The following is a 72,089-nucleotide window of genomic DNA, read 5'->3' as shown; positions in this document are numbered from 1 at the left end:
CCTCCGGCGAGGACGCTGCCAAGCCTGGGTGCCCGCCTCCAAGCGAAGTCGGCGAAGTATCTTGCATCCTGAGGCCTGGAAAGAGAGAAGCGGGCCCGGGAGGAGAGGCAGATCTTAGAATCGGCGAGAAGGCGGAGGCCGAGTGCCCATTTGGTCGAGCAAACTCCGTCCTAGTAGGTACACCTGGCCCTAGGTAACGGTGGCAAATTCATGATCTGCCAAGAAGTCCAGCAATTTCCAGCCATCCGTCTCGGGGGAGTGGGACACCGTGTCGGATGCGGACTGGCCCCAGGGATTCGCGATCATCTATGGCGCCGGATCCCAGGGTCTAATTTAAAAACCGTCTATCTCCCCCCCTTCCTCCTTCTTTCTGCCTTTCTTCTTGCAATGAGTCGTTCTTTGACGCTTCTACCTTCCGATGGCAGTGTCCTGCAGAAGCACTCCCCTTGCCCCTGGGGGTCCCGCTGAAATCGACGATCCAGCGGTAAAAAAGGAGGTCCTTCACCTAACGAAGAAGTTGAAGAAGTCGGAAGGCGAGCTCCGCAAATCGAGAGAAGGCCATTCTGAAGCCGCCGCTGAGGCCGCCCACTTTCGGAGTCTCCATGTGAAGGCAATTATGGATTACAGCGGAGGAAAGCGAACTTCGCAAAGGAACTCGAGGAATGCAAGAAAAGCACCAGCGACCGAATTTGGGCTCAAGAAGCCAGGATCAGCGCCCTGAAGGTGGAACTGTCAGCTGCGAGAGGAAGATCGGCCAGCTGGAAGGAAATTCATCCCGGCTCTTGGCCCGGGTCGATGATGAACAGAGATGGTCGCAGAAGGTCTCCGACCTTCAGAAGCAGCTTCAAGACGTCGAGATGAGCCACGACGTGCAGCGGGCTAGCTGGCGCAAGCAGGTGGAAGAGTATAAAGGGAGATTCCGGACGGCGGCCGACGAAGTCGTTCGTCTTCAGAGGCAGCTGGCTAACAGGGCGCAGCTTACTTCCGCCCAAGATTCTGAAGAGCTTCAAGCCCTGAGAGGCACTGTTGAGGGGATCTCTGTCTCCCTCGGGGAGAAGACAGCCGAGCTGCAACAAGTGAAGATCCAACTGGCACTTGAGCGGCGGGCCGTCGCGGACGCGGAGGCGGAGTCCAAAGTTTTGAGGAAGAGGCGTCGAGAGGTGGAGGCGAGAGCCAGCGACTCCGTCGGACGGTCCAGGATGCGCTGCAGAAGAGGGAAGAGCTAGAAGGAGAAATAGAGAATTTGAGGCAGTCCTGGTTGAGGGATGGAGTAGATAACTCTAGTCGGAGGGAGCAGGGCCTCCTTAGAGCTCTTTTGTCTTTATGTCTTATCATGTAGTTACTTCTTTTTTGTCATTTTGTCCTTCTTTCCTTGGCCTCCTGGCCTTGTAGTGTATATATCGAAATGGAAAAAAAGCGTTTTGTGTTACCTCATCCATGCGTTGCACTGATATTGTTATCTGCTGAACCTTTCTTGTCGTTTGACTTGTTTGATGTAGACGTCGTCGGGGGGGGGGGGGCTTTTTCCCTCCATCCGATCTTGTTAGGCGGCCAGGTTTCGCCACCATTAACCCCTGCTGCAGAAGTCGTGGATGGAGCCCGGCTCCCGCAGGAGTCCGGGCGAAGTCTTCCTTGTAGGTGGAACCCGGCTCCCGTAGGAGTCCGGGTGAAGTCTTCCTTGTAGGCGGAACCCGGCTCCCGTAGGAGTCCGGGTGAAGTCTTCCTTGTAGGCGGAACCCGGCTCCCGTAGGAGTCCGGGTGAAGTCTTCCTTGTAGGCGGAACCCGGCTCCCGTAGGAGTCCGGGCCTTCCATTTTGCTCGAGTCGATGTGAGGTTCTCCTCTCGTTACCAGCCTGGTTGCGGGGGCGCGTTAGGGCGCTGCAAGGCCTCTCCCCCCATCCGTCTAAAAGAACCGGGCCTTCGACTTTGCTCATGTCAGGACGAGGTTCTCCTCCTGTTCCTGACATGGCTGTGGGGGCACATTTGGGCGCTGTAAGGCCTCTCCCCCCATCCGGTCTAAAAGAACCGGGCCTTTGACTTTGCTCATGTCAGGACGAGGTTCTCCTCCTGTTCTGACATGGCTGTGGGGGCACATTTGGGCGCTGTAAGGCCTCTCCCCCCATCCGGTCTAAAAGAATCGGGCCTTTGACTTTGCTCATGTCAGGACGAGGTTCTCCTCCTGTTCCTGACATGGCTGTGGGGGCGCATTAGGGCGTTGTAAGGCTCTCCCCCCATCCGGTCTAAAAGAACCGGGCCTTTGACTTTGCTCATGTCAGGATGAGGTTCTCCTCCTGTTCCTGACATGGCTGTGTTTTTGGAGGGATCATATCCAGTCATAATACATCCACGCCAGGTGGGAAGGGCACGTTAGGTAGAAAGAAAAGTAGATTCAAGGTGAAATCGTAAGTGATACATTTACAGTTTTTTCGCTCCTCCTTGAGGCCCTCCGGTGATGGAGTCGATGGTCCCGATGGGAGGCCGGTCCCCGGGTTTCCCCTCCCTTTTCTGCAGTTCAGGCTGTGGGAGGGCTCTTGGCCGGTCTCCTCTACCCTCAGGCCTGCGGCGGATGAATCTGTCGAGTCGACCTCGCCGAATGAGCTCCTCGATCTCGTCCTGGAGCTGGATGCATTCTTCGGTGTCGTGGCCGTGGTCGCGGTGGTAGAGGCAGAACTTGTTGGGGTTGCGCTTCCCGGGATGTGTGCGCATCCTCTCCGGCCTAGGGAGCTGCTCCCTGACCTCCATTAATACCTGGGCCTTCGAGGCGTTGAGGGGGGCGTAGTTGCAAAATCTCCCTGGTGGGGAGCCCCGTCGAACCCCGCGGTCCGGGCTTCTCTGCCTGCGTGCCCGGGGTGGAGTATGGGCGCGCTTATGTCCAGGAGGGGATCGGAATGCGGCCGGGCTTCCTTTGGCCTTTTCTCAACTGCGGGCTTACTCGAGTCTCCCGCTTGACACTCCCTTGCTGTCTCTTCGTCCTTCATTTTGAAGGCTTCTTCCGCTCGAGCGTATCCTTCAGCCCGAGCCAATAAATCGGCAAAATCTCTGGGGTACTTCTTCTCCAAAGAGAACAAAAGATCATTCTTCTGAAGGCCACCTTTCAGGGCGGCCATGGCAACTGACTGGTCCAAGTTCCAGACCTCCAACGCCGTGATGTTAAAGCGGTTGACGTAGGCCCGTATGGACTCCCCTTCCCTCTGCTTGATGTTGATGAGGGACTCCGAACCCTTCCGGGGACGTCGGCTGCTAGCAAAATGGGCCACAAATTGGTGGCTCATTTGATCAAAGGAAAAGATGGTACCCGGCTTCAAAGCCGAGTACCAGTTCCTCGCTGCTCCCTTCAAAGTAGATGGGAAAGCCCGGCATAAGATGGCGTCAGGAGCGCCGTGAAGCAGCATCATCGTCCGGAAGGCCTCCAGATGATCAACCGGGTCCGAAGTCCCGTCGTAGCTTTCGAACTGGGGAAGCTTGAAGTTTGGCAGGATCGGTTCCTGCATGATCATTTGGGAGAAGGGAGGGTCAGTGCAAATATCCTCACCATAAGCGGGGGGCGCGTGGCGGAGTTCTTCAATCCGTCGGTTCATCTCCTGGAGCCTCCGGTCCAGAAAATCCTCTCGACTTCGAGTCTCGAGGGTCCTTTGGCAGAACGGGGGCAGGGATCTTCCAGGGGTGGAGTCGTGATCCGATTGAGGGCTCTCTACCCTCGGATTTTTTTCTCGAGAAGGACGGGGCGGCTGGCCCAGGTGGCCCACCCCGCCGTCGGGTTCTGGCATTCCGGAGATGCCCATTCCGGATGCGCCGACGCCTGCGGTTGCTGCTGCTGCATTGCTTGTACAGCTTCGACGAGGCCTCTGACCTGTTGTGCCAGCAAGTCGAATTGCTCTGCGCCAACCGCCGCCGCTGGAGGAGGAGGAGGAGGCTGAGAAACAGGAGGGGAGGCCGGAGCCTGAGATCTGACCGCGGAGGCCGTGGACCGTCGTGTGGACGCCTTGCGTGGAGGCATCGAGTGTGGATCCCGCGGGGGAAAATAAGGAGTGGGTGTCGGAGAGACGATCGGAGGTGGCTCCGTTGAACACTCCTTCAAGAACAAGGGTACTGCGAAGGTTCAGGCCCTCCTTCTAGCGCCAATCCTGTTGGTACAAAAATCTGCTTGCGCCGGAGAAGCTGGAGTCGGGGAAATCGCGGTCGCCGCCGGGACCTGCAAAGAAAGTCTAAACCGGAGGTGGGGTTGCTCCAGCAAGACCCTCCGACGCTCAAGTCAGTTCTCTGCCTCAACAAGAATGGAGTGCTCGAATGGAGAATTTAGCAGAGTTTTGAGATAAGAAAATGAGCTTATAGAATAACGTATCTGGGTCCCCCTTTTATAGGCGGAGGAAGCAACGGGTTGATGGCGACGTTTGTAACCGTCTGGCAGTGGACTGCCCAGGGTCAGGCGGAGTTTGCTGCGAAGCGTAGTGGAACGGACCCGTGGCTATCGCTGGGGCGTGCCACGTGGAATCTGCCGCATGAAGTGGGGTGGCGTTTGTCGTCGTGACTTGCCAGTGGATGGGAGAATCGCGCAGTATCCGTTGCAGGAGGTGGAGCAGGATCGTGGCCGTTTATCATGGCTGGTCAGGTAGTAATGGAGCCGCACGGGATCCGCCACAGGGAGGGGAGCAGTGCTGCGATCATTACTGTGGCCTGTCAGGGAGTGGTGGGGCTGCGCGGAATCCGCCGCAGAAAATGTAGCAGAATCGTGGCCGCGATTGTGGCCTGGGAATGCTGATCTGTCGGCTGAAGTTCGGCAGTGGTCAGAGTTCGGCCATCGTAGAGGTCCGGACGAAGTCTGCCTTGCAGCCGTTGGAGTCGAGGATGAAGCTCGGCTCCCGTAGGAGTCCGGGCGAAGTTTTCCTGCAGTCAAGGTTAAAGGCGAAGTCCGACTCTCGTAGGAGTCCGGGCGGGGCTTACCAGCAGTTGACGTTGAGGACGGAGCCCGGCTCCCGTGGGAGTCCGGACGGAGTCTGCTCGCTGCTGAAGTTATCGGCGGAGTCCGGCTCCCGTAGGAGTCCATTCGGCTCCCGTAGGAGTCCGGTCGCAGTCTGCCTTGCAGCCGTTGGAGTCGAAGACGAAGCTCGGCTCCCGCAGGAGTCAGGGTGGAGTTTTCCTGCAGTCAAGGTTAAAGGCGAAGTCCGGCTCCCGTAGGAGTCCGGGCGGGGCTTACCAGCAGTTGACGTTGAAGACGGAGCCCGGCTCCCGTAGGAGTTCGGGCAGAGCTGTCCTGTAGTCGATGTCGACGGTGGAGCCCGGCTCCCGTAGGAGCCCGGGCGGAGTTGTCCTGTAGTCGATGCCGGCGGTGGAGCCCGGGCGGAGTTGTCCTGTAGTCGATGTCGGCGGTGGAGCCCGGCTCCCGTAGGAGTCCGGGCGGAGTCTTCTTGCGGCTGAAGTTGTTGGAGTTCTCGGTGAAGGAGCCCGGCTCCCGTAGGAGGCCCGGGCGAAGCTGTCCTGTAGTCGATGTCGGCGGCGGAGCCCGGCTCCCGTAGGAGCCCGGGCGGAGTCTTCTTGCGGCTGAAGTTGTTGTTCTCGGTGAAGGAGCCCGGCTCCCGTAGAGCCCGGGCGAAGCTGTCCTGTAGTCGATGTCGGCGGCGGAGCCCGACTCCCGTAGGAGCCCGGCGGAGTCTTCTTGCGGCTGAAGTTGTTGGAGTTCTCGGTGAAGAGCCGGCTCCCGTAGGAGCCCGGGCGAAGCTGTTCTTTAGTCGATGCCACTGAGGACTTCGGCCGTGGGTATTTATACCCAAACAAGTCAAGAAATTGAACGTACTTGTAAACAAAACATTAAAGCCGTCAGAGAAGAGAAAAAATCTGAGGCAAAAGTAGATCCAGAAATGGCTGAAGATCCAAGGAGAGAAGTAATCCTATAGGAATAATGAGGTTGCTAGAGAGGCAAACCCAGGCATGCGGATTATGCCATGCCTACCGTGATGGAGCTTCATCTAGCATCACAAGACCACCTGTGCAAGCAAACAACTTTGAGATCAAGCCTGCTTTGATCCAAATGATCCAGACAGCAGTTCAGTTTGGAGGATTGCCAATGATGACCCTAATGGCACATTGCAAACTTCTTGGAGATATGTGATACCCTTAAGCATAATGGAGTGTCAGATGATGCAATTCGGCTAAGATTGTTCCCGTTTTCACTTAGAGACAAGGCTAAAGCATGGTTATAGTCTCTTCCTGCTGGCTCGATCACACTTGGAATGACTTAGCACAAAAATTTTTGGCAAAATTCTTTCCACCTGCTAAGACTGCCAAGTTGAGGACTGACATCCAAACCTTCGTGCAATTGACATGGAGACCTTATATGAAGCCTGGAAAAGGTTCAAGGATCTGCTTAGGAGGTGTCCACACCATGGGCTGCCTAAATGGTTGGTTGTGCAAACCTTCTACAATGGGCTGAACAACCATACCAGAATTAATATTGATGCTGCTGCTGGAGGTTCATTGATGGGGAAGTCGCTTGATAGGCCTATGATCTTTTGGAGGAAATGGCCAACAACAATTACCAATGGCCCAATGAGAGAAACATGGCGAGGAAACCTGCTGGGGTTCATGAGATAGACGCTATTACTGCACTCAATGCAAAGTAGACATCTTTTCAAAAAATTAGATCATTTGTCTATTAATGCTGTCAATACTTGTGTGCAGACCTGTGAGATGTGTACTGGGCAACATGCTACTCGAGATTGTCCAATTGACAGCTCATTCATGCCTCCAGTACAAGAACAAGTGCAATATGTGGCAAACCAAGGAAGGCAACAGAACAATCCATACTCAAATACCTACACGCCTGCCTGGAAGAACCATCCAATTTTTTCTGGGGAAATCAACAGCAACAACAAAATTATCAGAATAGAGGACCACCTGGTTTTCCACAGCAAGAAAAGAAGTCTAATCTGGAAGAATTGGTTGCAACTCTCACTAAGGCCACTACTGATTTCATGGGTGAGACTAAGGCAAACTTTCAAAACCAGCAAGCTGCCATTAAAAACTTGAAAATACAAATGGGACAGTTGGCCAACATGGTAGCTAACAGAACTCAAGGGTCATTGCCTAGCAATACTGAAACGAACCCGAAGGAGCATGTGAAGACAATTACCTTGAGGAGTGGAAAACAACTAGGAGAACAACAAGGGAAAGAGCCTGTTAAAGAACAAGTAAAGGAACAAACTCAAGAAGAGACTATGGTCAAAGAGAAGCTAAAAGAGAAAAAGGAAGAGCCAGTAAAGCCCTACAATCCACCAGTTCCTTTTCCTCAAAGGCTCAAGCAAAGTAAGGATGACAAGAACTTTCTGAAGTTTTTGGAGGTCTTCAAGAAACTACACATAAATATTCCATTTGCAGAGGCATTAGCTCAGATGCCTAGTTATGCCAAATTCTTGAAGGACATCCTTTCCAAAAAGAGAAGGCTAGAGGACCATGAGATAGTCATGCTCACCGAAGAGTGCAGTGCAATCATTCAGAACAAGTTGCCATCAAAATTAAAGGATCCAGGGAGTTTTACAATTCCATGCAATATTGGCAATATCGAATTCACTAAAGCATTGTGCGATTTAGGTGCTAGCATTAACTTAATGCCTTTATCTATTTTCAGGAAGCTTGGACTAGGGGATGTGAAACCAACCAGTGTCTCATTACAACTAGCTGATCGATCGGTGACATATCCTAAAGGCATAGTGGAGGATGTATTAGTCAAGGTGGACAAATTTATCTTCCCAGTGGATTTCATTGTCTTGGATATGAAGGAAGATAGAGAGGTTCCTTTGATATTGGGGCGTCCATTCCTTGCAACTGGCAAGGCACTTATAGATGTCCATGAGGGTAAGCTTACTTTAAGAGTGGGACAAGAAGAGGTAATTTTTAACGTGCTTAATTCTTCTAAATATCCTCTTGAGAATGATGAATGTTTTAGATTAGATGTGATTAATAAATTTGTTAGTGAAATAATTGATAATTCTGAATATGACTTGATTGATGGTGTTAAAAATAAACAGCATGTTGATGTATTAAATGATGTTGAGAAAATACAGGATTCAGTAGAGGCTAAGCCAAACCCCAAGCTTGAGCTTAAGCAGCTCTCTTCTCACTTAAGATATGCATTCTTAGGAGACTCATCTATTTTTTCTGTCATTATATCTGCTCATTTGTCTACTAAACAAGAGAAAAAATTGTTGCATGTGTTGAAAAAGCATAAGAGAGCATTAGGCTGGTCTATTGATGATATTAAGGGAATTAATCCCAGTATATGCATGCATAAAATTTTAATGGAAGAAAACTACAAACCTTCAATTGAGCATCAACGTAGGTTAAATCCTAATATGAAGGAAGTAGTTAGAGCTGAAGTAATGAAGTTACTTGATGCAGGAATTATCTACCCTATTTCTGATAGTAGTTGGGTGAGTCCTGTTCAAGTAGTTCCTAAGAAAGGGGGATGACTGTTATTACAAATAATAAAAATGAGCTGATACCCACTAGAACAGTCACTGGTTGGCGTGTATGTATTGATTATAGGAAGTTAAACAAAGCCACACGAAAGGACCATTTTCTTTTGCCTTTTATTGACCAGATGCTTGAGAGATTGTCCGGATATCCCTTCTACTATTTTTTAGATGGTTATTCAGGATATTTTCAAATTCCTATTGTACCTGAGGATCAAGAAAAAACTACATTTACTTGTCCATATGGAATATTTGCATATAGGAGAATGCCATTTGGGTTATGTAATGCACCTGCAACTTTTCAAAGATGTATGATGTCTATATTCTCTGATATGGTTGAAAAATTCATTGAAATCTTTATGGATGATTTTTCAGTTTTTGGTCCTTCTTTTGATATGTGTTTGACTAACCTCTCCCAAGTTCTACAGCGTTGTGAAGAAACTAATCTTGTGTTGAACTGGGAGAAATATCATTTTATGGTGCAGGAAGGAGTAGTTTTAGGCCATAAGATTTTATCTAGAGGGATAGAAGTAGACAAAGCAAAGGTGGAGGTCATTGAAAAATTACCACCACCAACATCTGTTAAAGGAGTGAGGAGTTTCTTAGGGCATGCTGGCTTCTATAGAAGATTTATAAAAGACTTCTCTAAAATTACCAAACCTCTTTGTAATTTATTGATCAAGGATGCGCCTTTTAAAATTACTGATGAGTGTTTGGTTGCTTTTAACAGATTAAAGAGAGAATTAATCTCAGCTCCTATCATCACTGCACCTGACTGAAATCTACCATTTGAACTCATGTGTGATGCAAGCGACTATGCTATAGGAGCAGTCTTGGGACAAAGAAAGGAGAATAGACTTCATGTGGTGTACTATGCGAGTCGAACACTGAATAATGCACAGTTGAACTATGCCACCACAGAGAAAGAGTTGCTCGCCATTGTTTTTGCTTTTGATAAATTTAGGCCATATCTTATAGGAGCAAAAATAATAGTTTATACTGATCACTCAGTAATTAAATATTTACTTGAAAAGAAGGATGCGAAACCGAGACTAATTCGTTGGGTGCTCTTATTGCAGGAATTTGACTTGGAGATTAGGGATAAGAAAGGAGCAGAAAATCTTGTAGCAGATCACTTGTCTCGGTTAGAGTTAAGTAAAGAAATTGAGAACACTGAGGTACCCATTAATGAGTCATTCCCTGATGAGCAATTATTTGCATTACTCACATCTAGTACACCCTGGTATGCTGATATTGTTAATTTTAAGGCATGTGATATTATTCCTCCAGAATTTAATTACCAAAAAAAAAAAATTTTACATGATGCAAAATATTATTTTTGGGAGGATCCATATTTATATAAGTATTGTCCAGATCAGCTTATTAGGAAATATGTGCCTGATGATGAAATTAAAAATATTTTAAAACACTGCCATTCATTAGAGTGTGGAGGCTATTTTGGACCCAACAAAACAGCTGCTAAAGTATTACAGTGTGGTTTTTATTGGCCTAACCTGTTTAAAGATGCTATTGCTTTTGTTTCTTCTTGTGACCGATGTCAAAGAACTGAAAATATTTCTTTTAGACAGAAAATGCCACTAACCAATATCCTTGAAGTAGAACTGTTCGATGTGTGGGGATTAGATTTTATGGGGCCTTTTCCACCTTCTCATTCAAATCAATACATCCTGGTGGCGGTGGATTATGTATCCAAATGGATTGAGGCAGTAGCACTTCCCTCTAATGATGCCAAGAGTGTGCTCAAGTTTTTAAAGAAATACATATTCACACACTTTGGTATTCCAAGAGCTATCATCACGGATGGAGGTAAGCATTTTTGTAATCGTTATTTGGATTCTCTATTGATAAAATACGGTGTTACTCATCGTGTAGGAATACCATATCATCCTCAAACAAGTGGACAAGTAGAGATCTCCAACCGTGAAATTAAAAGAATATTGGAGACTACTGTCAACTCATCAAGAAAGGACTGGTCCCTAAAATTAGATGATGCGTTATGGGCATATAGAACAGCATTCAAAATGCCAATTGGGATGTCCCCGTATCGTCTAGTTTATGGAAAAGCATGCCATTTACCTGTGGAGCTAGAGCATCGAGCTTACTGGGCAACTAGGTTGCTAAATTTCAATATGGAAGCTGCTGGGGAAAAAATGTTATTACAGCTTAATGAACTTGATGAGTTCCGCCTCCATGCATATGAAAATGCAAGAATTTACAAGGAGAGAACGAAAAGATGGCATGACAAACATATTGTGAGGCATGAATTTCAAGCAGGACAAAAGGTGTTGCTGTATAACTCTCGCCTAAAGCTATTTCCAGGCAAGCTCCGGTCTAGGTGGTCAGGTCCATTTGAGATTATACAAGTTTTTTCACATGGAACTGTTGAGCTGAAGAGTGGTGATAGGACCTTCAAAGTCAATGGGCAAAGGTTGAAGGAATACATAGATGGAGGATTTAAGCAACCAAAAACCTCCATAGCACTGACATAATGCATTAGGATATTCAAGCTAACGACTATAAACTAGTGCTTCTTGGGAGGCAACCCAAGCAAAATTTTTTTATTTTTTTGAGTCAATTTTAATCCTCACTATATTTTCAAGGTTTGAATGGACGTTGTTCACTTTTTGTAGGCACATTGAAGAAGATAAGAGAGATGAAATGACTGAGGACGAGTTGCAAACTCACACAAGCGCATAGGCACGCTACAAAGGGGAGTACCCCTAACCTTTAAGAATGCCTTGCTATGATATGTATTGTGATGATGATCTTGTCATTGAGCACAATGTCCAATTCAGATTTGGGGGTGCATTTGCATGAGCATTTCGTGTTAATAATATAGGATTGCCATTATGTTTGCATCTTTATCTTTATTTTTTAATAAAATTAAAAAAAAAAATTTGGAATGTTGATTCATTGATCACTTGTAAGGATATAGAGGGGGACAATTTTACTTTTGTGTTATTGTTTGGCTATCTTAGCTTTAAATTTGAAAGTCAAATTCAAAGATTGATTGTTTTAAACTTGTAAATACTTAAATAAAATCTCGTATAGGAGATAGTTACTTTGCTTCACCAATCCTATTTGTGAGCTTTGTTGCAATAAAATATAGACAATTTACTTGGGAGAAATGATATAGGCATTCCTTTGGCATATCCTTTTTGACCCCTTGTATTTTCTTTTCATCCTATCTCATATCTACTGTTCATATTTTTTGAGAATAAATTGATTATAATGGTTAGAGCATACTGAATTTTTAGTTTTTCTTTCCTTCAAAAAAAAAAAAAAAGAAGAAGAAGAAGAAGAAAAAAAAAAGCACAATCTACTCCGCTGTTTCAAGTTGCCTAGTAACTAGGAGCATTCATGAGCTCCATGTTTGCTTTTACGTCAAACAGTGACTTGAATTATGAGTATGCAAAGCACTTTGAGTATATGACTTACTGAGTAACCGGGTGCCTTCATCACCAATGTCAGTATTCGCGTAAAAAGGCAAATGATGACTTAAGGAAGAGTGCCAAAGTGTATAGGCTGTTCTAAAAGTATAAAATAAAACAAATAAAGGAAGGGATGTAAAGCATAAGTAATTGAGTATGCTCTGATTTATTGTGATTAATTTATTTTCACTTATGTGACCATAACCATCATTCTTGTTGCTTGCTTTTCATTTTTTTTTTTTACCCGAAAAAGTCCTATGATCTCTTGAGTACGTTGTTTGCACTAGTGGAGATGGGCTGATAGGATTTTGCATTCAGGATTGGATGTTTGAACCGAATTATTTTATTAAAACCTAAAGGAAGCAGGGTAGCTATTGATTGTGCGTAATTTTGTTTGAGTATGAATGAGTTTGGAATAGTTAGCTTGTGGGTTTGCCTTTCGATTTTGAGTTGGGGTGGTTAAGCCATGGCATTTGGGTATTACTCCTTTGTGTCTAGATGGATTTTGAGTATATTAATGTTAAATAAAGTTTTTAGCATTAATTTTTTTTAAGATTCTCCATTTTTGATTTGGACTTTTCTTTTGCTTGGGGACAACCAAAAACTTAGGTTTGGAGGTATTTGATGTATTGCATTTTTATAGTAATTATTATTATTAGTTTTAATAATTTTGATGAAATTGATATAATAATTAACTAAATAAATGTAAGAACCTGATATGTTTTATGTCAATTGCAGGTAATTGAGCCAGGTCACACCTAATTAGGCTTAACCATATTTTAAAGGTCAAATTAAGTAAAATTGGTTGAGTCCGATTCAGCAGGTTTTGTCATCCGGAGTTATCAGGTCTTGCATCAAAATCAGAGTCCACCTCAAAGCAGAATAACCAAATCAAGATATCAATGGACCCCACACCTTATCCTTTTTGGCATCATCAGCTAGAAAAGAAATTAGAGATGCAGAAAATAAATCAAGCAGTTAATCTCTCCCATCTAGTCAACCAATCTAAATTCTGAATATTTTGGTGTGAGGACCCCTAAAAGGCAAGCTACAGGATCCCAAATTGAGCAAGATTAGATCCTACAGAATTTTGAGAGAAGCAAGAAAGGAACATAATTTACAGAATTAAATTTGGATTCCAGATGAGGTGGCTACAGTAGGTTGAAGTTGGTAACAATGTTGGACACAACAAGAAACACCCGATACATCCAGATTCTTCTTAGTGTTTCTTGGCACAAAGATCTGATATGGCAACTAATTTTGGTGGCAAAGAGCTATCTTGGAAAGAATTAAATGAAAGAAAATCAGAGTCCAAACTAATTCTGCATGAGGAGCAAACTGAGAAAGAATTGAAACTAATTCTTGAAAAACTTGATTTGGGCAGCCGAAACCTTACCTTGTTTTGCAGATTTTGTGGACCCAGAAAGGAAGAAATTCTTCTCCTCTAATTAACCATGCCTCCTTTGCTTCTTTTACTATGGAAATCATAATAAAATCAGAAAATTTGGACAGCATAAGGAGTAGATGGCTGGTGGTTGCTTAAAGCCTATCCAAAGGAGGAGAGATTCTTTACCAAATAAAAAGAATGATATATAGAATAAAATCATGGAAAAAATACCACCTTAACCCTAGCCCTAGCCCTATTTAAGGATCCTAAAACACCAACAGGAAGGGGAGGAGAATCATCTTTGAAAGCTAGAGATCAAGCAAGGAGAGTTTGGAGTATCTGGAAGATTTGAAGAGAGGATTCATTCGGCTCTGCAATTCCTTCAGAGTTTTTAATTCTTTCTCTTGTTTACTTTGCATTTATTTTTTAAAACTCATTGTTAGGATGATTTTGGAGTTTTATTCAAGTAAACTTGAGTTTGATTTTGATATGATGAAAAGCTAAATTTCTAGCTAGGGTACCTGATGTAGCTTGGATTTAATTTCAATTCCAGAATCTTGTATTAATTTTCTTTGTTAATGTAATTGTTTATTATTTGCACTTAATACTTTTAAGTATTATTATCTTTGGTACTTGATTGATTTTGATTTATAATTGGTACTGGGAAGGAAGATTATAAATTGGAGTTAATAGCAAACATCATCGGAATAATAATTGGAGCGGGAGTAGAAGATTTGACCTGTGGGATCTTGGAAATAATCACTGTGCTTATTGAACTAATTGAAATCTATTTTACTATTGGAAGATAGATTATAGGTTTTAATTAGTATATTTAATAAGACTCGGGAGAGATTATTAAATAATTTAGGATTATTTATCCTTGCATTAATAATTAAATTTGGATTATTAATCGAAATAGCTGGAATTGATAATTGGTCCAAGTGAAATCAGATATACCCTAGTGCTTTATCAATCGAATTTTGATTCAGCTTTCATTGAGTTCTTTAGAGTTAATTTTATTTTCCACTGTCATTCAGTTTCAATCGTTTAGATATTAGTAAAATTAGTATTCATTTTTGGTAATTAAACTCAGTCCTCGTGGAAACGATCTCTTATTTATCATTATATTACTTGAGCGATTTCGTGCACTTGCGAAATAGGCTATCACCTCTTTAGAAATATCACACCTCAATTGTAAATCTTTAAAATGGGTTGTAGTCAGTGACACTAGTGGTTCCTTGCCTAAGAGTATACTATTGATCCAATAACTGACTCCTATAGTAAGTGGGAATATACTTCTCACAAAGCTAAGACTTTTATCTCCTCCTGAAGAACTATAGGTGGATATCCTAATCGCTCTAGATCTCTTTAGATTATCTGCCAATATCTCTTGACAAAATCTACAAGATTCATTTTAGCAAAGCGGACATGAGATACATCTAATATGTAGTACCATTCAAAATAAGCCTCTAAGTCTTATAATCAATCATGGAATATATCTGGATTTAACCTACCATCATAGGAAGAGACATCAATCTTAATGCCTTTAGGTGATTCCTCAAACTCCTCATATTTAGATGGATACAACCTAAATTACTGATCCCGAGGTCTGAAGTGCCTAGGACCATGATCATACCTTATAGGTTGCTCATAAGGTCTAGATGGGAAAATAGGTGGTTCTACTTCTTCCTCATAGTTATCTCTATAGTACTCATCATCCCTAACTTTTGTCATATAATGTGGAGGAATCCTACAATTATAAGGACTCAAAAAATTATTTATGGAGTGATGGATAATTGAAGGGACTGACATGTAGATTGGAGATGCTTGAAAAGACTGACTAGTCTACAAGACATGACTCGAACCACCAGTTGGCTTAAGAGTCTGGAGAGGAGGCTAATGAATGGATTGACTACTAATATGGTCATCCTTTAGAGCTTGTTTATCCAACCTTGACTCTCTCAGGGATAGAAATTCTCCGAACTAGAATTTTTAGTGGGTACTGTAATCCCACCAATTGGCACACCACCTCCCTTGACAGTTATTGACAATGTGTCAATCGATAAGGGGACAACTCTTATCCAATACTTCTCTAAGTATGTTGTAGCAAACTTCGGTCTCTAAATCCTAAAGCCTCACCTAATAGTTATTAGCTTTATTCTTTAGTTAAGTTAGACCCACCACTCACCAACAGGCGTAAAGCCATCATTAGGTCCCTCATCTGACAGTTATTGGGCCCAACCCTATCTTTACCTTGGAGCATCTTATGCTATAGAGTGGTTGCATCTTTCTTGATGCAATTGAACCACTGTGACCGGCCAAGAACAATCAACACCCGAAAGAGCCTATACATTTACAATGGTGGAAGACCGATCGACTTAATATCTAATTAAAGAGATTTATTTTAGATCTCTTTTATTTTAATTGTTTATTTACATCTGATGTAAATCTATAATTAATATGGATCTACTAGAGAGATCATAACTTGGTTCACCAAGATCAAATCAAGACACAACTGCAACATGTGTGAACTCAAACCTAAGCACCCAATGAAAAACTTAATTAACCAAATTAACCAAATAAGTTTAAAATTGATGGGAGACTCTTCGTGCATGAGCAACAGTCCTAATTAGGTAACCATCATTCTATCCCTTGCCTTAAACACCAATCAATCAATCAGTTCAAATTATTTCAGCCCAATTAGTTTATGTCACCACAAATTGCAAATCACTAACCAAATTATTGTGTATTCATGATACAACCCTACTCCAAAGATTTGTAGTGATTCAAGGTGATCACTATAAATATCCATGAAAGATACGTGCATGACTATTATATAGTCCTTATGATTATCTCATAATCCTTATGATTATCATATAATCTATTATATTTATGTTTAAATTTCTTATGGTATTTGATCAATCTCTTTTCATCCTAGGACAATCTTACAATATAATGACCTTCATTATGCTAGGACAACCTTATGTCAGGATGAACTTAGATTGACTCAACTAATTTTATCTTATGTTCAATCAAATTATCCTAATTTGAATGCATCTAAACTATCATTGATCACATCAAGACAGACCTCAATCTATGAACATCATCTCATGCATGGACATATAATAAAGATAAATTTAGATCTATTAAAATTCACGTCATATGTAAATTAGGTTCAGAACCTAAGATGCATAAACACTAAGATAAAATTTAGATCTGAAAATTCAGATTAAGCGAGACATCACATAACTTTTAATAATCATTAATTTTAGATTAATAATCATAAATATTGGTGCAAAAATCCACCTGCATCGGAGAAGCTGGAGTCGAGGGAGCCGCGGTCGCCGTCGGGACCTGCAAAGGAAGTCTAAACCGGAGGTGGGGGTGCTCCGGCAAGATCCTCCGACGCTCAAGTCAGTTCTCTGCCTCAACAAGAATGGAGTGCTCGAACAAAAAATTTAGCAGAGTTTTGAGATAGAAAATGAGAGCTTAGAGAATAATATATCTCAGGTCCCCTTTTTATAGGCGGAGGGTGCAAATAGATGATAGCGACATTTGTAACCATCTGTCAGTGGGCCGTTCGGGGCCAAGAGGAGTTTGTTATGAAGGGTAGTGGAGTGGAATCGTGGCCATCATCGTGATTCACCACGTGAAGTCTGTTGCGGAGAGTGGAGCGACGTCCGTTGTCGTGACTCACCAGGGAGTGGTGGAGCCACGCAGTATCCACCGCAGGGAGTGGAGCAGAGTAGTGGCCATTACTGTGGCCTGCCAAAGCTGTGCGGGATCCATCGTGGGGAGTGGAGCAGAGTCATGACCGTTACTGCGGCCTGTCAGGGGGTCCAGGCCCGTCGGTCGAAGTTCGGCTGAGGTGCTTGGTGGAAAAGAGGTAGCTATCCATCTAAGAGGAGCGCGGATGCTGCAAATCCTGTTGGGGTGCCTTGGGCGCTATGGTGGCAGGCGAGGACCTCTTGCCGTAGGAGCTCGGTCAGAGGCTTTCCACAGATGCAGTCTGATTTCGTGCAGACTTCGACAGAGGGCCGATCGGTGGTGGCTGTCAGATGGTGCTGGAGAGGTTCGTCCGCAACAGAAGCTCGTATGAAGGCTTGCGGTGGGAATCCGACACGGACCACCCGTAATAGAAGTCTGAAGTAGGTCGTTTGTAGCAGAAACTTGGAGTGGGTTGCTTGCGATAGGAGCTCGGAGTCCGGCCCTCGTAGGAGTTCGGGGTGAGGTCTACCTGCAACAGGAGTTCAGGGCGGAAGTCCGGATGAAGTCTACCTGCGGTTGAAGTTGGGGATGAGATCCGGCTCCCGTAGGAGTTCGGATGAAGTCTACCTGCAGTTGATGTTGGAGACGAGATCTGGCTCCCATAGGAGTCCGGATGAAGTCTACCTGCAGTTGAAGTCGGGGACGAAGTTCGGCCCTCGTTGGAGTCCGAATGAAGTCTACCTGCAGTTGAAGTCTGGGACAAAGTCCGGCTCCCGTAGGAGTCCGGACGAAGTCTTCCTACAGTTGAAGTCGAGGACGAAGTCCGGCTCCCGTAGGAGTTCGGATGAAGTCTGCCTACAGTTGAAGTCGAGGACGAAGTCCGGCTCCCGTAGGAGTCCGGACGAAGTCTGCCTGCAGTTGAAGTCGGGGATGAAGTCCGGCTCCCGTAGGAGTCTGGATGAAGTCTACCTGCAGTTGAAGTCAGGGACGAAGTCCGGCTCCCATAGGAGTCTGGATGAAGTCTACCTGCAGTTGAAGTCGAGGATGAAGTCCGGCTTCCGTAGGAGTCCGGATGAAGTCTACCCGCAGTCGGAGTCGGCGAAGTCCGGCTCCCGAAGGAGTCCGTCTGTTGTGAAGAATCTGGTCGACACTAGTGGGGGTTTATCCATCGGCAGAACTTGGGAATGCTGCTGAGGCTCGGTCGCCGGAGAGATGTCGCCGAAGGTCGGACGCCGGTAGAATCCCTGAGTGGTCACTCCTGACACGAACTTCGATGGTGGGGGGATTCTATACCCAACAATAAGAAATTAAATTTTCAGATCTAAAAATAATTTTTAGATCTCGAAAACAATCGCATGAACATAAAGCAATCTGAATTTCAGATTTGAAAATAATTTTCAAATCTTGAGATCCATCACATGAATTTCAGCTATTCAGATTTTAGATCTAAAATGAAATTATCAGATCATGAATTCTATCTCCTCGATCATAAACATTCTTAACTTTAGATCTAAAAATCAGATTTTCAGATCTGAAATCATCTTCATGATCAATCCAAATTCAGATTTTTAAATTTAAAAATAACTTTTAGATCTAAAATTTTGATCTTAATCTTGCATTAATGAGATGGCTCTGATATCACTGTTAGATGTCGATATCACATGACAACAGGTATGCATGCAAAAAATTCAAAAATTTAGATATAAATAAAGTACACAGTGAAAATAAATTTTTTTATATTACTTCAACATCGTTCTAGGATAACTGTTCAATATAACGTTCTACCGCTATGTCAGGATAACTTTATATCAAAACGATATTAAAATAATTTTTTAATTAGATCTAATTTAATCTAGCATATATAAAGAGATCATATCTTAAAACAAAGCTAAGTATCATCATTAATTACAAGATTAAAGATCTAAAAGAGAATCTGAATTCCATACCTTTGTACCGGTAGATTTTCATCACGATCTACTGATCCGTAGATGTCTTCGAGATCCCATTGTAGCTGCATAAATATCCAACCTCTATAGGTATCCATTGAGACTGATCTGATCAGAAGGTCTCGATCTCATCGGGATGCTAGCTCTCTTACAAAGATCGCTCCCTGAATTATCGAATCGACTTGATCTTTTGATCCTCTTCTCAAAAGAATCAAATAGATCTAAAAGGAGGAGGACGAAATCGGATCACATCTGGTTTCTTTTTTTTTCTCTTTTCAAGAGAAAATATGAAGATCTATGGAATAAAATAAGAGATCTAATCTCTTTCCTTTTCCTTCTGGTCCAACCCTTGGACTAGATCTAAGAAAAGATGAGGAGAACTTTTATGTCCATCTCATGGACCAATAGGAAGAAAGACAAATCAGATCAAATTTGATTTTAATGTCCAACTCTTGGACATGTTTGAGAGAGAGGAAGAGAGAGACATGTCCAACCTTTGGACAAGGGAAAGACAAAGAGGGGGTTACCTAACAACCAACCCTTGATTGTAAGAAAGAAAAGATATGGAGAAGAGGCATCTCACCTACCTCTACGTGAAAAGCTCTCACGCACAAGGCTCCTTGGTGTCCTCCACTTGATCCACGCCATCCTCCCTTGGGCATCCCAAAACTCTTGATCTCATCTAGAGGAGGCATCCCCTTTATTCCTCTATTTAAACTAGGTAGTTAGGGTTTTGTTAGAGATAGACTTGGAGTCTATCTCTTAGTTGCCACTCCGCTTCTCCTAAAAATTCTCCACGCCAACACATATCTTACGCCCTCTCCTTTCTCAATGTGAAACCAAAAATATATGGGGCGTGGACATGTGGCATGGTCTCCTCTTGGATTAGGTCAAAGTTGGTTCAAATCCAAAACAAAGTTGGAGTCCAATTAGATTTGAGTTTCATCATAAATCAAATCCAATCCTATTAGACTAATGAAATCCAATCTAAGTCAAATTAGAACTATATCTAATCAAATTAAATCTGATTTAATTTGACTAAGACCCAATCCAAAACAAACATTGCTAAAGATTAGGTCAAACCTAATCTAGATAGGTTTAGATTAAGTATTCATTAAGTCTAATCTCATTAGACTTATGAAATCTAATTTGAATCAAACTCAAATTAAAACTAATCAAATTAAATCTGACTTAATTTGATTAAGATCCAATCCAAATATTTGATCAAATCAATAATATACAATAATTATAATTTGACAGAGTCTCAGTCCAGAGTGACTCTAGAGTCCTAGTTCAATGGGACTCTTTTCGATCCTCCTATAAATTACTAACTCTTAGTAAGTCTTAGTCCTTTTGTAATTTGAAATCATGATTCATCAATCCGATCAGTCAAGATCTCTTTTATGTGTGACCCTATAGGTTCTATTCTGTCTGGTACTGAAAAATATTTAGATTACCATCAAAATATCATTGAAACTCTTTTTAATAGATTGAAACAACTCTAACTCACCAATCGAGAATTATTGACCATCAAAATAATTTTTATTGATCCCACAATCCATCAGTGACACCTAACAGTATGTAGAGGTAATTTAGCAGAACAGAAGAATGAACCTCTAGATGTAGTTACTGTATGATTCAGTTATTTTATCGTGAGTTCTGATAAAATGAAAGTTATGAAAAACTCATCAAACCTCAACGTCTGTCATCTTTAAAATTTATTTGACTTGAGTTCATTCGTGAAATCTGATGGAAACTCTTTTCCATCAATCACACTGTTCTGGTCAAGATCTTTCGAACTTAATCTCATAAATCACATTGGACTACTCCTTCACTACTAAGATCGATAGATCCCATCTAGGTGTACATCCTATTGCTATAATGAACTTACTATAGTTAACATATACCTTAAGACTCCATATGGCTAGAAAACTAAGTTATGGTAGAGTCAAACTACAGCAACTTTATTGTGAACAGCTGAGGCACCGTAGGTCTAAAAACTAGTCACACCATTACAGCATCGAGAATGTCACTGATGAGTGGATAGACATTCCAGTGACTTCTCATGTTGATCATATTTGGTATCTTTGTTCTCTGACAAATACCTGTACTCTCACTCTAATGTCTCCATACTGTAGACTCAAGACTCGTCTATCCTAGGAAAAATGATCTGTGCATCAATTTTATCAGATCGATCAGCATTTTTGTGATGATCCTTCGATCGGGAGTAATTTAAAAATTAACAATCAATAATACATACCTTAAATTCTCAACTCTTGAGAATATGTATCATCATCTTATTAATTCTCTGAACGATTCATGAACATATATATTACATGAATGGAATTAACTGTCTTAATTAATTAAGTCAAGTAAAAAATTATGTCATAAAATGAATTAATATGTCGGCCTGATTGGCTTCTAGGGGATACATCTAACAAATACAAAAATATGCATCTGCATTCTAGAAAAATATTTCAGCATTTATTTGATACTTCAAAGATATTATTAATAGAAGATTAAGGAAGAGTAATCAAGCATGATACTTGTGCTTTATAATTACAGTGTCAAAACAAAAAAAAATGTTTCAAAACACGTTCATTGGTTAGTCAATAACTTATAGCTGATACATGGCACACATTTAATTATGGATGTATGGATGTAATCTTCATCAATAAGATATACAGGTTTTTCTATCAACAGGAGGTAACATTAATGCTATAGATTAAGCAGAGCCTAGCAATAGAAAAATTGAGCTAAAGAATAGGATGTTCAATTAAAATTTGGATTTGATCCATGCAAGAAAGATTGCCAAATCAATGGTTATCCATATTTGCAAGTACAAAAATTCTAAACTGACATTATAAATAGCTATAATATACAACTCGAGGTGGTCCAAGATACTTAGGGCATTGGAATGGCCTAATGCAAAAGAAGAGAAAGCATCACATGTTGTTTCCATGGTTATGGTTGGAGCTACTTGTTACATTTTCATTTTCTGTGCCAAAGCTTCTTATCACTTAGGAGATGTAGATGGCTAAAGATTAAATGAGAAAATTAAAGAGGACAAGTTTGAACCTAGGAGAAAATTGGACAAAGCTCATGAGGTCCAACAAGCTGACAAGAAGAGACAAGCATGAAGTCATGTCCAATGGAGTGTCAAGCATGAAGTAGTCTTTATGAAACTTGAAACAAATAAGGTGCTGCCAAGGAGGTGGTAGAGAGAGAACATGCACACCAAGAGAGAGAGAAATCACCAATAGATGGCAGCAGGTCATCCTAAAAACCCAGCTGCTAATAAGTAGACACTACATAAAGTGCAAAAGGACAACTAAGCATGGTGTCTACGGTGGTTCTGCTTGGCTGCATTTAAGAATCACATATTAGTGGATAATTTATCAAATTGGTTCTGCTTTTCCTCACATTTTGGACTAGTTTCAGCTTATATTTACCAAAGCTAGAAAACTAATACCTTTGAGTTTAAGCAAAGAGAAAATGAAAGAAAACCAAAAAAAAGGGTACATATAAAAAAAATTAGGAAAAAGAATGAGAGATTTAAAACATAGATAAACATGAATTACAGTTTTCTTCTTGGTATCATTTATGAATATTTTGACATGGTGATACAGATAAAAATAAATATGCTCATACATAATCATTTATTATTGTAGATAGGAACAAAAGCTTTTAAGTTAAAGTATGAAACAATGTCACTCCAAAAACTAGGGTTACATATTTCTGATTAAATTTGTGTGGTTTTAGTCAAAATATGCTCGAATAAAGCTCAAATAGGTTCATACTTACTTGACTCTGCTTAGGTATGATAAACAAGGACAACAGCTTGGAAAAACTAATAATTCTCAATAGGAATTCAAACTATTATACAAAGTCTTGATGTGATCTGATATCTCTTCAGTTTGAACTAAATCTTTAATTAAATACTTGATAAATAATCAAATGTATCTCTGCATCCGTTGACTCTCATGATCATGACAAAAAGCAAATCTGATAGTTGAATCACCACCATATGGTGGACATCTCAGATTTCTATGAAATTATGTGATCCAAATGCAACAGTTAAGCGGTAAAATGGAAACAAAATTTTTATATCAAGTAGTTAGCGCTAACCCATAGCAGGTTAAAATCAGAGGTTGTGTCTATGAGCTTAAAACCTAAATATTTAGTGCCTTAAATGACATGATACTTGAGGAACATATTAAAAATGTTTCTATTAGACAAAAGACGCCAGCAAATATGCAAAGACTACATTTCTCACAAGATAGATTGTTGTTGCTGCGACATTTTACATGCTCATCCCATCTTTGATTGCATATTGTTATATACAGAGACAATTGCAACCTCAATACGGATGGGGTTTGCAGCTTGGCTTAGTGTGAGAAAGCAATGAATTCCTAGATTCCGGATGAAAATGGGAAATGATCCAAAAATATTAGCTATGATATACAGTCATAATCCAAGAACAACAATACATGTTCTAATACTAGGCTGTAACAAAACTTTCTTTTACAGTATAGACGTACTAAATAGACAAGAATATAAAAATGAAAGACAAACATTGACAAAGAATGTAAAACAAAATACGGAGAAACTGCATAGTTGCAATGACAAAAAAAGAATAACAAATTAGCAATTAACATGAGAGTTATTTTCCTTGAAAACAACATGATTTCTAAAACATACGGCTTAGCAGTTACACAAATCCAATGCCATTAAAGACAGTGACTTACTTCTCTGGTAGTTTAAGAGCAGGATATTGTTCATGCAAAATCTTCACAACCTCGGCATAGTGAGCAACTCTTTCAACTAAACAATATCTTTCATTTGCTGAAGGAACCTCAAATGCCAGAATATGTGCCATGGCAACATCTTTCACATTGACCCACCCAAAAGTTGTATTTGGATATATAAAAGATCCTACAAATGGTTCCAGAGGAAATTGTATGAATTTAATTCTCTTCTTTTGTCAACAGAACAAATTCTATCTAAAAGAATAATCTAGATTTAATAAAGCATGTTTATAACACTAAAGTGAAGAATATCAAAGAGTTCAATGAAAAGCATAGCTCAAAACACTATATGAATAAAACATATCTTTGGAGATGTTTCATAATCAGAATACTGCAATGAAACTACACATCTGAACAATTAGCAAATTATTTTGGTCCATTTTAGATAAAACCACTAGATCTTCACCTGGGCATTTGCTTTCTTCTGTGTTTTTCCCCGTCCTCCTATTTTATGACATATAAGGTTTGAGAAATGTTCTATTTGTCTTATATCACAAGCCTTTCTTTTGGTAAATCTTTTTACCTTCATTCAGATATGATATCTATTACAATTTTTTCTATTTGTTCGATACATTTTTAGTTTAATAATTAGTTTATCTCAACATTTGTCATAAAGTATGGCGCTGATCAAGTGGAATGGAGGAAAAGGATTCATGTAGGTGACCCCAACTAGTTTGCAATTAAGATTTAGCTTAATAGAGTTGAGTTTAGTTTAACAATTAGTGTTTCAGTTAACAATATGAATAGCTTTTTACAGTTTTGCAGTCCAAATTATAACAAACTATATCAAAGATCAAATATAATACAAATTTTATAAGTTGGGTTCGAACCTGCAACTAGAAAGTTTAAAAATCAGAGCTACAAAAACATAATGTTAGTGCACATGTATACAGTGGAGTTAGCCCCATTAATAAACCCCAATGGCAAAGCCTAAATATAAGAGCCAACTTACTTTCACTTCCATGATTTTTATTAAATCATGAGCCAATTTTTTAACAAATAATGTAAACAACTTGCCATATCGGTTTCATACATGTTTGATATTATGATATTGTATCTAAACAGGCAGTGAGTTAAATGTTTGCTGCATGTTCCTCCATTTGACTTATTCATATCTTTTTGTGTTTTCTTTTTCTTGGCACTTCCCCCTTATGCTGGAAGGAGCTCATATTATTGTTGTGAAGTGTTGAGCTAAAAATGGAAGAGTTTTTTTTTGTTTTTCCATTGCTGATGCTGCTGTCGTAAGCAGCTTGCTCTGTTGGAAGTTTTTTTAGTTATTAGCATTGAAGGAAACTCTAGATCATTATGCCATAAGAGCATAATGCCCTGACAGAAGCTTATTTTAAAAAAATTAAAGGAATTTAAGTGACACAAAATATTCAAATGTGTTGAATGTTTCTTTTATTAGAATCTCAGGTCATTGTTCTGCTTTCAAGGTAAACTCATATGTGATCAATGCTACCTGGTCTAAGAGCCCTCTCACAAGCTACTTTAGACATGGCATTGATACTGACTTTTCTTTTATCAATTAATATGTTCTTTGCCAAAACCAAATTTTGGGAGATTATCTGGACAAAAATTCCGATAGTTCCCTGAGACCAATTTGGGAGAAAAGCTACATTTTCTTTTTTTTTGTCCTTTTAGAGAAGGGTACAACAGTTCCATTGATGATAGAACACATAAAGAGTGAGGCCTCAAATCCCATGGCTTCAAACATGCAAGCACCTAGACTTGCCATAGTCATCCCAAGTAGCAATAAGTACCGACAATTTTTCCTGGTGCTTTCAATCCGAGGTTTCATTTTGTTCAAAAAAAGCCTACTCTACCATAGGTAGATAAACTGAAAGAGAAGTACTGGTTACTGTTTACTAGCATTCAACTAATATGATATGTAACATGAATTTTACATACCATTTATCAAGTTCAGGATTGCAGCAGCACTCGTATTTAGAGTAGGTTGCAGAAGAGGACCTATGACCACGGCTGGATTTATTGTTACCATGTCAATAGAATTATCCTTTGAAAACTTCCAAGCAGCCTCCTCTGTCAACGTCTTTGAGAGTCTATACCACATCTAATAGAAACTAAGAAGTTTGGAAAAATATTCTTGATACTGCTAACTTTGTTTAGTCCAATACAACTCACTAACTAGACTAACTTACCACTTGCAGTACTCTTGAACAAATAGCACCTAAAACCTCTAAGTTATTATAACATTTAAAGAGGAGTGTAACCATAAACTTTATTCATGCTGCCACATATAAACACTCCACATAATTATTCTTTTCTCTTATAAAATATCACACTGCAATACCAGTATTACCAGAAAGCTTCATCTAGAACATAATATAATGAACTGCAAGATTTTAACAGAGTATAGCCTCACCAATAATCAAGTCGCACCATGTTACAGTGAGAACAAAGAATAATTCAGGCCATAAAAAAATGTGAAGGGAAAAAACATAAATAACAAGCTTTATCCTACTTATTTGGTCAGCTTGGTAGATCATGCTGAAAGAATTCAATATAACTCATAATGCTTTGCAGTGTGTGTATTTCATTTGAAAGGATATAGAAGGTATCTTAATCAACAAGCCTTATCCAATATAAACAGGTTTAACTTTTGAATTAAGGTGTGATTAATCAATGTACAAATATGTTTCATGACAGGAAACTGAATTTTATATGAACCGTCTATGAATTGCTATAATATTTCTGCTATTCGCAACTTTTACCAATAAATGTAGAGAAAACCCTGCCATGAAAACTTAGAAGGCCTGTTGACTGGTAGGAAAGGCTTTCTTATCAGTTATGCGGGTTATGCTCAAGTTTGTGCCACAGATGAGCAATCCTCAGTCGAAAACCAAGACAAACTGAGAAGGAATTCAGGTTCATTGTAGGAAATTGTATTCATCTATAGGTCCAGAAGTACAAAAGCAAGAGGCCAAACTGAAAAATGATCAACATACAAGCGTATAAGCACTTGACATAAATTTTTTTGATATCTAAAGGTATATTTGCAGAAAGATCAGATCCTTACATTTTGAACATGCGCCTCAAGTATACAAGTACATTTCTGGGATAATGGGATAAACAATTAGCAACTATGATCATCCTGTATGCAATAGAAGATAAGAATAATCATTCACTTTCACAACAATCTTAACTATGTATATTTTCACAGCAATTGATCATCAATTCATGATACATACAGTAGTCAAAGACAGGACTCATAGTTGACAGGGACATGATATTATCATGCTAACAAAGATACTCATCTATAAAACATAAACATTTGGGAGTTTTCTTTTTTCTACAATTGCATATTTTTTTTGGGAATATATATATATGTGTGTGTGTGTGTGTGTGTGTGTGTGTGTGTATCAGAAAACTTAAATGATTATATTAGATCGAAGTTGAGGAAACATGGATATAGGCATCAAATTTGGCAATAGTCAGGCTGTTTTGATTCAGTAAAAAGTGAAATACAGGAGGAAAAAAAAAATCTCAATACACCTAAGTTTAAGTTGTTTTCAGTAAATCATTTTTCTTAATAAAATATATGCTAATTGCATGTCACATGCTAATAATAATAAACTACTGATCTCTAAACTATATAATGCTTATAAGGAACATTTTCCTAGGTGAAAAAATTAGAAAAACCTCTAATATTAGTGAAATATTATTTATATTTTGGCATCTCTAAACATAATACCAGGCAGTAGAATGCCAACTAGACATATTCATAAATGTATATACTTCTCTTACATTAGTTAATTGAAATACATGCACCCACATGCTACTTAAATATGGAACTGGAAACATGGGCTTGTATTGATTATTTTTGTTGATAGATCAAGCCATATGTTAGAAGGTGGGCTACACTGTGTCTGTAGCCTTCCCCCAGCCAGGGCCAATGGATTGAGCATATAGTCCAAAACCAAGCTACTCTTTCAAGCAAATCCCATATATCCACCCCTTCATACAGTGACCCATGCAACAACTGTCATATTTGATCCACAATCCATGCATCCCACGTTTTTTAAAACTTCAGATTTATGACACCAACAAATCATACACAATGGGACTCAAAAACATGCTGAAGAGGATATCACTTATAAGATGTTGTTGTGTTATATGATGAATGCCCTATGGAAATTAAAAGTTTCTGAATGGGATATTGCAAAAAAGGATTAGGACAAAAAATAATTAGAGTAGCTCTATTTTTCTTTCTTGCATATGTTCTTTAGGGAATTCATGTTGCAACCACGTTTGATCAAACAACCTCCATGCTGTCTCTATCCAAATATGATTCAAAGGAGAAAGATACACCTATCAGTTCATACCTTTGCCTGCTTACAAACCCCTGCACTAGAAAACCATGTCTCGTCAACTACCACATCAGGTACTGGTGGTCTTCCATTATATGCAACAGCAACCACAGATGATGTTACCACCACCCTTTTAACAGGAGTTTTAACACAGGAACTGAAAACATTGAGTGTTCCCTTCACTGTTGGGTTGATTAACTCAGCCTAAAGGTACGATTGAAAGACAATGCTGTTAAAAAAGTTATAGCTTGCCATCATTTTGGACAGTGAAAAAAAGAATATCACCAAGACACATTGGACAGAAAACAAGAAAAGAAGGCAAGAAGTCCATCTGTACTAAAGTTATCCACTCCCATGCATATTACTGCATTATAACACAACATAAGATAGAGTGCAAAAGTTGTTGCAGTAAGCATGAAATGCTCAATTAGTCAGACAAATTTTTCAGCACACAAGCAAAAAGTTAATCTATGCTGGACTATTATTATCCTATAGGGATAAAGTGGCCTGATATGAAAGCAGCATCAAGCAAATAAAGAGGCAAGATACGAAAGTAGCATCAAGTGAAGAATGTGGAATGGCATAGACATAGGTCAGTACACATAACAAGTCTTTATTGCATAAAGATTCTGTGCATGAATTTGTATCTAGGTTGCAAAAATGCAAAAAATCTCAAGCAGAAATAAATAATCAGAATATTTAAAAAAAAAGAAAAATTCTGTAACACAAGCCCTAAACTAAGGATGAGTTTCTGTACAAATACATGCAAGCAAACAGGGAGTGTACCCTTTTTTCTTTTTCTTTTTGAGTTATGTCAGAAGTCCATAGCTGGTTGAGCTTCAGATCTTTAATATTTTTGGATTAGTTGTATGATTAGAGTCTACAAGTCATAGCTGGGTTGAGGAAAATTTAGTAATTAGAATTGTACTACATAGTTTAGATGTCTTTGCATAGAGGGTTCCCTAGTTCCATACTTCTCCAAATTTTGAATATTCGTCCTTAACTCATCGAGGAATTATTTTTCTTCATGTTTTACTTCTACTTTGTTTAGCTTTAGGAAAGCAGTATTCAAGCCCTGTGCCCCTCACATCTTTAAATCTATCCTCTTCGATCATTTGGTGCCACCTTAACCTGATCAGATGTTGTCTTATCAAAATTTGAAGCCAACTAGATCACCCTTTGAATCATTTCTACAACAACCTGTTGGCCTCATTTGTTGAACTCCAATGTTTCCACTTCAACCGCTTCACTATGATCTCCTCAACTTCCTTCTAGAACTGATGCCTCAACTCACTTGTGACCCCGCCTCCATTTCTTCAGTCCCGCTACATCAACCAGCTGTTATTCCCACCACCTCAACTTCTACAGTGTAACAACTTTCATCAAAGAGCATAAGAATAGCGAAGAAGATCACCAAATCTGTACAACTGTTGGTGATCTTTAGCTCTCATTGCCTCTACTGAGATGAAGAGAGAGGTCAGAAGATTGAGTTTCAGGTTAAACGGCCTAGCCTATCTAAGTCAAATTAAGTTAGTGACTTGGTGGTTTAAATAGTTGAGCCGCTCAGTTCATAGGTTCAAATGGGTTTCAGCTAGTTACAGATTTTAACTCAGCCCAGCCCACCATAGCTAGTAGGTGGCCAATCAAACAGGCAGACCTGGCCAATCCAACCAAGTCTCAAAACACTAGTATTAACTAGATTGCTGTCATGATACTCAGTACAAAGAATGCATTCACTCCAATAGTAGCTCAACACCAGCAAAGATTGCACAAAAAAATGATGAAATTATGATGATACTGCTTTTGTTCTGCAAGATTAATAAGTTAGGAGCAAATGTAAACAGTATTATTGAAAAAATGTAAACCTGTGAAAAAAAAATAATAACAATGTTATTTTGTAACAGAGATAATAATATGAACCTGTGGATCTGTGACATTTTCATAGAAAGGAGATGCTATATGAAAAACGCCCTCACACCCCTTGACCACTGAATCAAAAGAGCCCTTGTCCAACAAGTTTGCTTTAAATAAGTGCAGTCTCTCATTGGCTCCTTCCAAGGCATGCAAATGCTCGATTTTCTTTGGATCAGCTAATAAACATGACATAAGAAATATAAGATGAGAGACCAAAATTAGTTTTTAGCAAAATTTTAGGTGATAAGTTGTGGCATGAGTGCTTGACATGGATTGACAGAATTTTGCAAAAGAATTAGATGATGCCCTGAATATCGCCTTTTTTCTCCATGATCCATTAAAATAAGAATAATAGAAATTTTTAGGCAAAAGAGACAGAACAAGAAGAAGAAGTAAACAAAGAACACAAGAACTTCGGATTTCGTGTTCGATGCGTAAGATAGATACAGGCATATTTATACGAACGACTGAAAGAAACATCACACAGCAAAAGCTGTTATCATTTAAGTGAAAAGCAGCAGTACTTCTTTAAACTTACTATAGTTTTAACAAAATCAATGTCATCCTCAATCTGCCTCAATTGAAATAGAAGAACTCTGTTGCAAGAAGCCCAATATCATTCAAATGCTATAAGTAGGCTTCAAACTTGTCCCGCAGATAGTTCATAGTAAATCACTCATTTTTTATTTGATCCATGAAACACATTTGAATAGAGAAAATTTACAGTCCTGTCAAAATTTTCAAAATTTTGTCCCATACAAAAATGATTAGGATTATTTTTTCTCTTTAGGACACTAGTTCCCAAATATACGATGGTCAATTTCATGGACAATACTTAAATATCAGAAGATGAGTGGATGTTGTTTTCCTAAGTGAATCTCCATATGATTCAATGTGACAACAAGTGAGATTTTATTGATGAAATAACAGAGGAGAACATCTAACCCAATTTATGGAGGGCAGTGAAAGATGAATGTAGAGAAGAAAAACCAAAATAAAATTGCAAGGTTGTTTTACATATGATGCCTTGGAGAGGTGCGAACCGTTGAATAATATAGATAAGTGATGACGAAAAGGATAGCTACATGTCGCATTCTTATATAGAATGAAGTGAAGCATTGTGCCTTCAACCCCCTTCTAAGCAACTAATGTTGCCACTAAAGTTAGTTTACTTAACATTACACTAGATATTTCTTATTTTTTTTCCTTCTAGTTACCAACAACAAGCTTGCAATTAAATAAGCCAATGTACGATCTCAATGAGTGGATCATAATGTTTGATAAAAGAACATATTATTGCAAAAAGAAAATTCCTGCATGTTCTACGTCCTTTATTTTTCTTTAAGCAATGCCTTAGAGCTCTCACATATGGATCTAATCATGATTCCAATTTAGGCTAATTTGATCCTGACCATCTGATGCATGTTTCCTTTTTTTTTCAAAAAAAAGAAGAAAGAAAAGAAGACCACTCTACATGTTCGTGACTCTATTTCTTGTAACCATTTTAAATTGAAAGGTACCAAAGCTCCTAAACCCTTTAATCCTGTTTCGTGCTCTGATAGGACCTACTGCAAATTTCACAAGAATCAGCCAACCTATCCTTAAAACCCTAACTTCCCACACTATTTCTACCCCTGTATCATTTTACATGTCAAGAACAAGGCAAGACAACATCAACAAAAATCCAAAGTCCAAAAGACAATCAATAAATGTTAGCAGAAGGGGTCCGATGATGATTAATCAAAAAAATATAACAAATTCAAAAAAAGAAATGCAAATCAAAGTCAAGAAAACTTGAAAAGAAACAACTGCGACCACGTTAATCTGGAGTTGAAACACAAGGTAAATGATCCATCCGACCATATCATGGCTTAAGGGCTATAAATGAATCTAAGCACACGAAGAGAGTTAAAGGCTATTATTCCACAAATCTGAGCAGACAGGGACATGAATCCTCCAGTCCTCCAGCGATGATGTCATAATAACCATAATTGTTGCAAAAGAATCAACGAAATGAGAAACACTAATAGGAGCATTCCATCACTCCTTGTGTGCAATTGTATCTCCTAAAGAAGAAAGAGGATAAGTGGGATAGCAATAGCTATAAAACCATGACTAGCAGTACTCAAATTACAGAGAGAGATGGACCAAGATCACGGACGGTGGCGCGCTCGGTATATCCGCGCTGGAGGAGAAGCTTGACGAACCAGAAGCAATGTAGCGGGACGCACCGGTCACGCACACCACCTTCCCACTCCCACTCATCCTTATCTTCTCTCTTCTCGCTCGCTCGCACTTCACAATTCGGTGTTGGGGTGGACATATAGAAGGGCAGGGCCGGGTGGATCAATAAAGAAAGGAACCAGAAATGGCACGGGACCGGGTGCTCTCTCTGTGTCGCTATCTACCGAGGGTTCGGGCCATGTCTTGTCGCGTGAAAGAATGATCGAGCTTTTTTTTGGCGACATCAACAAGCATGCCAACCTCTTTTCCATCTGCCCGCACAACTTTCAAAGCGGTTATTGCATAATTTAATGGTGATATGTCGCAATTGCTTCGGTGTGTGATTCTACATATCATCTGCTGCCTAGCAGCAGGGTTGGCGGCAAAACGAAAGCAATTGCGACAGGCCATTGGAAGCTGAACGGTTGGGGTTGTATCTTTTGCCCTGAAGGAGGATTTGCCTTCTTTCATGTGAATCCACTATTGGATTGTATGATAGCCGCTTCAACATCTGTAGGTGCACAAAAAAATCTGTAGGTGCATAAAAAAAAAAGTTTGGAGCACTTGCTGGATACGATCCAATGGTCAAGATTGTAAAAGAAGATCCATCATTTTTTTAATTTCATTAGAGGATGAGGCATCCCAACAAAAGGTTCAAGGGATCAAAGAAAAAAAATTATTATTGGGAGTTGAAACGTAAGTAGTTGTGATAGTATTTGAGGCAAATTATGTTTAATGATGTAACCAAGATAGATATCTATCAAAATTTTGTATAGGCATGGCAAATAAGTCTCGGGTCATATGGATTACATCAAAAATATTATATTATATTCTATTATATATATATATACATTTTTTGATTTAATCATAAAAAAATTTGAACTATTTAAAAATTTTTAATTTCATCCTAAACTTCAATTTGATGCAATCAGGTTATCAAATTTTCAAAAAAATTTAATGTGGTCCCTGGTCATGCATTCTATTTGTTTGCTGTTATGAAAAGGTTATATGTGCTCATGTGACAGACATATGTGGAAGAAGGGGCTGATGTGGACAAAATATTCTTTTCTTTTCCTCTTATTCATTTGGAATGTGGAATTTGATCATTCCTCCCATTCTCGGTTAATCAATACCAATAATGATTGTAAGAGTGGTGGTTTACTGGTCGACAAGAAGGCAGTGACTGCTCCACCATTTCCACGGCTAAGGTATTTTCTTTATCTTACATTCAGATTTCATATATTAGGGTTTGACTTAGGTGTTTTCATAATTCAGAAAAAAAAAAAAAAAAACAACAAAGATTTGGCTCAGCATGAAATATTGCTAGTGATTTTGAGTTGAAAGCGATCTAAAAAATTTGTTTTTGTGGTATATGTATGTGGTTTTGAAGCTTTATTGAAACTTTCTTATGCAAATGGAATGTGGTCCTAAGATGTTGTCTGTAAATGATCCCAAAGAATTATTAAAATTTCTTTATATAGTATAATGGATCCCAAGTCATCCCCATGTGATCTCAAAGCATTGTTAAACCTTTTGGATTTGACAGAATGTGGTCCCAAGTTGTCAACCATTGTCATCTATTTGCTACTTTCTTGCCAAGCTATATATTGTTCAAGAAAAAAAAGGTGTGCCCTACTATAGTACAACAAGATATCTTGCTAAGTATAGTAAGATAGTATGCCCTACTGTAGCAAAATACGAAATCTTATTGCCATATATCTTGCTTCATAGAAAATGTTAATAGGCTCTCTATTAACAACTTCATTTTGAAAACAGTCTTTATGATTATTTCATTGATGTTGCTCATAAGTTTTTTCTCAATATTATTTATGTGACTTATGTTTTCTTTGTAATATACTACAGAATAGATTGTGTAACCATTGTTATGCATCATAGTGGAAAGTTTGTCAACAAGACTAGATGCAGTGAATATGTTGGAGGGAATGTGGTTTATTATGATATCTGTGATACAAATAGCTTATGTTATGATAAGTTACAAGATATGGTAGAGAAGCTATATATGGATAAAGTTGTAAGATTATTTTCTAAGATTTTTATTTCAAATGACTATCAAGGAATGAGGCTTGTGTGTGAGGATATTCAGCTTCAAAGAATAATAAAGCTTGCATTATATACAAGAGAGTAACTGCCTATTTATGTTGACCATAAAGAACTAGTCAATAAAGCAATCATGGGGAGACCTAGGACTAGGAGTGTTGCTAAATAGATTTTAGAGAACCAAAGTCTGAAACCAATGAGAAGCAAAGCAATTGATGAGCAAGCAGAGAGGAGCAAAGTCATCAAAGTAAGAACTAAACAAAATCGGCAAATGATGATAAACAAGGGAAAAGAAACAATGCTTGATGGACCCAAGGATAAAAGAATTACTAAGGAGTCTTCGGGTGATGAAGAGTACACCCCATTCATTGATAGTGAAGAGGAAGAGAGTGATGACAGCTACTATATAGATGTTGAGTTATTAACTGATAATGAAGAGTTGATAGCTATGAGAGACAAAATGAAAGAAGCAAGAAATAAGAATAAGAAAAAGGATGATGAAGTGTAAAGTAAGGACCCACTATCTGTGGGTGAGATTATAGGACCAAGCATTGATGCTCCATTCAATAAAGTTGAAGAGCAGGTTAGGTATGATAGTGACTATCATGATTTATCTAGATTTGATACACCTAAATCAAGTCTCGAACATAAGGTTGCTGAGCTTATGAAGAGAAAGAAGTGGATTTATTTTAATCCTAAAACTGATATTCAGGATGTCAAATTTTGTAAATGTATGACATTCAACACTGTAGAATATTTTAAAGATACTGTGATCAAGTATAGTATAGCACAGAGATATGATGTAAGGTTTGTGAAGTGATAAACACTTAAATTAGAATACTAGAAGTATCTGATTTATTATTAATTGATCATTATTATTGAGAATTTGATACTTCTTAGTGTATTTTGCAGATAATTGGAGGATTGAGCTGATCAAAATTCAAATTGGTTCAAACTCAAAGAAATACTCAAAAACTAATGGACCTAGTGCAACCAGCTCAAGGGATAAGTCGCGATCAATAGCTTAGAAGCAACTCATCAAGATTCAAGGATCAAGCTTCAAGATACCAATCATCTAAGCCCCAACTGAAGGAGGTGCCACAACATCCAACCCTCTTGTGCCATCCAAAATCTTTTAGATGAATTTCTCACATCTAATCTAATCTAATCTAATATATCTAATCTAATATCTAATCTAATATATATATATATATATATATATATATATAAATATAAATGGAGGCTTCTCGAAGAAGAAGCCTCTATTCGTCACATATGTATTTTTTTTAAACCATTGATCGCCACATGTCCAAGGTAGTATTTTTTTTTTCTTTGGCTTCGACATGGCTGAGAGTCGCGGACCGGCCGACGAGGAAACCGCATGGGAGCGGGAGATGCCATGGAGGCAAGAGGATTTTTTCGATGACGATAAGGGAAAGCAGAGGCTTCTCAACCACGTGGGAACCAAAAATTAGAAGGTAGATACCAGCAGGGGAGAAGTCACCTGCTTCTCGACTGCGAGCACCATGCCTTCCTTCGTCTTCAACCCAATCGCCATCGACCCCAATTAACAAAGATTAAAGAAAACAACGTATGCATATTGAAAATTTCTAATGAAATTAGACCCAGTGAAAATCAAAAGATGGGGGAAATGTGCTACCTTGATAGTCTTGATGGCGTACTCGACCTGGAATAACCTTCCCTCCGACAAGAAAGTGTTAATTCCTCGATCGTACTCAGTCCTTGAACCAAAAAATAAAAAAGAGATCAGTAGTTTGATTGAAAATATACAAAGATTCACCAAAGAGATGGGTGTGATTCGAGTAAGGAGGGCTTACCTGGTGAGGAACATCTCGAAGAAAGGATTGGAAGTGAGAATCCTAGAGATGGGTCGAGGGAGGGGGAGAGAGAAAGAGGAGGAGTAGTGAGGGGGTTTTCTTCGATCCGCCATGCAATATAAAGGTGGGCTGCTGCTCAGAGGGGCAAACCAGATGAGGAGTTTGATGGTAGTGGAATGCAGATCGAGGGTGTTTTTGTCAATATGAAAACATAACATGAAAAGAAAAATAATGATGCATTTATATTAAATATTTAAATTAATGTATAAGAAGGTCAAGTAGCCAAGTTGATAAAATTTTTAATGCAATAGCAACAAACCTAAATTAGATTTTACTTGCAGGTAACTTGATTTTTAATTGGATTTTCGCTCTTTCTTTTTATCAAAAAAAATCTTTTAGGCAAAACCTCCTCTCTTGTTTCTTTTCAAAAGTTGCATGTATAAATTGAAAATATCTTATATTTATAATATATTTTAATCATAAATTATATTACGTGATATTTGAGTTGTAAATTGGAGATATGTGATATTCAAAGGCTGCATGTATATAATTATAAATATGTTACATTTGTGGTATATTTTAATCATAAAATAAATGCTATGTAGCACTATGAGCTTTTGTCCACTATGTAAAATAATGAGGAAAAATGGAGGGAACATCGAAAAAATCAATGAAGATCTGTAGCAAAGGAGAGCATGCAGATCGGAGGGATTTCTTATTGGAGATCTGTGGCGAAGGAGATCGGTTTGTTCTTAAGTATACGTGTGCAAGTTGTGGCAATGTGAATGGCAGAGGGCCGAGGGGGGCCATGCCGCTGCTGGCAAAGGTGGTGAGGAGGCAAAGGGCTTCAGGGATGTGGTTAGGGTGGGGAGGCCCGAGAAGCCTATAAGGATCATGTGTGTGGCATCGCCTGAGGTGTCCTCATCGGTGTCGGCATCGTCGTTGACCTTCATGACCGTATTAAGCGGGTTCCTAGGCCTTCTTCTCATGGGGAGGATGGCAATGGCAGTGTTGGCGATGGAAAGAAAGTAGCGGAGCTCATGGGAGGAGGCACTGTAGGGGTCAGAGAAACTTTGAGAGAGAGGGATGGGGAGAAGGAAAAAAAAATTGAAGGGAGCGGAGGAACATTCAGGGACCCCCTCACCTACAGGGACAAATAAATGTGTGTGTGGGGTGGCAGCATGTGATGTTGCATGGATGTTGGGAAGGAGGAGAGAGAAAAAAAAATATCAAACATATTTATTATTCTTGAAATGAAGAGTCTAAAGGGCCAGGAATAATTTTTTTAATAAAAAAAGTTAGAGAGACTTACAAATATTATAATTATAAAATTATTATTAAAATAATTTAATCTAATCAATATCTAAGCTGAGGTGGGTGCTCCATAGTAGGGGAAGGTGGGGGAGGGGAGCGCAGGGGTTTGGATTCTGGGGAGGAGCTATCATCCTCGGACGTTGGCCAGCTATTTTTGATCATATTTGAGAATGGTGTGTCGAGGGATGTGCTGGCGCAATGGAGCAATCAAGGTATCAGGTAGGTCTGACTGGTCTATCTATTGGAATTTTTTAGTCTTTTATTTCTTTTTACCAAACAAGATTTTTTTTTGCATGTTTGATTATATTTTTTATAGCTTTTTTATTCTTCCAACAGTTTTTCGTTAATTAGAAACCATACATATGAAAGTTTTTTTTATTTTATATTATTTTTATTCATATTTTTACATTGTTGTTGGTGTTAAAAATGAAACCTAAAGGGCCATTGTCTACACTATGAACATTTCAAAGTTATAGATTTTTATGATGTCGCCGAACTAAGGTCCACATTCTGTTGGAAGGCTTTCAAGTGAAAAAAAAATTGGTGATGGATGACCTTAGCTTTTGCTGTCTATATGTATTATTGAGAAATTAATAAATTAAAGATATTCCTTGATGATTTTAAATGAATTTATCAGGGCATAGTAATAGCTGATTATGGACTTTTCATGAACTTTGCAGCTGCTTATGATGAATAGTGAATGGCTTAACTCAATGTGAATACCCGTTTCCTAAGTTCAGTTCTTTAAATTTAAACTAAATGGTACATCAATCCATTTACTATTCATCAGTAAATATAGGATGCTTAGCTCCCTTTGGATTGTCTAGCTCCCATAGAATATTGAAGATGAGGGGATTTGAATGTGCTGCAAACTTTGAACTAGATAAAATGATATGTGTATCTGAGTTTATGTTTTTAGAATATTTGATATAATCTATGATGTGTGTTGCTGCTTAAATCGATCGGAGTCAGAAGATGGACACCTGAAAACCTCGTGCGATGATGCTGGTGCTGGAGTCACCTGCAAAATAAGTCTCAAACCAGAGGTTATGGCTCTGGCAAGGACCCTCCGACGTTTAAGTTAGAAAAATAAAGAACAAAGAAGCAGTAACGGGTTCTCTGAGAGAGATTCGATTGAACTTACTTAGGTCCTCAGGGCTCTGGTTGCTTATATAGAAGAATGTCGAGTAGCTGGATTGTTGGCTATGAGATGGTACGATCCTGAGATTGTCGGACTGTAGGCATGCCAAACTGGATAAGATAATTCAACCCTTAATCACTCCCATGAGATCAGGAGAGATGGTTATCCCAAATCTTATCTATTTGGGATAGACAGCTTTCACTCACGTCAAAGAGATAAGTCGGCTAAACAGCTCATACATAGGTTAGACCTCAGAGACATCTCAATTCAGCATGGAGATGGACTCCTCAGCTCATACAGCAATCAGTGGTCATATTGATGACCTGAGAGCTTGATACGTGTTATGATATAGCGCTTATTCGAAGTGCTCATGATAATCATCGTAACAATATCTTCCTACTCTTGAGTCTGAGGATCAAATGAAAGGAATACTTTAAAAGTATCTCGGATCCAATGCCACACGCTTCTACCTTCACATCTACTTTTGTTGCATTTAAGATGGGTGATGTCAGTCTAATACAACTAGCACGGACGGGTGTAACTGATGGGACCACTCAGACGACGGTCTCTTTGAGGTTTTAATCATTTTACGGTGGCTTTTCATTTTTTTCCTTTATTAAATTTGCTCTCTGATGGCATAGGTAGCCACAGATCTTTTTGTACTGATTGTCTATTGTGATTCCTTGGATCAAGATAGATTCATAGCGTGTGAAGAGACTTGAGCAAATTCTGACTCATAGGAGGTAGATCATGGTTTCGATTGCTGAAATAAGATCCACGATCAGGGAAGAAGAACAGACCGCTCCTACTATTGAACCCACAGCCCTACCTTTAGAAGCCATGATGCAGGATTCTCCAAAGAAAGTCCTGATCGATGGGGCACCGATGGAGATGACATCGGAGATGAGCATCGAGGAACGTTCTGTAAAAGATCTGACTGAGAAAGTGCGGATGGAAGAGATGATTGATAATTCAGAGAAAGATCTGACCACGACGATGGAGACTGAGAGATCTCTAGAGATGGCGACTCCTGCTGGGTACTTTCTCGCATCCACTGCTCATGCACGACCCTCAGATCTGATGCCTTGTGCTCCATCTATATGAGAGATCCTCCAGTCTATAATAGAATACTTGAGGAACCTCCTACCATCAGTCGAAAAGTTGTCTCTCAACGAACAAAGGGGAGAGTAGCGATTTGCCGATGCTTTAAGATCCTTTGCACATGTGGGTCAATGTCTAATGAGTTTTGTGAGTTCCAACCTCGATATTCTGGCGATGGAAAAAGAGGAGATCGACTTGCTGAAGTATCAATTAGAACATCTGAAAAGGGATAACACTGAGCTGGCCAAGGAACTTAGTCTTACAGAGAAGGCTCTTCAGGAGGCCCAGGAGTCGATTCTCCATCGAGACGAAGAATTGCGGCAGGCTAAAAGATGGATTGAGACTCTCAAATAACAGAAATCTAGGACCGACAGAAAGGTTGATGACCTTGAGGGAAGGATTAAAACCTTTGAAAGACAGAGATCTGGGGCTTAGAGAGACTGTCGTCGGAATCATCATAACCTGGAACACCTGAGGAGGACACTTGAAGCAAGAAGAGGTTCTCCGAGTCTTGAACTCATCCTTAAAGGAGCTTCGTGGTGGTCCATCCAAGAGGGCAAGACTCTTCGAAGGGACGAGCTAAGGGGAGAGAGCTTTTCGAGGAGACGGGCGTTTTGCTTCTAGGGGAGTTCAGACCTCCTTTAAGCCGCTCTCGAGAGTCTAGGAGATCGGATCAGAGGTAGAGCACTTGAAGAAGAGATTGAAAGAGAGAAAAGTAAATCATAAGCTTCTCTGTGGCAAATTTATAGATCAGGAGATTTTATTCAAATGTGCTGAAAGTAGAAGAAAGCAGTTGGAGAAAGAAGGAGCTAAGATCATAGTCCAAGCTTGCAAAGCAATGTTCTTCACGGGCTTCGAGAAGTGCAAGTCTATTGTCTAGGTGTATTTTTCTTCTGACTTTGTCAAACATCTTCAAATTGATTGTCTGGATAAAGATTTATAGGTGGTGTCATCGGATAACTGATCGAGGTTTATAATGACGTCTCATTTTTCAGATGAGATAGACAAGAACGATGTAGTCGTCCAGACCAAAGGCATCATTGGTATCGAGGAATACCATCCCGCAGATGACAGTCCCGACAATCCCTCTGAGGAGTGATTCATGCCCTCTTGTTCTTTTATTCTTTGTGATTCGAGGCCTCTGGTCTTGTAATAGAGTCTCCACAGAAATAGATGTATTTCTCTTCTTTTGATGAATAAAAATCATATTTTTTGATCTTTAATGTATACTCGATCTCTGGCTGTAACTACAAAACTTGATTAGAGTAAATAACTCAGGTGAATACTTAGCCTATGCTGTGCTTCAAGCAAGGCATGAGCCAAGTTGAAGTTAGGGCGAAAATTCGAGCCGGCTCCAGCTGGTTTTAGCTATAGTTAGAATTGCAAGTATAATAGAGATTATAATTCTCTTTCCGATCTGAGATAAAATTTCATATCTGTGGTACAGATCTTGAAAAGATCAAAATTTGAATTACATCCATGTAGGAGGAATTGGAGCACGTCTGCACATATTCCTCCGAAAATGATGTAAAGTGTGATTCACCTGTATTGGCATTAACTACCATATCGACGACAACAATTATGTCTATTTGCAGTCTCCACATGTCGTGCGTACGCCAGTCTTCTATCAATATATGTCTTCTACAATTAATGCATCGATGGGAGGTAACTTTTAGAGGTCCCGTTGAGATCTGAGGTTATTTAAAATTCCCAGACAGAACTAGATGTGGACCTCACTAAGTTCTGATTTTCTCCTTTCATTGCGTGTTCTTCTCTTCTTCATCCTTTCGTGGCTTTCCGACATGAGAAAGAGAGAGATGGTCATCATGGAGCCTAACTTTGCACTGTTGGATTTTTTATTAGAGTTGATAGAGTGGGACATAATCGTGCTGTATGAGCAATATCAAATACCTCCCACATTCCAACTCGAAATCCCAGGATCGGATGATCGAGTCTACCATCCGCCTTCAGGATGCATAGACTTTTACAAGGAGTGCTTTCGAGCTGGGCTGAGGCTTTCTCTTCATTTCTTTTTTGTGGCACTTCTCCAATATTTTGAGATATCATCGTGTACGGTGGTGCCGAATATGTGGTGACATATCTGTGGCTTCATCGCGTTATGTGTGCTAGCTAGGATTGTATCAAATGTTATATTCTTTTGTTTCCTCTTTAGCCTCAAGTAGCATCCAGACTCACACGGGTGGTGGTACGTGACTCTACGAAAGAAAAAGGATGGCTTTCATCTAATATTTTTGGGTATGCCTTCCATCATGCACGGTTGAAAGCCAAGGTTTCTTTTCGTCTTATAGACAGCAGATGAAGACTAAAATTTTTCTTCCTTGAACAAACCCCGAGAGGCTGCATTAAAGGAACCTTCGATGAGCGAGAGCTTCGAGCAGGAGATGGCAGCTCTGCAGAGCCTCAGGGATCTAAAGTTCAAAGAGCTGTTGTCAGCTCAGGCACTGTTTAACATCGGTATCAGCCAAGTCACTCCTCAAGGTACGCAAGTCAGTTGTTTTGGCCTTAAATCTTTTAGCTCTGTTTATCTTACAATGTGATTACTATGATCGTAGAGCTGAATATTGGGAAAAGCTCGAGCCTGCCAAAGGAAAAGAGAAAAATCCTGTGGAAAAGAGGTGCCAAGCCCACCACCGAATGGAGCCTCCGAACCAGAATCGGAGATCCTGCACAACTGACTTTGGAGATCAAAGAGTCTGAATCTTCTCATCCGAAAGGTCATGAGATTACGTGGGTGAGAAGCGGCTCATCTACCACCTCAGCTACTGCGGACTTCTGGATGAGCCGTACAGATCAAGATCTAGAGGAGGTGATTCTAAGCCTACCTGCTTCTCCCAACTCACTGAACCGACCAGCTTCACCTGCTGTCGGATCCTCCTCAGATAAAGCACTAGTCGAGGTGGCTGACATATCTGGAACTACGCCAGTCAGGTTGAAACTTGAGGCCTCGACATTGAGGGATTCCATACTGGCGAGTGAGCTACTCTCCGAACTGCTTCTCTCTGCCAATGTGAACGAACTGCTGAGCATTCCTCCAAGAGAGATGAGGAGAGGAGCCGTGGATTGCCTCATTCGGGTATGTTGGGGCTTTCTCATTTAGCACTTACTATATACTCATTTATTACTTATGAGTCTTTTTTTCACTTGCCAACTCACCCATTACTTGAACAAGTACATTGAAAGCTCGCATGAGTTGGCCAAAGAGGCAAAGAAGTCTGGGCTTGAAGCTGAGATGCTCAAAAGAGCAAAAGAGAGGGTCGAAAAGGAAGTCGGAGAAGTTTTCATGAAAGTCGATGCCACTGAGAGGAGAGCCGAAGATGCTGGAGTGGCGTTAAGGAAGGCTGTTAAGGAGAATTCTCGACTGTTGGGCAAGGCTGCGAAGTTTGAAGCTCAGGCGAAGAGGAATGTGGCTACTTGTGAGGAGAACTCTCGTCTGCAAAAAGAAATAAAAGAGCTGAAAGCCCGACTGGAGGTGGAGGAGAAGTGAATAGTCGAGGCCGCTTTTAAGGCTGTGGAGGACTTTCGGATCTTAGAAGAATATGAGGAAGAAAGAGTTGAGTATTCCACCGATGCCTATGACACCGGAAGGCAGTCTATCCAAGCCCAAGTTGCTGCCAAATATCTTGATCTAGATTTGAATTTCTTAGATGAAATATGAGATCCTACCATGGAAGATGTCTCAGTGACGGACACCTCAGCTCCAAGCACCACACTATAATTTCTGTATTTTTCTTTTTTCATGTTTTAGAATCATTGTAAGAGAATTTTGAAAGAAACAAAATGAGTAGAATCTTTTATCATACTTCTGCTTTGTGAACTTACTCATATCGATCTGAGGCAATTTAAGTGGATGATAACCTTGTTCTACTCCCTTAAATGTGGGTGGTTATAGGGAATAGCAGTCGATGACTCACATGATAAGGCCATGCCTGGGAGACGACACAGGCTCTATGAAGATGCGCCACAAGGGCATGTTTTGTTTTACGAAGCATCACAGGAATTTATTCCCACTTTCGAGAAGGCGTGCCATTAACCATTTGGTCATTAACTCCTGAAAAGCATCGATTGATGATTGGTCTAGCTGTTAGTACTTATAAATAGGGAGCCAGAGAGCAAAGGAATCTCCACTCCTTCTATAGCAAGAAGTCCCCTTCTTCATCTGCTGTCATGTCGTCACCTTCAAATCTACCACCCTTAGAATTAATTAAGAGATGAGTGAGAGAGCAGAATGCCATTGCGAGGTATGTCTGCTGGAGGTACTTAGCTCGTGAAAGAGAGAGGGCTAGGCAGGCCGGTGCATCCGCTTCTCATGGGCCTCCCCCTCCTTTACTTCCTATGATTGGGCTCCCCCATCAGCTTGAGCACATCCTGCTTGCAATTCGAGAGCATTGTATTGTGAAGTTTTAGGACTATGGTGTTTCGAAGGGAGGTGCTCGACGTTGCTACCACTATCTTCATCTAGGGCTTTGATGACTGTAAGGCCTGTCTACTGAGGATAATATCATATCTAGAACTTCACAGCATACAGGCTGGTGGTACCGATGAAGAGGTGGAGATCTCGATGGATGAAGATTGAATTAGCTCATTGATTTATGTCACAAATTGACATAAAAAGTATCAATTAATATCTAAATTATCTAATTTAATTAGAAAATTGATACTTGTTATTATATTTTATAGAAAAAAAGGTCATCAATAGAAAGAACAAGGAAAGAGGATTCCAACGGCGTAAATTTTACGCAAAATGGAGTTAAATTGACCCAGAAATTGAAGAATGAAGAAAGAAGACTCAATTGGGTCAAACCCGAGTCAAATCAGATCAAAATTGGTCAAAAATCAATTTATTTAGTGATCTGGTTAGCCGCCTGGTCCACAGCAACAGGCGCATGGACCATGGACCCATCGGCGCACCATAAACCAACCAATCAGCGAGTCTCGGCTCACCGCAATGCATCGCAAACCCGATCTATGCGCGCGGTCCAGGGCTCATGAGGAGAGAGAAGAAGGTCCGAAGGGCAACCTGGTAACTTCACATCACTCAATGGTCCGATCTTCTCTGATCAAGATCCAACGCTCCATATTTTTACGCCATCGGACGGCCACCATCGCAGTCGGTCAAGATCCAACCGTAATCAAGGCAATTGCAAGAAGCAATAAACACTAGGACAACACGGGATCCTTCTGCAGCGCGATCCAACGGACGAAATCTTCCAGCACCTTGATCGGATGGTCCGCAATGCATCCGACCTGATCCCATCTCTGCAGTGCGATCCAACGGCAGCGCTTCATCCAGATCTTGATCCGACGGCCAGAATCGTTTCCAGCTTGATTTATTAGATGAATTGGGTCCTTTAGATGAAGATCGGACGGCTGAAACAATTTCTAGGGTTTCTTGATGGATTTAAGTGCTTTTTGAGCGAGATTTGAGCCTCTAAACCCTCCTAACAACCCTCTAAAATCTTTTAGTCCCACATCTAAAGTTTTGAAAACCTTATAACCCCCAAATGCCTATAAAAAGCCCCCAAAGGTCCTTGTGTTATTATTCTTCCTTCCGATCAAGCTTGTAACCCTAGATAGTGGGGTTTTTAGCTCTCTTTTCAAGCCTCGAGCTTTGAGGTTTTTGTAATAAATTTTTTTTATATATAAAATCTTATTTTTATGCAATTTCATCTCTTTACATTATGCAATTTATTTTTCTTGCAATTAGGATAGTTTAATTTATGCAATTTAATTTTATGCAATTAGGTTAGTTTAAATTATGCAGTTTAAATTTATGCAATTAGGATAGTTTAATTTATAAAATTAGGGTAGTTTATTTTTCTGTATTTAAATTTTGCAAGTAGATTTAGATCATGTCTAGCTAAGCATCCCTTCTAGGGTTTGCGATGAAGCTAGATCATGAGTAGGGATTTTATATAGGGTTCTTTCTTTTTCTTAGGGTTTCTTTTTCTTCCTCTTTTGCCAAGAATTTTTGATGAACTACAGTTGGGTCAGAGTCCCTTCATAGTTCATGCTTGATTCAGTAAATAGGAGGAGAAAACCCTAAGGGATCCTAGTTACTACTCCCCTATAAAGAATCTTGATGGGTTATCGTTGGGCCTTAGTCCCTTCATAATCTATGCTTGGGAAAGACAAGAGGAGTAGTCGTTAGGATCAATAAGAAAAATTCTAGGTAGAATTCCCTAATCTAGATCTAGTGGATTCAAAAACCCTAGATCCTTAGTCTTATTGTCTTTAGCAAACAACTTTCGACTTTCGATTTTTGTTAAAGCTCGCTTGAGCATAGATTTGAAAATCATTTTTAAAATCAAGTCTCTGTGGGATCGACCCGTACTCGCTGGTCGTGCTACTCTGCACACCGTGCGCTTGCGATTTTATTTACAAATTTTAAGATTTGCACATCAAGTTTTTGGCGCCGTTGCCGGGGATTTGGCGTTTTAAATTATTTTCAAATATTTGTTCTTCGTGCTTTATAACTCTCTTTCTTTTTCCTTTAGGTTTCTATATTTAGTTGATGATTGCTGGAAAACTCAGGTACGCTTCTAATTTCTCTTTTATTATTTTTAGTTAATTACTTTTCCTTTAGATCTAATCATTTGAATTTACTTAATCACAAAAAAAAAAAAAAAAAAAACAAAAGACATTTCATAATCGTGAAGTAAAATATCAAGATAAAAAAAAAATTCTAAATTAAAATCTTTTACATTCTTAGTCATCTTGTTTATTTGCATTTGCATTTTCATAATTAATCTAAGGGCATCAATCCATTAACAAGATAAGGTGGGGATTTCATTACCCTTCCTTAGCCCAAAAACTATCTCCATCATATTACATTACCTAGACCTTTAATCTTAAAATCAATTAGACGTCAACCTTAAGGAATTCGAGCTCAATAGGATAAGGAACCCTAAGAGTTCTACCAAGTTTGAGTTGTTTGATTAGTTGGTGTCTAGGCAAGTCCCTGAGGGTGGTTTGTTAAATTGGTTCAGTTGTTGGCCTGGCCAACTCGTTTGGTGTCTAGAAAGGCAACGATGAGTGAACCTCCCACCTCTTATACTTACCTGGCTAACTAGTTGATCAATCTCCACTTGGAAGGTTTGAAGGGTCATCTTGGAACAGTTAGGAGCTGTCTAGATTTAGGTTAATCCTAGGATAGATTGAGTTTAATTTATTGTTTCACTTGTTTGAAAAAAAAATATATTAAAATTTAAATTAATTTGGTTACTTTTCTTTAGATTTAGGACTCCTTAGGATCTTCTCTTTAGAATTTTTTTCTCTTTCTTTTTCTTATACATAAAAATTTTATAAAAAAAAATTGTATAAACATCGAGAACCGTACACCTCGTGTGTGGAGAAGAGTGTCGGGTCGTCTAGTTAGGATTGAGTCAATTCCTGTTGTTCCAATGACTGAACCAATCCAACCCATGACCCTTAAGGATTTGTGTTATCCAGTTGGCTCCATCCAACCATCTTGTATCAGGTTGCCACAATCCACAGCTAACAATTTTGAAATCAAACCTCAAATCATAAATATGCTTCCAAAATTCACAGGATTAGAGGATGCTTATATATTTATTAGAGAATTTGAGGAGGTATGTGCAACCATGAAACTGCAATTAACAGAGGATGAGGTCAAACTTAGATTAATCAACTTTGCCCTTAAGGACAATGCTAAGAAGTGGCTTTATAGTCTGCCAAACTATTCTGTCACTACCTGGGAGGGCTTTGTGAGAACATTTTTAAAAAAGTATTTCCCCCATCATAAAACAGCTAGGATTAGGAATGAAATAAATCAATTTTACCAACTAGCTGGTGAATCATTTTGGAAGTACTTTGATCGTTTCAAGAATCTTTTGACCCAATGCCCACACCATGGAATAGAAACTTGGAGACTATGCCAGATCATCTATGAGGGGTTAGATTCAAACTCAAGAACCATGCTAGAGTCCATGTGCCAAGGCCAATTTATGGACAAAGAAACTACTGAAGCTTGGCAATTCTTAGAAGACCTAGCCGAGAAAAATTTACAGTGGGAAACAACTAGGGAACCTGATAAAGCTACACCTTCAAGAGGAGGAATGCATCAAATTCAACCAACCCTAGCATCAGAGGCCAAGATTGCAACCTTAACACGTAGATTGGAAGCCTTAGAATTACAGAGACCAGCCAATGTAAATCAAATATCTGCACCCATGTGTAAAGGGTGCAATGCACCAGACCATGTCTTAGAAAAATGTTCCTACTCGAATGAGTGTGCACAGGTAAATGCCACCTATCAAGGATCATTGAACAATCCTTATGCACCCACATATAACCCAGGTTGGAGGAATCACCCGAATTTCTCATGGTCCCAGAATCCTAATGTAGGCAATCCAAATTTCAATCAGCAAAATCTAAGGTCCAACCCAGTAATGAACAACCCGCCAGGCTTCCATGATAATGACAAGAAAATTACCTCTTTAGAGAAAAGCCTAGAAGCCATGATGAAGACACATACCAGCTTTATGCAAACCACAGGTCAACTCATAAATAATAACACCCAAGCTATAGCCCGTCTGGAAATGCAAGTAAGTCAGCTGGCTTCGACCATTAGTGAACGAGAACATGGTAGGTTACCTAGCCAACCTGAGCCAAATCCTAGGAACCAAAATGGTCCACGACCCCAACAAGGAAACCAAGTTAATGGTGTAAATGCCATTCATACCTTAAGATCAGGAAAACAAATAGACAATAAGGTAGTTGCACTTGATGATATAGATGACTCATCTGCCGAGTCACCTTCTAAAACTACTACCTTTCAATCTCAAGCACCAGAAACTGAAAATTCACCTAGTCCAGTACTTAAAAGTCCTAGAGCTCCTTTTCCAAACAGACTGAAATCCAATAAATCTGAACATTTAGACAAAATTTTAGAGGTATTTAAACAAGTCCAAGTTAATATTCCTCTTTTAGATATAATCCATCAGGTTCCAACTTATGCCAAATTTTTAAAAGATCTCTGCACTAGGAAAAGGACCACTAATGTACCAAAGAAAGCATTTTTGGCTGCAAGTGTCAGTTCATACCTATCTAGCCATGTGCCAATTAAATATAAGGACCCTGGAGCTCCAACAATTTCTTGTGTTATTGGAGAAACCAATATAAAAAAGGCCTTGCTAGATCTAGGAGCTAGTGTGAATATCCTTCCATATTCGGTGTATGAACAACTAGGATTAGAAAAACTTCAACCTACTGGGATCACATTACAGTTAGCCGATAGATCTCTCAGGATCCCTAAGGGAATGGTCGAGGATGTTCTGATAAAGGTTAAAAATTTTATTTTTCCTGTAGATTTTATTGTTTTAGAGACTGAGCCAGTTGCGAATCCTAAAGGACATATACCTGTCATTTTAGGAAGACCATTCTTAGCTACGGCCAATGCTGAAATCAATTGTCGAAATGGTCTAATGAAGTTATCCTTTGGGAATATGACCATTGAGCTTAATGTTTTTAACTTAGAACAGGAATCCTCTTCTCATGCTGATGTCAATGTAGTCCAAGATGGTATTTATGAATCCATTGACATTAGTGATGATGAAGTCGACCTAGAGTCTAACCCCTGGTTAATCCATGAGTCTGAGGATGTCAATGAAATATTTAAAGAAAATCAGATTAATCAGGAATCGATACTTCCTACTGAACCAATCATTGAGATGGTGAACTCATCACCTAAACCATCGATAGAGGAAGCACCCATTTTAGAACTGAAACCCCTCCCAGAACATCTCAAGTATGCATATCTAGGACCCAAAGAAACTTTGCCTGTAATTATTGCATCAGACCTAGATCCCAAGCAAGAGGAGGAGTTATCGTCAGTTCTAAAAGCAAATCAAGAGGCAATAGGTTGGACCATAGCAGATATCAAAGGAATAAGCCCTTCTATAGTTCAACATAGAATATACTTAGAGGAAGAGGCTAAACCAACAAGAGAAGCCCAAAGAAGGCTTAATCCAGTTATGAAGGATGTAGTTAAAAAGGAGATTCTGAAACTCCTAGATAGTGGAATAATTTATCCTATTTCTGATAGCTCTTGGGTAAGCCCAATTCAAGTAGTACCCAAGAAATCTGGGGTAACAGTGGTCCAAAATGATGCAAACAAACTTATCCCAACTAGGACCCAAACGGGATGGAGGGTCTGTATAGACTATAGAAAGTTGAATGCTGCGATAAGGAAAGATCACTTTCCTTTGCCATTTATTGATCAAATGTTGGAAAGACTAGCCGGACAAGAGTTTTACTGTTTTCTTGATGGATACTCCAGTTACAACCAGATCCCCATAGCCGCTGAAGATCAAGAAAAGACTACATTCACCTGTCCATTTGGTACTTTTGCCTATAGACGAATGCCCTTTGGACTATGTAATGCACCGGCAACCTTCCAGAGATGCATGATCAGCATGTTTTCAGATATGATAGAATGATTTCTAGAAATTTTTATGGATGACTTTTCTGTTTTTGGCCTAACCTTCTCTGAGTGTCTGAATCACCTGCAATTAGTTCTAGAACGATGTAAGGAGAAGCACTTAGTTCTCAACTGGGAAAAATATCAGTTTATGGTCAAACAGGGAATAGTTCTTGGCCATGTCATTTCTAAAAAGGGGATTGAAGTGGACAAGGCCAAAATAGATATAATTGCAAGTCTTCCACCACCTAAATCTGTGAAAGAAATACGTTCATTTTTAGGTCATGCTGGATTCTATAGAAGGTTTATTGCCAACTTTAGCAAAGTAGCACGTCCACTGACTAATCTTTTGGCAAAAGATACCAAATTTGAATTTACTCATGAGTGCTTGGAATCCTTTGAATTTCTAAAAAATGCACTTGTATCAGCTCCAATCATTCATCCTCCCGTCTGGTCTGAACCATTTGAATTAATGTGTGATGCGTCCGATCATGTTGTGGGCGCAATTTTAGGTCAACGAATAAATAAGCTGCCTAGAGTGATATATTATGCAAGTAAAACCTTAAATGATGCGCAGCTTAACTACACCACAACTGAGAAGGAGTTCCTTGCCGTTGTCTTTGCTTTAGAGAAATTTAGATCTTATTTGGTTGGGACCCACACCATTGTTTACACCGATCACTCAGCCATTAAACATCTCCTAGCAAAGAAGGATGCCAAGGCACGCTTAATCAGATGGATTTTGCTCCTTCAAGAATTTGACCTAGAAATTAGGGACAAGAAAGGCACTGAGAACGTTGTAGCAGATCATTTGTCCCGAATTCCAGTTGCACCATCTAGTGAACCACCCATCAATGAATCTTTCCCAGATGAGCAACTCATGTCTGTGTCTACTGAACCTTGGTTTGCTGATATTGTAAATTATTTAGCCATAGGCAAGATACCTTCTCATTGGACTAAGCAGGATAAATATAAATTCTTTGCCCAAGTGAAGTATTTCATTTGGGATGATCCTTATCTTTTTAAACAATGTCCTGATCAAATTATTAGAAGGTATATCCCAGATAACGAAGTCATGAATATTTTATCTTTTTATCATGATCAAGCATGTAGGGGTCACTTCGCGTCTAAGAAAACTGCTGCTAAGGTTCTCCAATGTGGTTTTTATTGGCCCAATTTATTTAAGGATGCTCATGAATATTGTAAAAGTTGTGTTCAATGTCAGAAAATGGGCCGAATCACCAAGCAACACATGATGCCACTCAACCCAATCTTGGTAGTTAAAGTTTTTGATGTTTGGGGGATCGATTTCATGGGACCATTTCCAAATTTCTTTGGAAATGAATACATTCTAGTAGCAGTTGATTATGTTTCAAAATGGGTAGAAGCAATTGCATGTAGAACATCCGATAGCAAAATGGTCATTAAGTTTCTTAAAAAAAATATTCTATCCCGTTTCGATATTCCTAGGGCAATCATTAGTGATCGGGGAACCCATTTTTGTAACCGACCTTTTGCAACATTGATGAAAAAGTATAATGTCACCCACAAATTGGCCACACCATATCATCCTCAAACTAGTGGGCAAGTTGAAGTGTCAAACCGACAAATCAAACAAATCCTGGAAAAAACTGTTAGTGCCAATAGAAAGGATTGGTCTTTGAAATTGATTGATGCACTTTGGGCATACCGAACCGCTTTCAAGACCAATCTAGGAATGTCTCCTTATAGGATTGTGTTTGGTAAACCATGTCACTTGCCTATTGAGATAGAACACAAAGCCATGTGGGCCATCAAACAACTAAATACAAATTTGAACGACGCTGGAAACCATAGGAAGCTTCAATTGAATGAATTAGAAGAACTTAGAAATGAAGCCTATGAAAATGCAAGGATATACAAGGAACGAACCAAAGCATTTCATGATCAATCAATTATAAGAAAAACTTTCAATATCGGACAAAAGGTGCTCTTATATAACTCTAGATTACATCTGTTTCCAGGAAAGCTTAGGTCTAGATGGACAGGACCATTTTTAGTAAAGGAAGTTTTTTCACACGGAGCTGTTGAGATTGAAAACCCAAGTAATGGTGTTATCTTTAAAGTTAATGGTCAACGATTAAAATCATTCTTGGAATTACCTGTCAAGACTGTTGAAGATGCCATGGTTCTTTATGAACCAACTTATTCTGATTAAGTTGCTTCGAGGTTTGGTCTGGCTGAAGACATAAAACTTAGCGCTTCTGGGAGGCAACCCAGCTTATTTAATTTCTAAAGCTTTCTTTGTTTTCAGTTTGCTTAGGACAAATAAATTAGATAAACTCCATTGGGGACAATGTCGGTCAAGTTGGGGGGAGAGCTTGAACAAAATCAGGTGTTATCATTTTCTTTTCCTTCCACTATGAGTTAATTCTTGCATTTAATATATTAATTTTTTAAAAATCTTATTTTTATGCAAAAAAAAAAAGAAATAAATTAATCTAGAAAAGAAATAAGAGTAAGTTAGAAAGTATTTGCTAATGTAGTGAGTCACGGAGAAGATTAGCTGGTTAGACTCTTGGTGGCTTAGGTCATTTAAAGACTATTAGCACTTCCAATTGCACATGCACACTAATAAGGTAAAGTAGGTGTTAATTGTAAGGCCAATTAAGGATTTGAGTATTATTTAAATTAGATAATTTTTTCTACACCCCAATTGAAGAAATTTGAATTTAAGGAAAGAGCTACCTACCTGAAATAAAATGCAAAACACAGAGTAAATGTGGATTGCCCTAAGCCTAGTAATCGGGTCTCTTCACCTAAGTCAAGTGTTGAGATTCGCGTCAAACGATGGTGGGAAGGCCAGGATGCTCAGCAAAAAAAAAAAAAAAAAAAAAAAAAAAAACAGTGTGAAAGCTACCTTAGTTCTTTGTTTAATCTGGGGTGTATAAAAAATTAATCGAACTAAGTTATGAAAAATGATACAATTGGCCTGTATAAGTTAATACTGAAATACTAAGTTAGTTATCACTCACACAAGTGCTATAAAACTTTAAGTGTACTCTAAGAAAGCTCCTAAGTAGACTGACTACCGATTCTAATTCAAAGCTCATTACTTAGTAATACTAGAAAACTTCTTGAATTTCGATCTTAAATTAATTTGCAAAGGAAGGATCTTTTTGGAATATGATCTTATTTTGGTACATTGCTAAGGGACTAGCAATGATTAAGTTGGGGGGTGTGATTTATGTCACAAATTGACATAAAAAGTATCAATTAATATCTAAATTATCTAATTTAATTAGGAAATTGATACTTGTTATTATATTTTATAGAAAAAGAGGTCATCAATAGAAAGAACAAGGAAAGAGGATTCCAACGACGTAAATTTTACACAAAACGGAGTTAAATTGACCCAGAAATTGAAGAATGAAGAAAGAAGACTCAATTGGATCAAACCCGAGTCAAATCAGATCAAAATTGATCAAAAATCAATTTATTTAGTGATCTGGTTAGCCGCCTGGTCCACAGCAACAGGCGCATGGACCATGGACCCATCGGCGCACCATAAACCAACCAATCAGCGAGTCTCGGCTCACTGCAATGCATCGCGAACCCGATCTATGCACGCGGTCCAGGGCTCATGAGGAGAGAGAAGAAGGTCCGAAGGGCAACCTGGTAACTTCACATCACTCAATGGTCTGATCTTCTCTGATCAAGATTTAACGCTCCACATTTTTGCGCCATCGGACGGCCACCATCGCAGCCGGTCAAGATCCAACCGTAATCAAGGCAATTGCAAGAAGCAATAAACACTAGGACAACACGGGATCCTTCTGCAGCGCGATCCAACGGACGAAATCTTCCAGCACCTTGATCGGATGGTCCGCAACGCATCCGACCTGATCCCATCTCTGCAGCGCGATCCAACGACAGGGCTTCATCCAGATCTTGATCCGACGGCCAGAATCGTTTCCAGCTTGATTTATTAGATGAATTGGGTCCTTTAGATGAAGATCGGACGGCTGAAACAATTTCTAGGGTTTCTTGATGGATTTAAGTACTTTTTGAGCGAGATTTGAGCTCCTAAACCCTCCTAACAACCTTCTAAAATCTCTTAGTCCCACATCTAAAGTTTTGAAAACCTTATAACCCCCAAATGCCTATAAAAAGCCCCCAAAGGCCCTTGTGTTATTATTCTTCCTTCCGATCAAGCTTGTAACCCTAGATAGTGGGGTTTTTAGCTCTCTTTTCAAGCCTCGAGCTTTGAAGTTTTTGTAATAAATTTTTTTTATATATAAAATCTTATTTTTATGCAATTTCATCTCTTTACATTATGCAATTTATTTTTCTTGCAATTAGGATAGTTTAATTTATGCAATTTAATTTTATGCAATTAGGTTAGTTTAAATTATGCAGTTTAAATTTATGCAATTAGGATAGTTTAATTTATGAAATTAGGGTAGTTTATTTTTCTATATTTAAATTTTGCAAGTAGATTTAGATCATGTCTAGCTAAGCATCCCTTCTAGGGTTTGCGATGAAGCTAGATCATGAGTAGGGATTTTACATAGGGTTCTTTCTTTTTCTTAGGGTTTCTTTTTCTTCCTCTTTTGCCAAGAATTTTTGATGAACTACAGTTGGGTCAGAGTCCCTTCATAGTTCATGCTTGATTCAGTAAATAGGAGGAGAAAACCCTAAGGGATCCTAGTTACTACTCCCCTGTAAAGAATCTTGATGGGTTATCGTTGGGCCTTAGTCCCTTCATAATCTATGCTTGGGAAAGACAAGAGGAGTAGTCGTTAGGATCAATAAGAAAAATTCTAGGTAGAATTCCCTAATCTAGATCTAGTGGATTCAAAAACCCTAGATCCTTAGTCTTATTGTCTTTAGCAAACAACTTTCGACTTTCGATTTTTGTTAAAGCTCGCTTGAGCATAGATTTGAAAATCATTTTTAAAACCAAGTCTCTGTGGGATCGACCCGTACTCGCTGGTCGTGCTACTCTACACACCGTGTGCTTGCGGTTTTATTTACAAATTTTAAGATTTGCACATCACTCATCCGGATGTTGAGGAGGTGAAGTCCTTGATGGATGAAGATCGAACCAGCTCACCTGGCTGATCTGATGTTCCGTCGATTGCAGTGGAACGTCCCTCCTCATCTCCTCTTCTTCCTCTTCATCTTTCGTTGTCCTCCTTTTCTTCTTCTGCTATCCTCCTCTTCTTCTTCTTACCTTCCTTATTTTTTTCTCTTGTTCGCAAGACGGTGCCTCGAGCAACCATCCTCCAAAGTGTTTGAAACACCAATTTTTTCTTTGTAAAGTGCTTGGAGCATTGGCTTCTTCTTTGTAAAGATTTTGATGAATAAATAAAAAAAAAATTGTTCTGAAAGTCGTTGCTTCGTTTTTAGTTTTAAATTTGTATCTGTAGACTGTGAATTTTGCTCGGCTCATAGAGAATGACACAAATAGACGCTCAGATTAATGAGAAAAAATACTTAATGTTCAGCTCAGCATGAGTAAGGTTCTAGGTTGCTCAGCTTTAGCATAGATATATTTAGGATAATTTTGATTGAAGTGAACATATTTAGAACAGTTTAGCACAACTTGAATATAATCTGGCTGTTCATGAATTTGAGGCATCATAACAATTATCTCAACATTGCCCCCCTACTCCTGAGTCTGAGGGAATGCCTCAGGTGGAAGGAGTATTAGTTGAGGTAATACTTCTAGTCGTATACTATCTGTCTTTTTATTCTTCTTCTGAAGAGGTTGTGTGTACTAACGGCGAGCTTGTGCCTACGGTATCTAGGGCTCTTCAGTGGTATTCTGAGAGTCTGATTAGTTATTCCTCACGAGTGGCGTTGTGTGCCTGTGGTGATCTTATGCCTACGGCATCTAGCACTTCTCATCTTCATGCAAGAGGCAGTGTGTACCAGCGGTGAGCATGTGCCTACGGCATCTTGCACTCTCAATGGCATTCGGTGGGTCTGATTAGTTATCCCTTCAGAGATTCCCTAAGGGTCTCCCTCCACTTCTCATGCGACTCAGACTCTGCAGGGATCTAGTAAGTTAGCCCTGCCTTGGAGTCGTCGAGGTCTTCTCGAGGATCTGATTAGTTAGTCTTCATGAGTGGAGTTATGTGCCTACGGTGATCTTGTGCCTACGATATCTAGCACTTCTCATCTTCACACAAGAGGCAGTGTGTGCCAGCGGCGAGCTTATGCCTACGGTATCTTACACTCTCAATGACATTCTAAGAGTCTGATTAGTTATCCCTCTGGAGGTTTCCTAAAGGTCTCCCTCTACTTTTCGTGCGACTCGGGCTCTATAAGGGTCTGATAAATTAGCCCCACCTCAAAATCATCGAGGTCTTCTAGAGGGTCTGATAAGTTAGCCCTCTGAAGGTTTCTTAAGGGTCTCCCTCCACTTCTTACATGATTCGGGCTTTGCTAGAGTCTGGTAAATTAGCCCCACCTCGAAGTCATCGAGATCTTCTTGAGAGTCTAGTAAGTTAGCTCTCTGGAGGTTCCTTAAGGGTCTCCCTCCGCTTCTTGTGTGACTCAGATTTTGCTAGAGTCTGGTAAGTTAGCTCTACCTTGGAGTCGTCGAGATCTTCTCGAGGATCTAGTAAGTTAGCCCTCCTGAGATTTTCTAAGGATCTCTCTCCGCTTCTCGCATGACTCGGACTTTGCTCGGGTCTGGTAAGTTAGCCCCACCTCGGAGTCGTCGAGATCTTCTCGAGGGTCTGGTAAGTTAGCCCTCCAGAGATTTTCTAAGGGTCGTCCTCTACTTCTCGTGTGACTCAAACTTTGCTGGGGTCTAATAAGTTAGCTTCGCCTCAGAGTCGTCGAGGTCTTCTTAAGGGTCTGGTAAGTTAGCCCTCTGAAGGTTTTCTAAGGATCTCCCTCTGCTTCTCGCATGACTCAAGCTTTGCTGGGGTCTGGTAAGTTAGCTCCATATAGAAATCTTGGAGTCATTGAGGTCTTCTCTAGGGTTTGGTAAGTTAGCCCTTCGAAGATTTTCTAAGGGTCTTCCTCCGCTTCTCGCATGACTCAAGCTTTGCTGGGGTCTAGTAAGTTAGCCCTATCTCGCATGATTAGAGCTTCACATGACTCGCATGACCAGATCAAAGTTTGCCATCAGACGAAAAGACCTGCATTTTTCTGCAAAAGATTAATGAGTCGGCATTTGGTTACTTCATCTAGATGTGAGCCAATTTTCACCATTCGGCTCAAATTCCAGATGATCTCCCAATAATCATGTGAATTTCTCCTCGGATTGATTGCTCTTCTTCCGCCATTTGCCCTCCGACCTGCTATCGTTCCCACCGCACTGGTGCTTGCTGTGGCTGAGGTTGAGGGAGATGCTGCTGAGGCAAAGGGGGCGGCTGCTGACTCTCAAAGTTCGATGTTGAGGAGCCACTCTTCAGATAAAATGATTCAGCCGCTACTGTCTGGCAAGCCACTCGATCTCGTCATGAAGTTGGTGACAGTCTTCAGTATCATGTCTGTGGTCACAATGGTAAAGTTAGTATCTATTTGGGTCTCGGTAGTGCTCCGATCTTATTTTCATCAATCAAGGCTCAGATGACTCAGGCTCCACTTGTAATAACACCTCTTTCCGAAGAACATTCAGGAGCATGTAGCTATCGTACTACTTAGGAGATGATGGTTGCCGAATCTTTTTCGGAGGACTGCGGGATCGATAATTTTAACCCCCATTATTCCATCTCAAGGGTGGAGATTGGGAATGCTGGTGTCTTTTCTCCTCTCATCTTAGATGGCGCTTCTTACTGGGTCCCATCGTCGCTGAACCGACGGAAGTATCATCGGCAAAGATTTCTTCCATGTAGGCATACTTCTCTATACGGACAAATATATCTGGGAGATCCTGAGGATAAGTTATAACTAACAACCTTTTCAAGTCCTTCAGGAGACCGCTTATCATTGCGGCCATCGCGGTCGACTGATCCAGATTTTGGACTTTCAGGGTCGCCATGTTGAATCTGTTCATAAAAGAGCAGATTGACTCACCCTCTTTTTGCTTGATGGTATGGAGGTAGTCAGACTGCTTCTACTGTCGCCAACTGCTGATAAAATAATCGATGAAAGACTGGCACAAATCTTCAAAGGAATGGATAGATGCCGGCCTTAAACTTGAATACCACTACCGAGTGGCCCCTTTAAGAGTTGGAGAGAACACTCAACAGAGGATTACATCTGACGCTCTTTAAAGGAGCATGGCTGCCTTGAAGGTCTCCACATGATTGATGGGGTCGATGGTCCCGTCATAGACCTCCAGCTGAGGTAGTTTGAAGTACAAGGAGAGTGGTTCCTGCATAATCCTCGGGACGAAGGATGGTTGGCTGTTATACCCTTCGTAGGGCAGTGTCGAGCAGCCATTATTATTGAGGACCTTTTCAATTTTCTGATCCAACTGCTCACCAAGCTCCTAGAACCATCTTTCAAAGTCAACTTCATGGACAGTACCAGCCTCGGAGTGCAAAAGAGATTGGCATCCGAGGGTTGAATCATGGCCCGACTGTAGGCTTGGAGATCGCCGTCTGGCCGACTGCTGGGCCCTAAGGCAACTATGATGAGTTAATCTTCTCTCCGGACTTCAAGGAGGCACCTACGGCTCTGGTTGAAGTGGTGGCTGCGGAGCTGCAAACAAAATAGGATTCTGCGGGAGCACCACTATGGAAGGTACAGGCGACACCACCGAGGAAACTGCATGACACACCACCGTAGGGGGTGCAGGGATAGTCTGAGGAGGCTATGGCACCGCCTGAAAAGGCGTGAGAAAGGTCTGGACCGTCTGAACTACAGTCATCAAATGTTGAATTTGTTGGAAGAGCTGCCGAATTGATCGACCATGACTAGCACCGATAGAGCCGGTTGAACCGATGAAGGGACGATCGGTTGAACCAGTGGAGGGATTTTCAGTGCTAGCAGATGAACTTGATTGTCAGCCTGGCTGGCTGCCTGTCGGGAGGCGGCGGCATTGGAATTTCGAGAAGATGTCTATCTTGGAGCCATAAATGCGAATATAGGCCCTTCCTTTATCTATTGCTGCTTAAATCGATCGGAGTTGAAAGACGGACACCTAGAAACCTCACGCGATGATGTCGGAACTAGAGTTATCTGCAAAACAAGTCCCAAACCAGAGGTTGTGGCTTCAGCGAGGATCCTCCGACGCTCAAGTCAGAAAAACAGAGAACAAAGAAACAGCAACGGATTCTCTGAGAGGGATTCGATTGAACTTACATGGGTGCTCGAAGCTCTGGTTTCTTATATAGAAAAATGTCGAACAGCTAGGTTGTTAGCTGTAAGACTGTACAATCCTGAGATTGTCGGGCCGTTGGACATGCTAAACTGGGCAAGATAATTCAGCTCTTAATCGCTTCCATGAAATCAGGAGAGATGGTTATCCCAAATCTTATCTATTCAGGAGAGATAGCTGTTGCATACGTCGAAGAGATAAATCGGCTGAACAGCTCATACACAGGTCAGACTTCGGAGACATCTCAGCTCAGCATGAAAATGGACTCCTCAGCTCATACGGCAATCAGCGATCGTATTGATGATCTAAGAGCTTGATACGTATTATGATATAGCGCTAATCCGAAATGCTCACGACCGTAACAATATGTTTTATATTATATTAAATTTTTAATTTATAAAAATATTATTTAAAAAATAATTATATACCGCACATCTTATGGAATTCTAAATTAGTAGAAAAAAAAAATGCCGCACACAGGCAACTCCCCTCCCCTCTCTCTCTCTCCCCCCCCCCCCCCCCCCTTTTCCTCTCGCAAAGTCCTTCACGCCCCAAGATGTCCACGCACTCTCCTCTCGTAACGCCCGGCCCCACTTCCTTACCACTTATTCCTCCCACGCCCTCCACAAACCGGGCCCCACATCCTTCTTTTTTTCATTTCATGCATCCAGACTCTCAGGCGTCCAAAAGTTCCGTCCACGGCCAAAGTCTCACCGTGGCCCCCCACATCCTTCCTCTTTTAATTCACACGCCCTTCCCCCTCTCTCGCTATTTCACGTGGCCCCACTCACTCTTATGGATTAATTCTCACACAAACTCCTCCTCATGCCTCTGCCTTCGTCTATAAATAAGACCCTTTCCTCCCACCCTTAAGCCATCTCCCCTCGCCCGACAGATCTTCTCTCAAGCCGCCAACCTCCTCTCCACTCAAACCTCTCCTCTATTCCTCCTTTCTTTCTTCTTTTCTTTTTTTTTCTCTTCCACATCAATATCCTTTCTTTTTCCATCTTCCTTCACCCTTTCATCCAAGAAGTTTGAGGTCCAAAAGATGAAGATGCTGGAAGCATGGGGACTTAATACCACGCGTGGCTAAACTCCCGCATCTCTGAGAGGAGATGATTTCTTTTGTAAATCAAATTTATTTTTTTTGCTCTATCTTTTACGTACTTCTCTTTCATGCAAAAAAATAAAAAATTATTTTTTTCAATATATGCTTATATTTTTATTTTAATGATTAAATTATTAATCTAAACAATCTATTTTCTTTAGAGACACGCCGTGATCCACAGGATCGATGCGTGCTCAAGAAAAAAATAGATTATCTTAAGATTTGATCTCTCATCCTTTCTTTTTAAAACCTCTTGGGATAATCTGTACTCGTAAAGAGACGAGCCGTGATCTGAAGGATACGGTTCATATTCAAATAGAGATAGATTATACTCAAAAGGTCATTCATAACAAGCCACTCTTGTATGATTTTAAGTACTTAAATATATTTTGCAAAAAAATAATTCATAATCTTTGAGATCTTTCTTGCTTGATCACCTTTACCATTAATTTAGAATTAATTTTTTTTATTTACTTAGATTTTAAAAGTTTTTAAACAACTTCAACGCACATTAAATTCTGAATTTTCTCTTATTTTTTGTTTTAAACACAATTATCCTAGATCTCCAAGGATATGATTCCGACTCATCCTATCTATATAGTTTGAGTTAGTTTTTATTTTTGACCACCTATGATAGCAATCATGAAGAATGAGGCTATTAAAGTAGAGAGGTAAAATATTTATTTAATAGTTGTCCATTAAGCTTATGGTATTCATATGAGAAAGGTATTCATAAATTTCAAATTAAGACTTATGTTGATAATCACCAATATATAAGAAGCCATAAGAATAGTCAAATGATATATAGCTAGGTGGATTGCAAGAGAATTTGAAGAAAAACTTGGACTGTGTCCTAGTTACAAACCTACAGAAATGAGGCATGACATTAGGACAAGATTTAAAGTTGACGTAAGTGTGACTAAATATTGGAAGGTCAGACAAATAGCTTTAAAGACTATTAGAGAGCCTCGTAGCAAATATTTTGGCAGACTATACGACTACTATGAAGAGATCAGAAGAAGTAATAGGTGGACAACAGTAATCATCAAGGCTGAGAGATCTGCTAATGGTTTATAGTTTTAGAGATTGTATGTTGGTTTTGAAGCTTTTAGAAGAGAATTTTTGGCAAGTTGTAGGCCTATATTTGGGCTTTATGGTTAGTTTTTGAAATGGGTTTGTAGGGGTGAGCTTCTAGCTGTAATTGATAGAGATGCAAACAATCAAATATTCTTAATTGCATAGGCTGATGTTTTCTAGGCACCTAATGTGGATGTTAGATTTTTTTAGTTAGTAAGAGGGGAACAATGTATTAAGTTTCAATGTTTGACTATCATGAAATAAGTTTTTTTTTTTTTTGGATTAAATGTTAATGTTCACTCAATGTCAGTTGGATGTGCTTCGAAAAGTTTTATTGTGGAGACAATGTAATTTTTAATGCTTTGAAAAGTTGAATGTGCACTTGATCCTTTGGCATAAGGCTTTGTTCTTTCACAATATTTTGGCCACAATGTTTTCAACTTTTAATGCCTTATATGTTCAAAGTTTTTGTAATGTTTATATGAATGTTTGTTATTTATAATGTTTCAGGCACTATGGTTGTCTCTACTATGGCTGAGTTGTGGAATGGTGTATTGCGCATTGAGTTACAAATGGATTGAATTGAGTTACGTAATATTTGTAAACTAATTTATAAATGGATTGCATTGAGTTATATAATATTTCTAAGCTAATTTACAGGCAGAGTGCAGTGAATCGGATAATATTTTTAAGTTGATTTACAGGTAGATTGTATTGGGTTGTGAAATTTGTAAGCTGAGCTACATATGGATTGTATTGAGTTATGTAATGTCTCAGTAGCATAGTCCAAGTTTCATAATGCACTAGTGGGATTTGTTTAATAATGTTTTAGAAGGGTATCACATATTTGTCCATGAACTTCTCCATTTTTGTTTCATGTTCAGTAATAAGAACTTGTTGGCATCTTTCAATATCTTTCAATAGAAGTTCAGTAAGGGTTATGAACTAGGGTTTAGCAGTGGCATTAGCTTTGTCCAAGTTGTGGTTCAATGAGATAAAGAAAGTATACAACTACTGAAGAAAAAGTATTCATATAAATCTTAGTTTGGTTAGTAGTTCAACAAGATATCCATGAACTTGTCAATGAACAAATATATAGTCCAAAAAAAGGTTCAGCAAGGCACAAGAGTATCACATGCTAGCAAGGTCTGAGTATACATTAAAATTATTTTTGTTTCATATTTTTAGACAAGGAGGATGAACTTGTTTATTTCTTTCAATATCTTGCAATAGAAGTGCAGCAAAAGAGTATTCAAACAAGGTTATACTATAGAAGCATTAATGTTTCAGCTTCAAAGCTTGCTCAATGGCATAACAAAGGATTTAGAATGTTTCATTGCAAGTTGTCGAATAGTAATGCTCGCAGGATCACAAAGTTGATCCTTAGTATAATAATTAAAATAATGTACAACTTGTTTACTTTTATAAGTTGCACTCATACTAAACTTTCCTATTTTAGATAGCATGTAATAGTGTATTAGTTATTCAAACAATGGCTTAGTAGTGGCTGTAGCAGTGGCATTCTCTACTGCTTCATGTTTCAACTATAATAACAATGGCATTAGCAGTGGCATTTCAACTTATATCAAGGGCACTAGCAATGGGTGGAGCATATGCAATTTTAGCTTATCAATTCCATTTCAACAACCGTACCATTAGATATTTTTCAAATCTTAATATTCCATATTTCAAGAACATAACTTCAATAATAGAGTTCACTGTTTAATTAATAGTAGGGGCCCTTCAAACCTGCTATCCATTCAAATTTGCTTAAGTTTTGTGCATGTGCCATTTCATATTTGCTAGTTTCATGCATGTGCTATTTCATCATTATTTGTTTAATATAATAAGACCATGTGCCAAGCATTAAACCTATTTCAAGCTTAGCATTAACTAAACAAGAGATGCAAATAGTTAATAACAAACCATTACATTCGATAACATTGATGCATTACATTCATTACAAAGATGACTTCCAAAAGCTTCAATACAGTAGAGCTTGTCCCTCCACTTTCAAAATCATTACATAATAACATAGATGGAAGTCAATTAAAACATGACCACCATTGTTAGTAGAAAGAATAAAAATATGATTACAATCAGATATAGCTTTTCCCTTGCAGCATGCTTTACAAGCTTTCTCTTCAACTCTACACATTCTACCTTCACTCTTCTTGCCTCATCTTTGATGCACTAGCCTCTTTCTTTAAATTCTCTATCTCTTCTAACAAATCGATTGTCTCTCCTTTAAGTTATGTCATATATTTTTTTTAAACTAGAATTTTCTCCTCTATATCTTCCAACAAGAGTAGGCAATCTTCTCACGTTGGCTTTCAGGTCCCTTACTTCATCCTTTTTCTCAAGTAGAGCTACTTTGGCTCGTCCTCTTATCTCCAGATCAATCCAAGCAAAATATCCATAATATAAATCATTCTACCATCAATTAATAACCACATTACAATTAAACAACTTATATTAGCACAATTCGATAATTGAAAAATTAAAAAAATAAATTAAAGATACTGATTACACTCATTTGATAATTAGGATAATCTCTAAACCTTCTTCCAGGATTATGATCAATCCATGAAGTCCATATTTTAGCTACAAGACTACACTTACAATGATCGGGGGCTTTGGAGCTTCCAGTTGAGTCCATGCTAGAGAGTGGGGAGTCATGTGAAGACCTTCCAACTCTTCTAGATGTCATCTCTTCTAACTCTTTTGTCTATCTCTCTTACTGATGTGTAGCCCTTGTAAGTTTCAGGTAGAGTTGATCAACATTCACCAATAGGAAGAATGGATGGATTAACGAAGGCAAAACCTTACCCTTAAGAAAGAACAAAATGTAAGTTAAAGAAAGTACCTTGATTGTGAAAATGGAGAAGCGGTCACTGCCTTCTCACTGACCGACAAACCATCACTCTCACAATCGTTGCCGATGTTGGGTCACCAGGAATGGGAGGAATGATCAGATCCACATTCCAAATGAACAAGAGAAAAAGGGAAGAATATTTTGTCCATATTAGCCTCTTCTTCCACATATGTCTGTCACATGAGCATATGTGACCTTTTTGTAATGATAAGCAGACAGATTGCATAGCCAGGGTTCATATTGAAATTTTTTGAAAATTTAATGATCTAATTGCATCAAATTGAAGATCAGAATGAAATTAAAAATTTTCAAATAAATTAAGATTTTCTTTCATGATTAAGCCTTCTCTTTTCTCTTCTCTTTTTTTTTTATCCTCGTAACCCATGTGTTGGTGCAAAAATTCGCCTGCGCCGGAGAAGCTGGAGTCGAGGGAGTCGCGGTCACCGCCGGGACCTGCAAAAGAAGTCTAAATCGGAGGTGGGGTTGCTCCGGCAAGACCCTCCGATGCTCAAGTCAGTTCTCTGCCTCAACAAGAATGGAGTGCTCGAACAAAAATTTTAGCAGAGTTTCGGGATAGAATTTTGAGCTTAGAGAATAACGTATCTGGGGTCCCCCTTTTATAGACGGAGGGAGCAAAGGATTGATAGCGACTGTTTATGATCGCCTCGTCGTGGGTCGTACAGAGCCAGGAGGAATTTATCATGAAGAGTAATGGGGTGGAGTCGTGGCTGTCACCATGGCTCGCCACGTGGAATCAGTTGCGGGGAGTGGAGCGGCGTCCGTTGTCGTGACTCGTCAGGGAGTGGTGGAACTGCGCAGGATCTGTTGCAGGAAGTGGAGCAGAATCATGACCGTTACTGCGGCCTGCCAGGGAGTGATGGAGCCGTATAGGATCCATCGTGGGGAGTGGAGCAGAGTTGTGGCCGTTACTGCAGCCTGCCAGGGAGTGATGGAGCCGTGTAGGATCCGTCGCAGGGAGTGGAGCAAAGTCATGGCCATTATTGCGGCCTGCCAGAGGGTCCAGACTTGTCGGTCGAAGTTCGGTTGGAGTTTGATTTCCGCAGAAGCCTGGATGGGGATCATTTGTCGAGGAATCTCGATCGAGACCTTCAGCAGAAGTTCAGGAAAGAAGTCCTGGCTCCCGTGGGAGCCCAGACAAAGCCTATCCGTAGCTGGAGTCGGAGACGAAGTCTGGCTCCCGTAGGAGTCTGGATGAAGTCTTCCTGCTGCTGAAGTCAGGGACGGAGTCCGGCTCCCGTAGGAGTCCGGACGAAGCCTTCCTGTAGTTGGAGTCGGAGACGAAGTCCGACTCCCGTAGGAGTCCGGACGAAGTCTTCCTGCTGCTGAAGTCACGGATGGACTCCGGCTCCCGTAGGAGTCCGGACGAAGCCTTCCTGTAGTTGGAGTCGGGGGAGAAGTCCGGCTCCCGTAGGAGTCCGGACGAAGTCTTCCTGCTGCTGAAGTCGGAGACAGAGTCCGGCTCCCGTAGGTGTCCGAACGAAGCCTTCCTGTAGTTGGAGTCGGAGGCAAAGTCTGGCTCCCGTAGGAGTCCAGATGAAGTCTTCCTGCTGCTGAAGTCGGGGACGGAGTCTGGCTCCCGTAGGAGTCCGGATGAAGCCTTCCTGTAGTTGAAGTCGGAGGTGAAGTCCGGCTCCCGTAGGAGTTCGGACGAAGTCTTCCTGCTACTGAAGTCAGGGATGGAGTCCGGCTCCCGTAGGAGTCTGAACGAAGCCTTCCTGTAGTTGGAGTCGGAGGCGAAGTCCGGCTCCCGTAGGAGTCCGGACGAAGTCTTCCTGCTCTGAAGTCGGGGACGGAGTTCGGCTCCTATAGGAGTCTGGACAAAGCCTTCCTGTAGTTGGAGTCAGAGGCGAAGTCCGGCTCCCATAGGAGTCCGGACGAAGTCTTCCTGCTGCTGAAGTCGGGGACGGAGTCCGGTTCCCATAGGAGTCCGGACGAAGCCTTCCTGTCGCCGTAGGTCGGACGCCGGTAGAATCCCCGAGGAGTCACTCCTGACACGAACTTTGGCTTGGGGGGGTTTTACACTCAACACCAGTCCCCCTACTTTCGAGTTCGAGTTTCGATCGAAGGAAGTACAGAAAATTTTCACAGTCGAAGTCGCTTCCTTGAATTCTGCACACGACCGCCCTCGAAAATCTTGGTATTTAATGTGCGCGTGCTGAAGCCTTTTTTCGATTAGGGTGATCTGAAGAGTCCTTTCGGAACTCCCATCAGAGCGTAATCCTAAGCGTCACGCCATAATGGTCCGCGAACGGTCAGCCCTATGCTGCGGTGAGTGGGACACGTGGCGGGCACTGGTTGACCTAGGGATATCTGCCACCATAACTGTGCTAGGCCCCGTTGCTTATTTAAGCCCCCGCCTTTTCTTCAGGGACTTCACTTCGCCTGAGGGTCGACACCTTTCTTTCGCCTGAGAGTTTAGCCACTCAGCCACTCCATCGGTGCCCTTTTCGACTCCGAGCGCCCTTCGCACCAGTCTTTGCCATCCCCGCTGGCTCCCCGCCGTCTTCAGTCCCCCGAGCCTCTCCGAGGGGTTCTCCCGCTAGGACCCCCGCCCCGGAGGCCAACCTCGAGAGGATGCCACGGACCAGGAGGAGTGTGAGGAGGAAAACAGCGGCCTGCGAGTTCTCCGGCTATCAAACTGTCACTGAGGGTTCCCGTCGCCTTAAAGGGGGCTCGAGAGAGAATTCCTTCAACAACAGGAATTTAATAACGGAGACAACCGGTGAGGGTGTTCCGTCCGAGAATTTTGAAGTAGCTGAACGGGGTGACACCGGTCAAAGGGGCAGAGTTGTCATCACAAGCTGTGGCGGGATTCTTGACGTCGTCAGGGCCGAGAGACCAGAAGTGGTCGGCGCCGACGGTGGGGCAGTAGAACTTGTTGTGGGGACGGTGGAAGTAGCGCATGCCGATCTTACCGGAGTACCTAGGATGGTGGCCGTCGTGGAGCACACGGTGGTGGCGCATGCCTCCGACGCCATCGCGACCTCCGGGGTACCTCCAGTTCTTCTTGATGCAGGTCGTCGTCGCCGCTGCCGTTGCCTTCGCTGCCTCCTGAATTCTATCCCATCCTTTTCCCCCTAGGATTGGAGTTTCGATGATGGAGCGAAACAAGGTGGGGGGCGAGAGCCGAGAGGTTTATCACACGCGCTGGAAAATACTGCTGAGAAGGATGAAATCGAGAAGAGAAGTCGACAGCTTGAAGTGGTCTCCGATGTATTCCTTTCGAGTCTTGTAGTAACGTCTTCTTTTTCTGGCCCTTCGGGTCTTGTAACGTACATCTTGTTAATCAAAAAATGAGAAGGAGATTTTGTTACTTCGTCCACACTTTACGTCGAATTGCTGCCTGCTGAACTTCTTTCCTTTACCATTGTTATTGTTGTATTCCCTTCTCTCTCTTTCTCTCTTCTTTTTTTTTTTCTGACGTCGTTCTGAGGTTACTGGTTGTTGCCACGTCGGCTCGCCTTTCCAGTTATCCTTCTTCTTCAGTCTTAATGGCTGTATATTTAATAAATAATATGAGAAGAGAATTTTTTGCTACCTATTTTACTCATGTGTTGAATTATCGCTTGCCGAGCTTCTTTTGGCCTTTGCATCGTTCGGAGGTACCCGATTGCCATCGCATCGACCCGTCCTTTCGTCCATGGCCGCAGATTTGCCTGAGGCCGCTCGGGTTTGGCGCCCCCCATCAGGGCTCGAGCTCGGAGGTCTGAGCTTCTCGTCACCCTGAGGAAGTCGTCTTATCTCAGACTTGCGTTGAGAGAAAGCTGGGGTTCTTGATAAGAACCCCAATCCTTGCTGAGATGAGGTTCTCTACATCTTTGATGCTGTTTGTTTTCCATTCGTTGCTGACGTAGTCCATCGCTTTCCTTTTTAACTCCTCTCCCCTTTCTCCTTTTTCTTTTTCGAGTGGGATTTTTTCCTCTGCTCTTGGTGGGGTTGCGGAAGTCCGGCTCCCGTAGGAATCCGGGCGGAGTCTATCTGCAATTGGAGTTAGGGGCGAAGTCTGGCTCCCGTAGGAGTCCGGGCAGAGTCTTCTTGCGGTTGAAGTTGGGGACGAAGTCATGCTCCCGTAGGAGTCCGGGCGGAGTCTTCCCGTAGCCGGAGTCGGAGACGAGATCTGGCTCCCGTAGGAGTCCGGACGAAGTCTTCCTGCAGTTAAAGTCGAGACCGAAGTTCGGCTCCCGTAGGAGTCCGAATGAAGTCTTCTTGCGAAGGGGCCGCTGGGAAGGTCCTCTTTTTCCCATCTGGCCTTGAATGATCAGAACTTAATTGGTGTCGGGGCGAGGTTCTTCCCCTATTTATATCGTAACAAGTTTTAGCTCTGGTTAGGATGAGGTTCTCCTCCTGTCCCTAACACGGCTGCAGGGGCACATATGGGCGCTGCTGGGCCTTTTCCCCCTCCGGTCTAGGTGTAACCGAGCCTTCGATTTTGCTCATGTTAGGATGAAGTTCTCCTTCTGTTCCTAACATGGCTGTGGGGGCACATATGGGCATTGCAGGACCTCTCCCCCCATCCGATCTAAAGAGAATCGGGCCTTCAACTTTGCTCAAGTTAGGGCGAGGTTCTCCTCCTGTCCCTAACAGGGCTGTGGGGGCACATATGGGCGCTGCTTGGCCTCTCCCCCCATCCGGTGTAAAGAGAACCGGGCCTTCAACTTTACTCAAGTTAGGGCAAGGTTCTCCTCCTGTCCCTAACAGGGCTGTGGGGGCACATATGGGTGTTGCTTGGCCTCTCCCCCCATTCGATCTAAAGAGAACCGGACCTTTGACTTTGCTCAAGTTAAGGCAAGGTTCTCCTCCTGTCCCTAACAGGACTGTGGGGACACATATGGGCGTTGCTTGGCCTCTCCCCCCATCCGGTCTAAAGAGAACTGGACCTTCGATTTTGCTCAAGCTAGGGCGAGGTTCTCCTCCTGTCCCTAACAGGGCTGCGGGGGCACATATGGGCGTTGCTTGGCCTCTCCCCCCATCCGGTCTAAAGAGAACCGGGCCTTCGACTTTGTCGAGACGAAGTTCTCCTCCCGCTTCCGACACGATTTATTTTGACTGTCCTATCGATATAGGCTTGTGCCAAGGAAGGAGACATGTAGATATGCAACTTTTATTTAAAATAAAGTTATCGGTAATACATTCGTAGGTTTTTCGAGCTCCATCGTCGGCCGTCAATTTAACCACAAGGTCGAAGGTTCAAACCCTTCCTCTAATCTGCCAATATCTGGGCCTTCACTGCTGGCCTGGGTCGATAGTCGATGTCGAATTCTGTGAGCTCGATCGCCCATTTTGCCATCCCCCCAGAGGCATCCGCCCGGTGTAGAATCGCTTTGATCGGTTGGTCGGTGAGCAGCGTTACAGTGTGCCCTTGAAAGTAGGGTCGGAGCCTCCAGGCTGCAATTAACAGGGCGTAAGTCAGTTTTTCTAATTTAGTATACCTGGTCTCGGCGTCTCTCAACGCGCGACTGACGTAGTAGATCGGTCGTTGAACTTTTGCTTCTTCTTTGACAAGGATTGCCGCGAGAGCCATGGGAGAGACCGCCAGGTATAAAAACAGTTTCTCTCCAGGCTCTGGCTTCGCCAACAGCGGAGGTGAGCCAAGGTAGCTCCTTAGTTCTTCGAATGTCTGTTGGCACTCAAGGGTCCAACAGAAGTTCTTCGGCTGCCTGAGGGTTTGGAAGAAGGGTAAGCACCGTTCGGCCGACCTCGCGACGAAGCGATTCAAGGCTGCTACCTTCCCTGTAAGGCGCTGAACCTCTTTTATCGACTTCAGGGCGGCCATCTCCTGGATGGCATGAATTTTCTTCGGATTGGCTTCAATTCCGTGCCCCGATACCATGAAGCCCAGGAACTTTTCTGAGGTCACTCCGAAAGCATATTTAGTCGGGTTCAGCTTCATTTTATATTTTCGAAGGGCGTCGAAGGTCTCCTCGAGGTCGGCGACGTGATTTATGGAAGATTTGCTTTTTACGAGCATGTTGTCCACATAGACCTCCATGTTGCGGCCGATCTGCTCCTTGAAGATTTTGTTTACTAGCCGCTGGTAGGTTGCGCCTGTATTTTTGAGGCCGAAAGGCATGACCCTGTAACAGTAAAGGCCACGGTTAGTAATGAAAGCAGTCTTTTCTTCGTCTTTCGGTGCCATCCTGATTTGATTATAGCCGGAGAATGCATCCATAAAGGTGAGGAGCTCATGGCCCGAGGTCGCATCCACCAGTTGATCAATTCTGGGTAGAGGGTAGCTGTCCTTTGGGCAGGCTTTATTCAGCTTTTTGAAGTCTATGCACATCCTCCACTTGCCATTTGCCTTTTTGACTAGGACAACGTTGGAAATTCAGTCAGGGTAATTGACTTCCCTAATGAATCCGGCTTTCAGGAGTTTATCCACTTCCTCGGCTATCGCTTTCTGCCTCTTTGGTGCATGACCTCGGATTTTCTCTTTCATCGATCGATGCTTGGGATCGACGGCCAGGCGGTGCTCCATGACTTTCGTGTCAATCTCCGGCATGTCCACTGGAACCCAAGCGAAAACGTCCGCATTCTTTCATAGAAAATCGATGAGATGCGTCCGAACCTCTTCCCCTAGGTTGGAGCCAATCTTCACCACATGCTCCGCATTCCCGTCGTTCAAAGGGATCGAAACCAGAACTTCCATTGGGCCGCCCCTCTCCTCAGTGAGGTCGTCGCGGGCATCCAGCCCATCAACTGGACAGGGGTCAGATTGGTCGCTTCTTTGCAAGGCTATGTTGTAGCAGTGTCTGGCCAAGGCTTGGTCTCCTCTGACCTCTCCGATCTCCTGGTTGGTAGGGAATTTCAACTTCAAATAGTAGGTTGACACGACAGCTCGGAGAGCATTGAGGCCAGGTCGGCCGAGGATCGCATTGTAGGCTGACGGTGCCTTCACCACCAGAAAATTCATCAGAGCCCTGGATTATCTTGGATATTGACCCGCAGCTACAGTCAAAGTTATCACTCCCTCCACCGGGACAGCATCGCTGGTAAACCCTACTAGAGGGGAGCTAATCGGCCCCAAATGGCCGTCAAGGGTGGACATTCTTGAGAAGACGTCGTAGAACAAAATATCGGCTGAACTTCTATTGTCGACAAGAATGCGGCAGATGTCGTAATTTGCTATATTCAAGGAAACTACAACCGCGTCGTTATGAGAAAATTGAACTCCCTGAGCATCTTCTTCAGTAAAGGTTATGGGCTCCTCAATCTTTTGTCGCTTAGGGGCTACGGCCAATACGTTGGTTGCTTCCTGCCGGGATTCTCCCGAGATGGTGTTGGCAAAACCGTCGGAGGCCGATTGTCCGACCGCTCCATGCCGGCGGCTGTTGTCGGAGGGTGTGGGGCCTGGAAAACTGGAGGCGAGGTCGGAGCCTGAGATCTGGCCGCGGAGGCCATGGGTCGCCGTGTGGATGCTTCGCGAGAAGGCATCGGGCGAGGATCTAGTGGGGGAAGGAGGAGAAGATGCCGGAAAAGATGACCGGAGGCGGTCCCGTTGAGCGCTCCTTTAAGAACAAGGGTACTACGAAGATACCCCCATCCTCTAGCACCAATCCTGTTGGTGCAAAAATCCATCTGCATCGGAGAAGCTAGAGTCG

The 72,089-nt window shown here is 41.0% G+C and overlaps 1 long non-coding RNA gene and 1 other non-coding gene across 2 annotated transcripts; both read right to left on the bottom strand.

The window, feature by feature from the left end:
* Nucleotides 1-23,711: 23,711 nt before the first annotated feature.
* Nucleotides 23,712-28,294, bottom strand: LOC140857849 (uncharacterized). The gene is made up of 4 exons (XR_012141248.1): nt 28,113-28,294; nt 26,807-26,881; nt 26,502-26,715; nt 23,712-23,893 (listed from the first exon to the last, which is right to left on the bottom strand). It is a non-coding gene; the product is annotated as an uncharacterized lncRNA (long non-coding RNA).
* Nucleotides 28,295-47,476: 19,182 nt separating this feature from the next.
* On the bottom strand, nt 47,477-47,583 carry LOC140858270 (small nucleolar RNA R71). Its single transcript, XR_012141837.1, has one exon. It is a non-coding gene; the product is annotated as a small nucleolar RNA R71 (small nucleolar RNA).
* Nucleotides 47,584-72,089: the final 24,506 nt, after the last annotated feature.

Source organism: Elaeis guineensis, chromosome 5 (genome assembly GCF_000442705.2).
Source record: "Elaeis guineensis isolate ETL-2024a chromosome 5, EG11, whole genome shotgun sequence".
Taxonomy (NCBI): Eukaryota; Viridiplantae; Streptophyta; class Magnoliopsida; order Arecales; family Arecaceae; genus Elaeis; species Elaeis guineensis.
Note: the sequence above shows the minus strand (reverse complement) of the source record. Positions and strands in the feature narration are given on the sequence as shown.